Source organism: Beta vulgaris, chromosome 9 (genome assembly GCF_026745355.1).
Source record: "Beta vulgaris subsp. vulgaris cultivar EL10 chromosome 9, EL10.2, whole genome shotgun sequence".
NCBI classification, from domain to species: Eukaryota; Viridiplantae; Streptophyta; class Magnoliopsida; order Caryophyllales; family Amaranthaceae; genus Beta; species Beta vulgaris.
This window is the reverse complement of record NC_079210.1, coordinates 36,371,090-36,443,178: the sequence shown is the minus strand read 5'-3', so window position 1 is coordinate 36,443,178 and position 72,089 is coordinate 36,371,090. Positions and strand designations below refer to the sequence as shown.

Sequence of the window (72,089 nt, the reverse complement as noted above, 5' to 3'; positions counted from 1 at the left end):
TATTTTTGCCTCCAACTGCATGTAGATGGCGGCCACTGCTTCGTCCTCCGATAGCTCGGGCACTTTGAAGTTAAGTCAGTGGTTGGGGTCGGCAGATGGAGGTACGATGGGGATACCCCATTCTCCCCCATAATAAACAAAGGCAAATCCTCGGCGAAAACCCTTTTGAGAAGTGGGTAGGTCGAGGACGGTTCGGTAGCCTCGCCGAGCCTGGAAGCACCACCAATCAGGTCCATGATCCCCGGCAGGCATCTCGAACAACTTGTACAAGTGGCGTCAGAGGGTGAGGGTCGGTTTAACACCGATAATATCGCATATTACCTGAACTGCCAAAATTCCGCCCCAAGAGTTTGGAGACAGCTGACCCAAGCATAGGTTATAGGCGTTCAATATGTCCTTCTCAAACTGGGTCAGCGGGAACCTCAAGCCCATCTCCATGGCTTTATAATAGAAGGCAGTACACCCAGGTGGTGGGCTCAGAATGGTGTGGCTGGCATCGGGTCAGACCAACAGATATGGGTCCTTTATTTGGAATTTGACCGCTTGGCCTCGGGCATCCTCCAGTAGGGCCTTTATTAAAGAAGGAAGAGGAAATTTTGCTCCCGGACCGCCTTTGGGGTCGATTTCAGGACCTGCGTTTTCGCCACCTTAATGGGCCTCTCAAATGGCCCAAAACTGTTCAAAAGACACAGCTTCAAGGAATGTCAATCGTCACAAAGGTCATAAATGACCAGAAGTTGAATCGCCACCATGTTTCAAGCACCCCAATAATCCACCGTTGCCACGTGGCATTTTGGTTTTCAAGAAACTATTAAGTTCACCAGCTCAAGACTACTAGTTCATCAGCTCAAGGTTACCAGCTCGGTCACTTCAGCCAGCGGTCCAACATCTTAGGTACCGGCTCGGACAAGCATGGGGCTCATTGGCCCCTCATCCGAGCCGCGTCCAACCAACTCGGCCCAAGGGGGCTCTCCTCTTTGGTTGAGTAAGTCTCCTAAGTCCCAGATTGACTTACCGAGAGCAGGCACCGGCTCAGACAAGCATGGGGCTCATTGGCCCCTCATCCGAGCCGCGTCCAACCAACTCGGCCCAAGGGGGCTCTCCTCTTTGGTTGAGTAAGTCTCCTAAGTCCCAGATTGACTTAGCGAGAGCAGGCACCGGCTCGGACAAGCATGGGCTCATTGGCCCCTCATCCGAGCCGCGTCCAACCAACTCGGCCCAAGGAGGCTCTCCTCTTTGGTTGAGTAAGTCTCCTAAGTCCCAGATTGACTTAGCGAGAGCAGGCACCGGCTCGGACAAGCATGGGGCTCATTGGCCCCTCATCCGAGCCGCGTCCAACCAACTCGGCCCAAGGAGGCTCTCCTCTTTGGTTGAGTAAGTCTCCTAAGTCCCAGATTGACTTAGCAAGAGCAGGCACCGGCTCGGACAAGCATGGGCTCATTGGCCCCTAATCCGAGCCATGTACGAGCAATACCCTTCCATTTCTCTACGGGACCGGGTCGGCGCATGCCTCCCCTCTCCTCCCAGAGACCGGGTCGGCACATATGTCTCCCCTCTCGCCTTTGAGACCGGGTCGGCGCGTAAGCTTCCCCTCTCCTCTATGAGACCGGGTCGGCACGCACGTTTTCCCTCTCTCCTATGAGACCGGGTCGGCGCATACGTTCCCCCTCTCCTCTATGAGACCGGGTCGGCGCATACGCCTCCCCTCTCCTCGAAGGGACCGGGTCGGCACGTGCCACCCCTCTCCTTGAAGAGACCGGGTCGGCACATGCCTCCCCCTCCTCAATGAGACTGGGTCGGCACATGCCACCCCTCTCCTTGAAGAGACCGGGTCGGCGCATGCCTCCCCTCTCCTCAAGGAGACTGGGTCGGCACGTGCCTCCCTTCTCCTCCAGGAGACCAGGTCAGTCTGGGCTTAGGGCTGTCTAGGTTCCGCCACGAACGGGAGACACTTCAGCAAGGCCTCGATGTTTCCCATTCCTGGCGTGGGGCTAATTGTTTGGGCTTATTTCCTGGGCTAAGCCAGCCAGAGACAATTAAACCCAACAAAGCCTTAAGCCTCCAGAGGGCCCCGCCTGTGATAGTGCCTCCCAGCTGTCAGTGCCTTCCAGCTGGCCTACAGTTGGGATATCCCAAGCACTATAAATACTCAACCCCCTAACCAATGAGAAGGTATTGAATTCTTACCTAACAAACCAGAGCATCTCTCTCTAGACTTTATCTCTCTAAGCTTGATCACTGACTTGAGCGTCGGAGAGGCGATCCCGGAACAACCCCCGGGGCAGTCTAACCATTACTTTTGCAGGATTCCGGCGTACGGAATTTGGACTCAGGACATTCAGATCTGACCCGATATCCCCTAAGCAAAGGAATTAGCATCCTCAATTTCTAGACAGAAACAGTATGCATAAGACCTTTGGGAATCACACCCTTGTTAGTTAGCACTGGAATTCTATGTGTTGCTCAAAAACAAAGAAAGAAGCTGGAAAAGTAGCAAAACACTTTTGATTGAATCTGGCAATTACCTATGGTCATGCGTGAGTGGATTATCCACCCACCCGCCCCGGATAAATGAGTGAAACCTTGTAATGAGGCAGGTGACGGACGGGTGGTGAGTGAAGTGGGTGGCGAGACAGGTTGGAGATAGGTGAGATTTTTTTTGATCCATCACGCGCTCCATCCATCCACCCATACCATATATATAAATAATACACTAAAATATACTAATAGATATAAATATATATACTAATATATATAATATACTACTATATATATAATTATTAGTATTAAACATTGGCATGTATTAAGAACTAGCCATTGATGTTTAGTCGCTTTACTGTTAATCGATGGCTAAATTTTTATTTGTTAATTTTTTTAGATTGTTAAGTGTACAAATAATTTTTTTTTAGTATCATCCACTTTCCACCCGCTCCATCTATGGTTGATGGATGAGGCAAATATGGATGGAACTTTTGACAGGTGATAGATGGTTTGGATGGGACTCTATTCACAGATGATTGGAGGGTTGAGGTTCACCTGACACATTGTCATCCCTACTTTTGAGATTCTCCAAACACTGACTGGTTTTGAAAGAAAAAGAAAAAACAAAAGTTACGTATGCACATCTAACACAATTTACAGGCTAACTATTTCTTTAACAACTACACATTTGTTCGTCATCCTATTCTGTTTCTAGTTTTATGTTCTTTGAAAACTTCAAATATAGATATGGAAATCAAAAGTAGTTTACAACATTTTGTTGTTAGTTTCAAATAATCATGATTAATAATTAGTTATACAACCTTTATTATATGACTTTTAAAATCATAAAATCGGATATTGAAAAGTGACAATGATACAATTATACAAAGTATACCCTAAGGGAAAAATTGGCTATTACTACCTCTGTTTTTATTTAGTTGCAACAATTTTTATTTTTAGGTGTTTTTTATTAGTTGCAACATTTCCCTTTTTAGGAAAGCTTTTGGAATAATTTGACTATATTACCCTTACTTCACCTACTCTCTCCCCATTTAATTACAATACTAGTAGCAGGGCAAGTGGGTCAATTATACTCTTTTTTCTCATTTCTTAAAGTTTGTGCAAAAAGGTGAATGTTGCAACTAAATAAAAATAGAGATAGTATTAGTTACTCCTATCACTTGTTGCTATAATCAAGTGACCAATGATAAATTGACAATGATACCGAGTCGGTATTAAGAGAAAATCTAGCTCTTATCCGTTATCACCTATCGACATGATACAAGTAACCTTTCATTGCCCCAAAAAAACAATAATAACAAGGATTTTTTGTCCCAAACTACCTTTAACTTTCAAGTTTTTGCGAGAAACTACCTTATAAAAAAATTGTTGTCCTAAACTACCTTACTTTACAATTTTGTTGTTGACAGCTACCTTATGCCGGTTTCCGGCATTGACTTTTGTTTTTTAAGTTCAAAATTGTGGGAAAAACAAAATTACCCTTGTGGGAATTGAGGAGGGTGATTGTTTCAATTTTAGTTTAAGTAGAAGAGGAATTTAATGGTGGATTGGTGGTACAAAGTGTCACATAGATATGAGGGAGAGAGCGCGCGCACACCGGAAAATGAGGAAATTAGGGTGAGGAAAATTAAAAAAGGGATTTGAAGAGGTCAAGTGATATAATGTGACAATAAAAAAGCGGAAAAAATAAAAGTCAACGTCGGAAATCGGCCTAAGGTAGTTGTCAACAACAAAATGGTAAAAGTAAGGTAGTTTGGGACAACAATTTTTTTATAAGGTAGTTTCTCGCAAAAACATAAAAGTTAAAGGTAGTTTGGGACAAAAAACCCTAATAACAATTACGAAAGTGATAGCAAAACTAATTTCTCATGGTCTTCGCACACCCACACTTCAAACATAAGAGTCAAGAGATTCGAATACATACTATCACAAGCACACAAAAGGATGAGCCAAAGTGAGAAAATGAGAAAACAGGAAGCTTGACAGTAGTAGACAAGCACTTTCTCTTGCAATTTTACAACTCACGTTGATAGTTCTTTATCGCCACTCTTTCCAATGATTATTAGGTAATTTTGAAATTGATACACAACTACCATAAATGTAATATCATTACCACATCAAAAACTCAAAATACTCTTTGATACACAACTCCCATAAAAGTAATATCACTATCACTTGTAGTAATGTTCTATAACCACTACTCATAATCTACTCCAACTACTACCCACTACTTCAACCACTACCTTACCAAACACTCATAATTTTCTTAAGTAGCGTTTTCATCTTGTCCAACCGCTAGCCGCTACCTCAAACGCTAGTCCCAAACAGGACCTATCTCATAATTTAAATGTCATTTTTTATTTATGGGGTCAATGTAACAATTTATGTTACCATCTAATACTTCAAATATTCTTTTAATCAAGGTTTATCAAATTTTCATATTTCATAACTCATGAGTTATGAGAAAAGAAGTAGTCCCTCCATTTTAAAATATAGTTCTCATTTCTTATTAGGTGTTCCAAAATATAGTTTTCATTCTTATAAATACATAAAAGATTCTGCCTAAAATACCCTCATTAGGTTTTCAAAATTTCAGATTTGTCCTCATTTTACTATGGGACAATGGCCCTTATTTAATAAAAATTAGAATCCCATTTCAAAAAAATTCATTTGACCTAGGATATTAATTGTTCCCATTTATTACACTTTTAACTGTTACTCTATTTTTCTTTATCTCCTAAACCACCCATTTACTTTTTCCTCTCTTCTTTCTTTGTTCATACACAAATCCTAGAAAGTTCTTCCTTTCTCTCTCATCTCATTCTCAGATCTGGGTCAAATTCTCTCTTGTTCTTCTTTCTTCTTCTTGGAAAATGTTCGGTTTATTATGTTCACATAGAGTACACTCTCAATTTCTGTATATAAATTTCACTTTCTCTTCCAATATGAGAGCATATCATCTCTTTGATCCTCCATTAAAAATGTTGATCAGATATGGGAAAAAGATGGCCCAAAAAGTGTGATTCTTTGCAAAATTTTAATTGCATGTCCGATTTCTCTTCATCTTCAACCTTAAAATTTTGTAAATATGAAATTTCTTGGTTAGTCCCCTGTTTTCTTAGAAGATGAGTTATAGGTTTTCCTTTTCTTCCAAAGATGATGTGCCTGTTGAATCATACTCATTTTCTGAGTATCCTTACTGTGAATTGGGTAAAGAATGTGAGCGTATTCATAGTTATAGTCCCATGGCAAAAAAATCCGTTTTAAGGAGGATTCCTCTGAATCTGAGAAAACTGTGATGTTGCAACTTAAAAGGGAAATTGAGGTAGGGTTTGGTGATGAACAAAACGCCACTGAGATGTAAAATTATCATTAAGGATTCTCATTGGTCAGTTAATATAGATATGGAATTCCACATGTAATCAAAAGTACCCTGGTATAAATCATCGTTTAATTTTAATGAACTCTTGAGCTTCCTCTATTAATATCCGTGAAGTTGGCTTTAGGCTATGTTCAGTTCACCTTATTTTTGCTTATTTCAGATCTAATCAGATCAGATCAGATCAGATCAGAAAAAATAAGTTCAGATCAGTTCAGATCATGCTTATATTTAAAAATCATTATATCTTTCATTACATATTAGTAAAAATTATAATAATTGAATATTAATAAAGTACTCACTGAGACGAATCAAACAAGACCCCACATGACTATATTTTTTCTTATATATTGAGAAAAATCTAAAAGATAAGATCGTGTAATCAGAAAAAATAAGTTCATATCAGATCAGATCAGAAAAAATAAGTTCAGATCAGAAAATTTCAGGTGAACTAAACATAGCCTTAGTATTAAATCAATCTTCTTTTCTTTTTTTAATTCTTTTAACTACCTAATCACTTAACTTCCAATACAAAACCAAGATTCACTTTGCATAAATTACCGTGAAAAGAGCCAAATGTAAACTATATTTTGGGACGGATGAAATATTAACATTAACTTGCATTAGCTGTCGATCAACTCGTTCGAATAGAACACTTCTCCTTATTAATAGAGATTTTAAAAAAATCATAACCCCCCCCCCCCAATTAAGTTGATTTGACACTGGTAAGAAGTACTCCCTCCCATAATATAAGTCTCCTTTCCTTTTAAAGTGTCTCAAAATATAAGTCTTGTTTCTATTTTCAATCAATAATTATGCCCAAAATACCCTCATGAAACTAATCTAATTTCCAAAAAGTCTTTATAGTTTCAGCTTCCAATGAACCATTATTATTCCCCATGGAACTCTTCTATACATTAAACCATGTAACATTAATGTTCAATTTTTATTTTTATTATAAAGAAAAAAAATGTAGGTGTTTCGCAATAAAAATGAATCTTTATATTCAAATAAAATAAGATTCCGCTTATCTTAATTTTCGTGTAAAAACAAAATCATGACTTATATTCTGGAACTGAGTATATTTTTCAACCTATCATCCCTTAGGACAAATTCATTGGATCTATGAAACCAACTTACGTTTTTCTTTGAGGATAATATAAATGGAGTCAGAGGACTAGAACGAAAATATTAATGCATTCAAGTTGAGTAATATGAAAAGCATCATGGTACAATAGATTAATTAATGGAATACATGTTGCTAGCTAGTGGGCAGGTCGGTAGCATACGAGAATCTTCAAACTGCCAATGGCCAACTGTTTTTATCGAAATTAAAGGGGAAGCCTGCAAGCTTCTTGTAATACTTTATGATAAAAAGAATGAAGGAACATAATTAACAAAGGGACCAAAATAAAGGTTAGGGAGAAAAACTATTAAATTTCATTCTCTTACAGGACCTATCTGGCCATTCTCCCACAGGAGGACCCATCTGGCCAATCCCCTAGTCTTTCTCCCTTGCTCATTATTCTGTCTTGCTGTGTAATATCCTCAAGTTGTGCAGTTTAAGATCCACGGTTAATAAGTTTTTTATAGGCTTTTTTATAATTAACTTATGGTTAATATTTAAAGATTTCCATATGTATTGTATAAATTTCTTTTTCTTTTTTTTTGAGGGGTGTAAATTTCTATTATTAGTTACACGTCAAAAGGTAAAACATAAAAGTTGAAATATTTCAAGCTTGTCACAAGACTCCTGAACGAGCTTAGCACAACACCTCATTTAAAATCTAAACTCAACTCGAGTTTACACCCATAAGTCACCTATTAATATAGCCTCCTTTTCTTCTTAGAGTTTATTAGGTTCAACATTATTAAGCTCTAAAAAACTAAATCAATTACATATTTCCTTTCTTTTTGTTTGATTCAACCCCTCCTCAATTCATTACCATTAGTCCATTACTTGGAGTAATGGATTCCCCTAGTTTGTTACTTTTCATTCCCTTTTAAGTAACAAAATTCATTGATGGTGGTAATGGTTCATTTTCCTTTCATTCTAAAGCTTGTACCAAACACTTAATAAAGATAACAAGTTTTGTTACAGTTTCACTCTTCTACTTGATTCAATTCCCTTCATTACATGACTTGACCCTAAACATGCACTTTTTTATCTACTAAATAGTGAATTGTGCATAACTTAGAGATTTTGACCCAATGCCCTAGTATTCGTGTTTGATAAATGAAGGGTCAGAATAATTTTTTTGGACCTAAGCATCTAATTTTGAAAAAAGCTAGGTAAGTAAGCTTTTTTTTGGGAGATGGGTAATATTAAGATGAAAAGGAACCAAGCTACAATGCAGCTATATATCAATTTTTTACCAAATACTTTTTTACAAACAGATAATACAATCAACTAAATCATATCTGTTAATACACAATCTACTATGAGCTAACAACTATTCCTCGATTGCCAAACAAGTCCTTTATACTTTGGCATTATTGGCATACTTCAGTATGACCATTGTTTTATATATATATATATATATATATATATATATAATATATATAATATATATATATATATATATATATAAAATTATGTAATATTTTGTTAGGTTCGTCTCAACAAATACTTTTTAAAAATTAATTTTTTCAATTTTCACTTGTTTGTAATTAAGACATTGATAACCAGACTTGTAAATTGGCAAACGTAAAACTTAAAAGTGTGTAGATTAGAGAGAAACATGAGTAGTGTGACATTAGAGCATAGGTACTCATGCCTCAAAAAAAAACATGGCATCCCTCTTACTCATCAATTTTCTCTCTCATCTTACAAAAGTATGTCATATCTTATGAGCCATTTTGACAAATGCACCTCACTCATGACCCAAAGAAAAAGAACATCATCCTGCTCTCTACCTACTTTTTATTATATCCCATCCCATTTTCTCTCGCCTACATCAATACATTATTTATATCTTTTGATATTTATAATATCATACAAAATTATAAATAAATTATTTTGTATATTTACGATCCGAAATAAATTCATTTAGTGTTAATTAACTTTGATTACAAAATTCTTCAAAGAATAAAAGCTTTCAAAAATAATTATTCATGTATGTATAATGTAGAAAGAACATAATTAATTTCAGAAGTGTGTCAAAATATAGCAAAATAGATGTCTATTTATAGATCTCAAAAAAGATAGGACCATTGGTGAAATTTTTTTTAAAAAAATTTGCATTTTTAAAGTTATTCATATTATAACAAAATATAATCTTTCTGACGCACTGCCACATGTCCATAAATAGTTAGCTTGAGTAATAAGATGACCAACCATGATTTGGGTCATAGGATGACCAACCATGGATTGATTCATAGCATCACCCAAATACAAACATGAAAAAATCATAAATACAATTTCGTGTTTTTTTTATGAAGGTGCATGACTTAATTTTATGCCAAAAAAATAATATGAATGGGCATACTATTATGGGTCAAAAATAAACTGGAGTAATGATAAAACTATATCAGATATGGACAACTTTGCCCATATCAAGGGTAAGTTTGTCGATTCAAGTGATTTAGTAAGATGGGATTGTAAAAGCATGGGAATGGAGTATTACCTCTCATTCCATAAGCTAGTTTAATAATAATTTTGAAAATTGTGTCATCCTCTCTTCAAACTTCACTCTTCAACCTCACTCTTCAACCTACCCACCGGAGCTGTAACTTAACGTTTGATGCCGGAAAATTCGCCAGAAAGAGGCACGAATTAAATGTGTTTTTCGTGAAATGAAGGTATGTTTAATTACTTGGAAATTTCGTGGGTTTACATCATGAAATTTCGTGGGTTTTGTTAAATTTCATGGGTTTAATTCATGAAAATTGCATGTCTTAATTTTCTAAACATGTCTTAATTTCGTGTATTATAACTGACGTTTTATTAAATTTCATTGGAATTGAGTGGGTTTTGTGGTGGTGTTAGACTCTACACTTCCAAATTTCGTGTCTTTTACATTCGTAGGTTTTATGGTGGTGTTAGACCAAATTGAGTGGGTTTTATGCTCTAAAATTTGATACGAGTTCTTTGATGGTGATTTTTGTTCTAAAATTTAAGCAAACAATATGGAAAAGCTGCAGTAAGGATCTCATGGCTGATTCCTGTACATGGAGACCATAATTGAAGCTCTAGTATCATTTTGTGAGTGAGACTTCTGCCAGCTTGGACATATTCACCATTTGTAGAACCTCGAGGAATGTGAACATACTAGGATTGATTTTTCCCTATATTTATAATCCCTTTTTCTTCTCTTTTTTTTGTCTTCTTGTGTTTGTTCCTCACCAGTATTTTGCTTGTATATGGTTGTCTATGTTGCTGTGACATACTTCTATGAATTGATTTTCAGAACAAAGACCACCTTAAGACTTCAATTGGTTTTCAAATTCATCTTATGAAGTTGATTTTTATCAGTTTATATTCTAGTTTATGAAATTAGTTTGTAGTATTTACTCAATAGTTTGTATAAATTTGATAGTTAGTGATTATTGTTAACATGTGAGTATATAGGTATTTGATTATTGTGCTGAAATTATATGTCCCAAAAAAGCCGCTACTTTTATCTTGCCAAAGTCACACTCTTGTTTCAATAGGGCAATGAAGAGATCTAGAATACAACACTCACTTAGACATATGTTAGGGGAGATGGGTCGAGAAGAGGTATTGTGTTAATGTGGTGTGAAACTAAGGTCCGAGCAAACATCACGGTTTTAGTTCGGGGGGGGGGGGGTAAGGCAAGACTACATGCAACAATTAGGGTAAAATTTTCCACTATTACTAATTTCGTATTACCATATTGATTTTAATTATATGTAATTTGAGTTATTTATTGTCTTTACTTTTAAGTTTATGAGTTACATTTTAATTCTAACAATTTTTTTCACAATTGTAGCCGATAGTTTAATCCAAGTCAGGGGTGGTGGAGGAAGATTTCACAAAAAAATGGATAAAGATGACATGTATGTGGTATTTTGCACGTCGGATTGCTTTCTTTTGTAACGATCGACCTAATGCAAGTGTAATTTTAAGTACCTCACTTAGCATTATATTGGTTGTATGGATAAGTTTAAGTACTTTCTATAATTCTAGCTTTATGAATATGTGAACTAATCATTTCGTATTTAAAATGAAGCATCGTATTATATATATCGTTTCCGCTATATTGTCAACAACATATGTAATGGTGTTAAGGTGACTTTACGTTATAATAAGTTCAAAAAACTTATTTCCAACTAAGCAACATATTGTGTTTTTGCGTTGTCATGTATTGTCAAAATTGATAGAAATGGTGTTCATGTGAACAATTTCCACGCATGCCTTTTTTTATTAATAAACCACGTCGTAAATTACTTATTAATGTGACATTAAAATAGTGTTATTAGTAGTCAATCATTTAGATGTGAAAAAAGAACGAATATGCGTTAACTTTTTTTCCATTAACGGTCAATACAATATTCGTTTTGGGTAATTTATACTTGTTATAAAGTTTATTAGTATATATATGATTTTATTGGATGATAAGTCACACAAATTAAGAGTATACACTAACAGATATTGCTTTTCTTGAAGAAATGACGGTTTTGGTGTATAAAAAACTAACAACCATTAATTATGTTTTCTCATGCATATGTTTAGTGTAATTAGTATTGGTTTGTTAACTAATGAAGGCATCGTATTGTGTTTGCCAACAACATTTTAATGTCATGTTAAGGTGGCTTTACGTTATAAGATCAAAAAACTTATGTCCAACGAAGCAACATATTGTGTTTCCGCATTGTCATGTATTGTCAAAATTGATAGAAATGGTGTTCATGTGAACATTTTCCATGCATACCTTTTTTTCTTAATAAACCACGTCGTAAATTACATATATGATTTTATTGGATGATAAATCACACAAATTAAGATTATACACTAGTAGATATTGTTTTCTTGAAAAAATGATGGTTTTGTTGTATAAAAAAACTAACAAACGTTAATTAATTTTTTTAATTAATAGTCGTACATTTATTAACCCTAATATTTGCAATCAATCTTGTGCCATATTTAATACAAAAAAGTCCAATTACACCACACTGTTCTATTGTACCTGTATTGCATTGTTCAACAACATTTATTAACCCTAATATTTGCAATCAATTTTGTGTCATATTTAATACAAAAAAGCTCAATTACACCACACTGTTCTATTGTACCTGTATTGCATTGTTCATCTCTGAATTATCTGATTTTTTATTCTTCTCCTAGCTCTCCACCTCCATGAAAGCCCAGTTGTCTTTTCCAAGTTTCCACAATATCAGGAAAACAACAAAAATGGCGAGGCCTTTTTTCCACAATTCAACAACACCTTCCCAATTAATTTTGGTTTTATTTCTCCCCATAATTTGCGTAAAGTTAACGTAAGAAGTTTTGTTCACCTTGCTTCTGTTGTCAAGTCAATTGTAGTAGAGGAGAGAGAGAGGGGAAATCACTTTTTCCCATTCCCCTTCTATTCCCTTTTTCAAATTCAAAAAGTTGAATATAATATGTTTTCTGAATTTAATACATTATTTTTGTACTTGCAATTTTTCACAACATTACTTTTTCAATTTTATATTGTTGATATGGGCAAAGTTGCCCATATTTAATATGATTTTATCAGGACTCAATAAACTATACTAAACATTATTGGACTAGATCCACCAAATGTAGCTTTGATGTAACATGAATATATATCATGTCTAGTTTCAGAAAAGACAAACAATCAGATACCATAGCTAACACATGAGGGCAGGAAATCAGCCAAGTGCTTTAACTGTTTGCTGGTTAGGAATGTCAAACCACCTAGCATTTAATTCCACACCTCATTGACTATTATTAGTCACACTTCTAATATTAGAAAAATAAATAGAATGCACTAATTATAGTTTTATCGCTTGATGACTGAACAGGTTTCCAATTATGAAATAATCAAGCTGGCATGTTAGCTTTTTGCCAAACACCCAAAACACAGATAACATCCATTTATTTAATCGAAATGCAAATCCTCATTTGTCGTCACATATCTTAACCAAATTAAAACCCTTCTCTCCATTCTCCCTCTCTAATCAAACTAATTTAAAATTAGTAGTAATAAAACTACTTTTTTCATTTTTAATTTCGAAGATTGAAACTGAAAAATAGATATTGACTTTTCAATTAACTGGAGTGAATAAATAGCTAATATATTCATCAAACGCTCTTGCATTTCTTATAAACTATCTATGTAACAAATAAAGAAAAAAAGTGTCTATCCAATATGCAATCTAGTTGTGGTCTTGTGGATGTTATCTAACTTAAATGGTAAAATCTTATGGGGATGGTACCCGAACTTGGATTCGAATTTCGTTTACATCATTGCGCTTAGTTTGTTATTTACACCCAATATAAAGGACAATCTACCTATTAACAATAGACATCAAAATAGTGGAATCAGAGTCAGCCATTTAAATTAATTTCTATGTCTATATATCCAATAGGTAGATTACCCATAGGGTAAATATAAGATTCTTAATTACAATCTTTTCTTGTTTCATGCTATTATCACTAGACTTGTTTATTGTTTGGGTTGGGTCGGGGTCAATGCGGGTCAAAAGCGGGTTGGGTCACGAAAGGGCCGGTTCATAGAGGGGTTGTGGTGGGTCGGGTCAATGTGGGTTGCGGTTGATAGCAGATCGATTATGGATGGGTCAATAAACAGGCAAGAAAAATAGCAAACAAAGAGACAAAAGTAAGTATAATAAAATACAAATTCGTACATTTAATTCTTTTTTTGCAATATCTATTTCTTTCTAAATTATTGAATTATTTTATTGGCCTTATAATAACTTTATCCAATAATGACCCTGTCCATTACAACCCTGTCCAATAAAAGCCTTATAAAATTAACCCTAACCCCTTAGTCATTGGACCGTTGTTGTTAAAATCCTGATCCGGATCTTAAGATCCTATGATTTTATGATCCCGGAAGACCTTACAGATCCCGACCCTACGTAGAATCTTTCGATCCTACCCAACCACAAAAAAATCACATGGTAGGATCTTAACACGATTCTAAGATCCTACGACTCTACAATCCGATCCTATCACATAGAAATCATAAAGTAATTTCACATATTATATTTCTCCTATTAGATTTTAGTCGCATGTTACTTCAATCTTATAGTATTAAAAAACTATCATCATTTGCTAATTAAAAAAGTCATTATTAATGTGTAAATTTTCAACATTAGGTTCTCACCATATTCTAGTATAATTATCTCTATTTCACCGAATTGAAGGATCTTACGACCTACGATCTAATCCCACCCATTCGATTCTACCAACCCCTACGATCCAAAATAGGATCCCGATCCTGATAACATTGACTGGACTATCCTGTCCAATAATTAGGTCTAATCATCACTAAAGTACTAACGCGGTAATTTATACTTCATTCTTTTTTAATTGCAACAGTTGGCTATCTACGCTTGCAAATGTAGAATTTAAACATTAATATCTCTAATTATCGATATTAAGGGCCCGCTTGGATTACTATCGGTTTTCAATTTTTTGTTTTATAAATATTAAAAATATATGATGATATAAGAAGTATAACAAACTTAAAACTAGTCATACTTGTACTAAACATGTCCATTTCAAAAAATGACAATTGAAAACTCTTTTCTGATTACCATATTTTTGTTTTTGGTTTTCAAAACTGAAAAACTGGAAACACAAAGCCATGAGAAATGAACCCTAAGAAACTATAATAAGTTAATATTAAAAAAATTATTAGGGAAAATTTAACAAAATCTCACGCCATCATGAATATGTTTCTGTTTATTTATAAAAATGATGGTGAATGAATCTATCTATACAAATATATTAAAGGAATTCCTATCAAAAGAACAGTGCCACATGACACTCCCCAGCTTATGTGCAACATGTGTATGATCTCATTAAAAATATCAACAATGTGTAGCTACTAAGAATTGAACCCATGAACTTTGAAATGAAATGCGAGAGTTTAACCACCAAACTACTACAATTTCAATGTTTAATGTTTCAAATTAAAACATAATAAAGTCTTATAATTATATGTAATTATAAAGACATAAACAAACTTTTTGATCTTTAACACTTTTATTTATATCCACAATTCCATATAAGTTTTTTTTTAAAAAAAACGGTTTTTTCACCAAATACCCCTGACAAAAAAATTTATTCACCAAATACCCCAAGTTTTTTCAAAATTCACCATATACCCCTGACTTTTAACAAAATTCACCAGATACCCCAAATTTTAAAAAAAATGACAAATAATGCCCTTAATGACTAACGGCGGTTAACTCTGTTAGTCATTAGTGTTAATTAAGCCTAAAAAACCCTTAAAAACTCTAAAAAACCCTAACTAACCTAACTCCATCCCTCTCCCCTAACCCACCACCCCCCCCCCAACAACCCCAGCCCCCCCACCCAGCCCCCCTCCCTCTCGCCGGCAGCCCCTCCCCTCCGCCGGCAACTCCCTCAGCCGGAACCCTCTCCCCCTCCCGCCGCCTTTCCGGCAACCCCCTCCCCCTCACTCTCGTCGCGCCTCCCCTCCCTCCCTTCCTTCCTTCGCGCTTTCCGGCAGCCCCCCCCCTCCCTCACTCTCACGCGCGCCCCTCCCCCCCCCTCCCTCACTCTCGTCGACGCCTCCCCTCCCCTCCCTCACTCTCGCGCCTCCCCTCCCCTTCCTTCGCGTTTTCGCTGCTGCTGCCGGAAAGAGGAGTGTTTCGCGTTTTCGCTGCTGCCAGAAAAAGGAGTGCGAAGGAAGGAAGGAGGGGGAGGGGAGGCGCGACGAGAGTGAGGGAGGGGGAGGGGCTGCCGGAAAGGCGGCGCGAGGGGGAGGGGCTGCCGGAAAGGGGGAGGGGGTTGCCGACGAGGGAGAGGGGTTGCCGGCGAGGGGGAGGGGAGGGGTGGGGCTGGGGTTGGGTGGTATGGTGGGTCTAGGGTTTGGGGTTGGGGTTGGGTTAGGGATAGTTAATTAGGTTAATTAAGTTAATTAAGACTTAATTAGGGCTAATTAGGTTGACTTAAGACTAATTAAGTTGACTAATGGCAAAGTTGTAAATACAACCTAACGGAGCACTAACGTCCGTTAAAACTAAGGGTATCTGGTGAATTTTGTTAAAAGTCAGGGGTATATGGTGAATTTTGAAAAAACCTGGGGTATTTGGTGAATAAATTTTTTTGTCAGGGGTATTTGGTGAAAAAACTATCATGCTGAACGTCCATTTTTCAATTTTGCACTAGATTGAAAATTATGAAAAACTAATAAAATCGATATTGAAATTTATGAATAATAGTATATTTGATAATTGCAACTGACCCGGACATCGCCCAGGACAAAATACTAGTACTAATATATTAAAAGGTGTTCTTAACCGAGGAACAACGCCACATGACGCTCTTCCTTAGGTTGTTTTACTACACGTAGTCCATATACAACAAAAGAAATAGTAAATGCATTTGATAGGATTTGATCTCATGACTTCAAGTATATATACAAGGCCCTGTTCTTTTGGGCTTATTTTCAGTTAATTTCAGTTCAATTCATTTCAGTTAATTTCAGTTCAGTTAATTTAATTTAATTTCAATTTGGTTAATTTTATTTCAGTTCAACCTTGTTTAATTATTATTTGTGTTTTCAATATTACTATTAATATTATAATTTTAATAACAATAATTTTTATTTCCTTATATTTCTATTGTCATTATTTATTATTTATTATTATTATTATTTATTATTAACAATAATAATAAGTATTGATAATATTATATTAATACTTATGGGTTATTATCGATTATTATTATTTTAGAAAATTAAATATACAATTCAGTTCAATTTCTCTCAATTTAGTTAATTTCAATGCAGTTAATTTAATTTTAGTAATTAATTTAATTTCAGTCCAATTCAGTTAATTTCAGTTCAATTTAGTTAATTTAATTTCAATTCAGTCAAAATAAGTTCAAAAAAAACATAGCATAAAGTCTTAACCACTAAACCAAATGATATTTGATAATATCATTTTAAAGTAAATAAATATTAATAATGACAACCATAAATACTCCAGATATAACCCAAGCATACAAACTAGTGAGATTTTAAATAAATGTAGAATTCAAATGATTACAATTAATATAAAAAAAAAACAGAGGGAATAAAAAAAAACACAAATGACGGGACCTCAGGATAAAACAAATATCTCTTCAGCGTCATTTTATAAATTTTAACATGTGAAATCTTTTCCTACAGCCTAAAACTTAACTAGAGAACGTGACTAAATTAATCTATTCCCTACCCACCAATCAACCCATTAATGAATCAACCAAGTCAAAGTTATTATAAGCCTGATTCTGACTTGCATTGTTTAATCACAATTTGAAGAGAAAGACCCCAAAAATTTTGACATATGCAATTAATTCCTTCGGGTTACAAGTCTACTCAGATCATCCGCCACTTCTAACCCTGTCGACAATATGTGCTAGATACTATACTTTCACATGAAGCATGTCTAATCATCACATTAATAAGATTGACTATATATCATCTAAGCTACATATAGTTATACAAATATTACTCCATCTTTAAAATAATAATAAAATAAAATTAGTCTATATAACACCAATCTTATAAAAATTATACTAGATAAAGTCATAGGTAGAGTAAAAAAATAATCCAACTTTTGAAAAGGGATTTTAAGGAAAATCATTTTAACTTAAGGAAGAAATTATTGTCAAAAAAAAACTTAAGGAAGAAATTAGTATTAACTTACTAGAGCACTGTGTTTAATGAACATGTACTTAAGAATTCAAGCGTTCAATCGTCCACTGCACTTTAAAGCAATGTTGCACAACTTTAGAGACGGGATCCAGCAAATTTTTAATGGGTATGCACAAAATAAATATGACACCTATGTTCGTTAATGAGATCTTCAAAATAGTAGCTAGCTTTTCTAACGTTAAAGTAATCATAGTTGGGTTTCATGTACTACCAAATTGCGTAGAGGAGAGAACAACTAGTATTACAGTCTCTGATAAACTATTGTTGGAAGAAAGAAGCAAACTTATAAAATATACTCAAACTTGTATACAAGTAAGCTATAAGCAATCCTATTTCATAAATCAAATCTAGGACAAAATTAATTTACTGGTATATAAGTATGCAATATTAGTCTAGAAAGAGACACGGGTACAATAACTACGAGATTAAGTCAGAGATAACAATTTTTTTTCTTCAAATTAAGTAGAATCTTGAGAAAGTATGTTTGATATGTGTATGCATCAATAATATACCCCAGCATCAACATAGTCGCGCCCATGCGCAATTGCACATACAGGAAGAGAACTGTTTATTCTCCGATTTATTGATCGAATGACCGATAACTAACTAATTTTCAAATGTCAAGGACCCTCGTGTTTAAGCTACCCGTATACTTCCTCCATTTCGTTTTAAATGCAACAAATGAATATTTTATACTCACAAAAAATACCCCTTTGTTGCATTTAAAACAAAATGGAAAAAGTATATAAAGTTAAAAACTTGTAGCATGTAAATAAATATATGTATCAAGTTATCAATCCAATATTCCTGCTCTTCTAAAGCAGCTATTCATATGGTTCATAAGCTATTAGAATCATTGAAATCATTCCTCATTCCTATTTGATAGATGGTGATGCACAATTCGACAATGTACACTGCCAAGCGAATTATGCGACCCTGCTCCAGAGCCAAACTTCAGTTTATATGATCCCAACTTTTTGCTTATGTATCCTCAAAAGTATATACTATAGTATGGTTGTTATTACTAACTAGCCCCTGATTTGTTACTTGATACCATGGTGTCAAAACAAGGCCGCATCGTATCGTAACGCCCGTGTCGTAAAGGTTTTCATATCTACTGAATGGATATTATCTGTATCGTAAAGGTGTAGAAAAACCGCGTTTTATGCAAGTTCTAGAGATATCTCATGGTCTAAGCTGATATTTGGTGATACGACAACCAAATCATCCCCGTTCACGCATAACCGTGACCGTTACCACGATCATGCCGAAACCGCATTTTCGAACCATGCTTAACACTGTCAGTTGTAATCAATGTCCACAAGTTGATCTAACAATTTTAGTAGCATAGTAGTGGTAACGTGTGCCCATGGTGTTCTACTATCATCCCCCCAAAAAAAGATATCCTCATTTTCCTAAACTAGCATCTTCCTCAAAGAGGCTATAATCAAATTTTCACTTCTAACCTGGTTTCCTGCCTTAGGCTCCGTTTGGTAGGGTGTAAAACGTTTTTCTGGAAAACTGTTTTCCTCTATATTCAATTTTACATTGTTTGGTTTGCGAAGGAGTGTAAAATCATTTTCCTTAAGAGTAAAATTGCTCTCCTAATGATAGAAAACCATTTTCCTTTCAAAATGAAAGGAAAACTGTTTTCCTTCATTTTACTTATCTCTCTTGCACTCCCCTCACTACCTCCTTACTTTCATTTTCCTTTCGTTTCATCATTTTTCTTACATGGAACCAAACAACGGAAAACTTTGGAATTGTGTTTTCCATAGTAAATTATTTTCCATGAAAATCATTTTACACTGAAAATGTTTTACACTCAACCAAACGGAGCCTTTAATGTTTTTGATTGGGTTCTAAACATACCAACTTTACATCAACAAGCAAAACCAGAACTTTCATATCAGGCCTTAAATGTCATCACTCATCATTAGTTCTAGTGCAATCTCAAGTAGAGATGGCATTGGGCATAGCACGACCCAGCACCATATAAGCCTTTAGGACACCTAGCACAAGTCACACGGCGTTAACGGTAGGCCGTGCCTGGAATTATGAGAAAAATGAAACAAAGCGTGCCACTATCATTCCTAATCTCAAGCAACCTAATTGTCATTAGCTCTAGTGCAATCTCCTTGAGCAACCCCAATTGTTTGGCTAACATTATTAAATGAACTCCAAATACCCAACAATGGAACTGTTTGGCGGAGCCTACTTTCAATAGACATGACAATATAAGTAATTTTCAAGATGGGCTCCAAGGCACAACAAATCAGACAACTTGAATCAAATCAGAGATTTGCTGCCTCGGAAAAGCATCTATCACAACCTGAATCACAAAATCTAATTGAACTTGTATATACAGCTCATAGAAAACATTTCTCTCAAACTTCACATAGCAGAAAAATGTCACTTTTTTATTAAGTAGAGCAGAAAATGTCACATCCACCCCAGTAAATTTAAAAGAAGGGCCAAGTGGCTTACATCACAGCTTTAGGAGTACTTTCAGGTCACATTTGTGACACTACGTCTGTTATATTAAGGATACTACAAGATCAGGATATTTGATACAGAATTCCTTTTTTATTTCAAGGGGGTACTTTTCAAATCAATCCCCTGATACAAGGTAACAGTTAAATGGAAAAAATATACTTTTCATCAGACTTAATCACTATAATTTCAGCCCACGAGAATTTGAAGCCATAAAAAATCAAGCATATATTTTACCTCAAATTTTTGTAGTATATATCTCCAAGGTGAAATTTCTTGTACCAAAATTGGACCATGTACAGAAATGCTCACTATTTAAAATCTAGCCAGAATATATATCTTAAACTAGCTTTTTAGTTTTCATGGTAAATAATTAAACAAAAATGATGTTATGAAGATACCTTAATACTACTAGAAGAGAAGAAAAGACAGAGTAGCTCCTATACTTGCACAAGGGAGCACCCAGTTGACTAGCCTGCTAGATGGGACTGATATAGTTGGCAAATCTACCTGTCATAAAATAGACAACAGCTATTATAGTGCATCAAGTTTGGCCATTCATTATTACTTGTTAACCATAGAACGTCAAACAACTCCAGTAATGCAAACATTAAGAGCACAGATATGAACCTCTACATATGAAGGTAAAGCAACTAGAGAAAGTATCCTTGCATAACAGTTATGGGGCAGCAGTTGCCCATAACCATGGTAAAGATGCTATTACATCATAAACCAAGGGTAAAAGCGTAAAAAGTTTGGCTGATATAACGCCCATTGAACCAACGTCTGCCAGGACGTTGGACCCATGGGTCCAACGTATGGCCAGAACGGTCGCCCCATGGACCCAACGTCTGGCCAGGACGTGAGGTCCATAGGGCGAACGTATGGCCAGGTCCATGGACCTCACGTCCTGGGCAGACGTTGGGCCCCAAAATTACAAAAATGTCCTGGTTATGGGCAACTGCTGCCCCATACCTGTTATGTGTATATCAGCCCTCAAAGCAACTAAGCTTGAATTAATGATATTTTCACAGTCTAGAGGCATAGCAGTGTCCAATTACATAGCATAGACAGCTAGTAAAAGTTAGATGTATAGTTACTTCAACATCTAGTTCTCGATTAATTCAAATAAAGTATGCTTTGAGTATGGCAATTATGAAAAACAATGTGTTTGCTTATTCATAAAACATCTTAAATTGGAGTTTAAACATAGAAGTAAGGGCGAGCACAATGACACAAACTTTAAATCCAGAGAAAAAGATCACTGGCAAAGTGTAGCACTTTTGAATTTTAATCTGGCATGGTGAGTTTGCCGGCGTGATCTGAAAAAGGTTTCAGTTTCAAGCACCACGGGATAACCTTAATATAGAAGGCTAATATAAAGAAGTAAACTTGGGAGTATATCAGAACTAAAACTACTAACTACTAAAAATTAAGTACTTCAATAGTTTCATCCTTTGACAGTCGCGGATAAAAAAAACTGTGTACAACCTTCAATTTCAACAACTTAAATCCCCAATTTGCAGAAAATGCACGGCCTTACTCCTTAGATAATTCCTCACTTTCTTCTATAGTATTTGAATACATGCAGGCAACAGTAAGCACAAATCACGGTAGCTACAGAAGATATATTCTTCATCGTCTGGGTACTTCAGTTCTAGCTTACAGCCAAAAGTCAGACTTTTAATTTGTAACTATTTTTCTTTTAGTTCTTTTTTTTGGGGGGGAGGGGGGGAGGGAGGGGAAACTAGAAGCCTTATACATCTCCCACCCAAACACCTATTACAGACACACATACACACCTACAAGCCAAAATGGCAGGGGAATAACCAACATGAAAGGTCAACCCAATATGAGAGAAAACTAAAAAGGAAAAAGAGGTAATCCCAATCAAACAGGCAATCAAATGAGGTTTAAATGCAAGAGCATTGTTCCTAAAAAAAAAAAAAGGATATGTTCATATGTATCACCATAAACTACGAGATGCTAGCCAAAAAAGCAGACAGAACGGTTAAAATCAGATTTGAAAAAAACTCGGCCACTCCTGTAGGAGCCATAAAACGGCCATAATAAGATATCTAGAGCATGTAAGTGCATTCACTCATTAGAATACAGAGTACATGGAAATAATAATTAAAAGACAAGAAAATTTCGTATATGTAAACCTTCAGCAACTAAGCATGCAAGAAAGGCATGCATGCATTAGATGCGTTCAGCCACATCTAGTGGTTCCTAGTTAAGTTTGCAATGCTCTCCCTCACAAACTCACCTACAGTATAACAAAAGAAAATTAGAGGGTTCCAAGTTAGTGCAGTTTGCTTTGCTTTGGGTTTTGGAAAATGTGGTATGGTTTCCTTTTTGTTACAAACGCATCTGCAGTTTCGGTTTGGTTTCCATAAATTAGATAAAAAACCACAAATTGCAAACCACATCCTTGATATGATTTATGGTCTAGTTGACAATCTTTTATTAAAACCAATATTGTTTTAGATACCTTTTTTCCGTAGTAAGTTAATTTAAAAGGTGATTATATGGCATATAAGTTTGATTTTCTGATATGCTGTTTTTTATTAAAATGTTTACCTAATTATTGTTGTTAGACTAACTTTAGAGTGTTAGCACTATAAAACTAAGCAGGTCAACTGTCCAAAGAATTTTAACATATCTTCCTCGGTTTTTAATTACTCGCAACGTTTCCCTTTGCACAAGGACCAAGGAGAAGAGAAAGATACAGAGATATATAAAAACTCATATACTAGGAGAGAGAGAGAATATATTGCCAAAAATAGAAACGTTGCAAGCAATAGAGAATTGTCAAAAATGAGAAACATTGCGAGTGGAAAAAAAACGAAGTTTTTAGTATGCTTCAACCCTGTAAAGAAGACACATCAAATAGGTAATTTTTATTTTAGCTTTCTCTTTTCACGTTTTCTTATCATTTGGCGGGTATTGTTTAGTGCCGGAAAATCTATTGCGAACATTAGAAATATTGGTACAATACTCTAGTATTGTGTCAAAATGAAATATGGTTTAAAGCCTTAAACTTGTTAGCTGTGCAGGACAAATAGTCCAACACGGTTAGAAGAGCCCGGAGACACATTGTGAGTTTCAGGATTGTTCTAGGAAAGATAGAAGAAAAATTAGCAAGTTTTTGTTTGCTTGCGGGGTTTTTCACATTTTTTCGGTGTTGTTTTTCTAGTCTTCTTATGACAGGATTCTTTAGAGATTATTTATTTCCTAAAGATTGCTAATTATATTAGGAAGATTATATATTTCCCGAGTTCAGTTGGATTAGGTCTTGTTAGATGCTAAGTACTACTATGGGTAGGATTTCGTCCTTTACATAGAAGGAGTTTGTATTTCATATGCTAATAAAATACAGGGAGAGATTACAGAACTCTTAAGATTCTAGTTAGAGCTCTTGAGAGAGATTGTAATTCACGGGATTTGTGAGTTCGGTTTTTGCTAATATTTGTCAAAGGATTAGTGAGATGGTTGGTGGTTCTTCCCCTATTTGTTAAGGGAAGGGTTATCCACGTTAAATTGTGTCTGTCATTGCTTAATTTTTGTTCCTTAACAAAACCAATTCGCAATAGACCATTTTTCACAATGCGGAGTGGTTTGTCGTATAGTTTGACATATGGCAGAACATAATCTTGCAGCTTGACAAAAAGCCAGACTGTGAATTTCTAAGTTAGGGAGAAAAGCTCAACATCCATATATGTGAGCAACAACTTCGAAGAGTTATTTGCAGAGAATGAAGAGCAGAAAAATACAACTGTCTTTGTAAGATTTATTGACTTTAATAATGCAAACCACACACTGATGACGCACAACAGATAAAAGGAAGTGTTCAGAATTTCTCTATCTTTCCAGTTAGTGATGTTCTGTTTACTTTTTATAGTTCCTTTCCCCAAATTTTGGTTGATACATAATAGAGTTACCCCCAAATAGCTTCTTCTGGACTAACTCCCCACCATTAATGGGACTTGGATTACACCAAAATCAGTTCTGGATTTCACACTATATTTTCAGCTATCACAACCTCCCCAAAGCCACTGCTACCCAGATACACCACCATCCCTAAGACAGTGCCACTCCTAGTTCATCGCCACCATTGCTTTATTAGCAATCACAACAAAACCCACCAAGTGTTTGAGCAACACCACCACCCACCATCCTTGACCACCGAAAGCCGCCTCCCACCACTCCTAAAACCTATCAGCTGTAGCCAACCAACACCCCCTACCTCCACCACTCAAAACAGCCTCTTAAGCCCAAAATACCAAACAAAATTACTACCTGCCCTCTACAAGAAACCTCTCCCATCACTTGCTTTACTCCAAGAAAAGCCTAGACAAAAGTGTGTACCTAACCACCACTGCCCACAGTGCCGGATCTTAACCAATTATCTTACAGAGGCCTGAGTAGATAAATTAAAAGTTAAAACTGTAAAATTATAAATGATGAATAAAAACACTAATAGAAGCACATCAAAGTTTAAATATACTATTATCAATGGCTACAAAGAAGTAGTAGCTAACATTGTTCTAAATCTCAATCCTTAAATTTAAAGCAGTTTTGTCTATTTATTTCTTTGAACATTATCAAATCTTCAAGAATTTGAAAGAATAGCTTATATGTAAGTAGATTTTTAAGAAATTGAAGGAAGGGTTCATTAGTAACTAAATCAAGAACCAAATTGATTTCTTAAAACACACAAGTAGAAAATGTGAGGTACACCTACTTTTTAAGATTGATAGAAATAATTTGTGAAAAAAGAGTACTTATTATAGTGGGAGAAAAAAGAGAAAAAGATAATAACAATAAATGGCCAAAGATATAGGGAGAAATACAAAAAAAGGGGAAAAGGTCTTCAAAATAAAGAAAGAAGAGAATTTGAGAAGTACAAAACAATACTGGCAGGGAGGTTCGAACTCGTCTCATTTGCAATGTTGTGCATTGCATCCAGTTGCCGCCACTATGCCAACTTAGTTATCATGCAATAATTTGAATTGAGTATTTTTATCTCATATAGCTAAGGGGGGCCAAGCCCCAACCCGCCCTAACCATAATCCACCACTAACTGGCCATCTTGCGTTCTACCGGCCAACACACACATACACACCGAACGCACACAAACACACGTGCACGCGCACAAACACACACACACACACACATATGTGTGTGTGTGTGTGTGTGTGTGTGTGTGTGTGTATCGCTCTATCAGTTGGAGTTGCCTTCTATGGAGTTGGATTCCTTCAAGAGAGAAAGCCTTTTAGATATCCAGATTGGTTCAAAAAACCCTAAGGGGAAACCAAACTAGAGACAGGCTGCATATATATATACATGTATATATATATATAAAAGTGAGTTCATATGAGAATGCATACTTATATGAGAAATGAGAATGAATTTTACACGCTATAACTCTTATGAATAAATAATGTAACTCTAATGAAAAAGTGATGTAACTCCAAAAATAAAATATTTGAAAAAGAAAATCAAAAAAAATATTTTTTTTTTGAATTCAAAATTTTTTAGAGGGATATAACTCTAATGAATAAGTGTTGTCACTCTAAACCAATCGTGTGATTGAGATAAGGGTGTTCTCATTTCTCATGTAAGGAGCATTCTCAGGCAAGATCACATGAGAATGCTCCTTACATGAGAAATGAGAACACCCTTATGGTAAGAACCATGAGAACCATTCATTTTTCCTCATTTTACAAATATTTTGATCATTTCACAATGTTTTTGCTCATTTTATTTTTTTACTTATTTTATGTTTTACTCATTTAACATTTTTATGCTCATTTTGCATAGTTTCTGCTCATTTTACGTTTTTCTCCTTTTACATTTTTGTTCATTCTACGTTTTTGATAATTTAATATTTTTTACTCATTCTATGTTTTAGATCATTTTTTTACTTTTTTTTTCTTTTTGCTCATTTTAGGAAGTTTTTGCTCATTTCAGTAAGTTTTTGCTCATTTTAAGTGGTTCTCACGGTTCTCACCATAAGAGGATTCTCACTATAACCCAACCATATATATATGTATACAAACCACCCTTATGGTGAGAACTGCTCATATTTTCTCATTTTACGAAGATTTTGCTCATTTCACAACGTGATTGCTCATTTTATGTTTTTTCTCATTTGACATTTTTATGCTCATTCCATAACGTTTTTACTCATTTTACGTTTTTGCTCATTTAACTTTTTTATGCTTATTTTACGTTTTTTTCCTTTGACATTTTTGCTCATTTTATGTTTTTGTTCACTTAATGTTTTCTACTCATTTTATGCTTTGGCTCATTTTTTATTTTCTTTGTCAATTTTTGAAGCTTTTACTCATTTTTAGTGGTTCTCAAAGTATGTACATCTCAAGTGGGATTGGACACCAAAAATAGAAAATAGACAAAAAAAGAAAAAGGGATACAAGTGCAATTACCTAATCATATAAAACAAAAAAGGAAAAAAAAAAAGCACAACAACAATAGCCAATATAGCGTGCAAATTATAGTCAGTAACTTCCCAAAGATTATCAAAATAAATTTTTTCCAAAAAAAAAATTTAAATCCCTAATTTAGTGGGAGAAATTCCCATGAATAATTGTCATATCTGATATTAGTTTCCATCTCCAACTCCCAAAAACCATGCTCCACAATTCTTCACAGTTCTTCATCTTATCTTCTCCAAAATAGTAGGCAAACCAAAGAACACAACACTGTCAACTCCAATTCCCGTTTCCAAACACCAAGATTCTAATTTAAAGTCAGCATGTAAATTCAACAAAACCAAGAGGCTCAAAAAACAAACCAAGTAGAGTAATAAGGGAAAAAAGAAGTGACAAAAGGTAATTCTTACTTCTTATTATGCTTTTTTTGTTCATCTGATTCATATTGTACTAGCCTTATAGTTAGAATATACTAGCCCTATAAATTAGAAATACAATTGATATAAATTCAATATGGTTATTGGTTACTAATCACTAATGATTGTTGATTGTTAACTAAATTAGAAATGAAGTTATTAATTTTTTAAAATTATGTTAGAACTCACTAATAATCCTATATGGCTTCGCACGCATAGCGTGCATTTAAGGCTAGTATATATATATATATATATATATACATATATATATATATACATATATATATATATACATACATATACATATACATACATATACACATATATATATATACATATATATATATATACATACATATACATACACAGATGTATATATATGTATATATATGTCTATGTATATGTATATATATATCTATGTATATGTATATATATATATATATGAATGAGATCTCGTGAAAACCATCTTTAGGCTGAAAACTGAAAACAATGAATCTCAACCGTCGATCTTTCATCGTGCGGACATAAATCAATTAATTTAATCTGACCATCATGCGGTTCATTTGAAACCCATTTTTTTCTACCAAAAACTTTATCTCTCCTCTCCCCTCTCTTCTCTCTCCTTCCTTTCTCTTCTAGAACGTCATTTGAAACCCATTTTTTTCTACCAAAAACTTTCTCTCTCCTCTCTCCTCTCTTCTCTCCCCTTCCTTTCTCTTCTGGAACGTTACTTTTTCTCCCCTCTAAGCTGAATCTTCTTGTTTGCAGCATTTTTCATCCTCAATTTATAATTCTAGTAAGCTTTTAATTGTTTTTTGGTTTTACGTTTAGTTTATTTTCGCTTACAATATTTTTTCTTTGAGTTTTAATTCTTATAATCTCTTGATCTGGTGGTTCGAAATTCTTTTGTAAACTTTTTGTTAGATCTAGAAGAGAATTTCGTATATTCATATGAATTTTTGCAAGATTTACTAAATTTTCGTTATATATTGTTTGAAAAAGCTATTTTTCTATTTTTTTGGAAGTTAATTTTCGTATATATTGTTTGGAAGTTAATGTTCTTGAAGAATTTGTTGAAATTTTTGTTCTACTTCATCTGGAAGTTCATTTTCTTGAAGAATTTGCTGAAATTCTTGTTCTACTTCTTCTAGAAGTAAAATCAACTGAGATTTTATTCTGAAATTGATCGAGTTTTCTTGAGGTTTCATCTGAAATCTATTGTTGATTGAATCTGTATTTCTTGAGTCCAAATTTCAAAATGACTACATCTACTACTACTCTTGCGGTTGATCATATTGTTGTTCTTTGGTAGTGTAAAATCGGGGTTTTGTTTGCTCCTCATGGTCGGATCTGGAGTACTTCGCGATGGTGTTGTTTGTTTTGGACAGTGGTGCTCATGTGTTTTGGGTTAATTAACCAAAAGTTACCCTAAAAATGGTAAAAGTTATCCTAAAAGTGGTAATAGTTATTCTTATAATAAATAAAGTTACCCTAAAAATGGTAAAAGTTACCCTAAAAGTGGTAAAGTTACTCTTATAATAAATAAAGTTATCCTTAAAATATATAGAACTACCCTTAATAAAATAAAGTTACCCTAAAAGTGTTAAAAGTTACCCTAAAGGGGTTAAAAGTTACCCTTGTTTTCAGTTTTCATATTAAAAGCTGTTTTCAGCGGATCCCACCCCTATATATATATATATATATGTGGGAAGAGAGAGAGGGCAGAAAGGGTGAACCACCATTGAACCTTTTTTCTCGTGAAACTAATGGCAACTTGTTTGAACTTAAAAATAGAGAGAGAGAAGGTGAACGGACAAAGAGGATAGAAAGGGTGAACCACCATTGAGCCTTCTTTCTCGTGACAATGATGGCAATTTGCTGGTTGAATTGAGCGCAAGTTCTGCTAATTTTGTCCATCTCCAACCACCAAAGAATCGAATATAGACCACATTCATCACAGCGAAGTCTAATATAGTCCAGATCAGTGTTGAGATTGTCCAAGCAAGATGTGGTGACGAGATAGATGTGGTGATGCAAGAACAGGAGAGGAAAAATCTGGAAGAGTGAAAGTAGAAGAGTGAAAACAACGGTGGTGCGTAGTGATACAAGATGGGGATGAAGGGGTAATAATGGTAAGAGAATGCCAGTGAAAATGCTGTTGAGGCCCAAATGCCTCATGGTTGCTGGTGATGACGGAAAAAGAATAATGGGTGGAAGATCTATATACATATATTGGGGAGTATTTTCATTGGAAAGTATTTTTATTCTAATGAAGGTACGCGCACCGGAAGGATTAATGATCACAGCAATTAGCAGAACTACAGAAGTATGATTTGATGCTTTCCACCTATCAAAAAAGGGAACCCTCCATACACTAGAAAAACACACAGCAATCATCAAAATGTAGTATCGGCACTATGCAAAACTAAGACACTTCCTTTTGTTCGCCATGAGATGGATTCCCATGTGTACAAGCAAGTCACTCACTTAGGCGTGATAATCACTCTCTCCATCTCCTTTTAAAACTAATCAGAATTTCAACATAAACATCAATACAGAGTAAACTAATCCCAGTAAGAGCTAAATGTTCCAGTGTCTAATCTACTTATAAAATTCTACTTTTCTCATATCCAATGGATCATTAGCCATTCCTTTTGTCTAATACAAATTTAAAGAGCATATCTTACTCCCTCCAACATGCTTAACAGTCCAGAGCCCTAAAACCTCATTCGGACAATTTCGCTTCGATTACACACATGTATAGCAATATTCACAATCCATTAATATAAACCACTACAAGCAATAAACATAAATCAAAAGTTCTAGGTTGTTCAATTATAATCTAATTACGGAAAATCTAATCATTTTCTAATTAAATCAAAGAGAGAAAAAAGTGAACTCACATTCAGCGGAGCTGTTAAGTCCATCGGGAAGCCTGGAAACGAGACAAGCCGACGCAATGGCGCTGTGAGCCGGAAGAAGAGAGCACAATTCTCGAGGCAATCTACCATTGCAGCAGAATAAGAAATCAAATTTCGACAAAAATTACACTTAAACGGAGAGAGAAAATAAGAGAATGTGAAATATCTAAGTACTACCTGAATGAAGATGATGATGAGGAAGGAGAAATTGGAGTGCGACGGAGGAAAAAAGGAGAGCTTGTTGAAGGTGGTGAAATGGAGAATCGCAGTGAAGTTGTTTTGTTGCATAAATTGCGAAGAAGAAGTGTTGATCTTCCACCGATTGAAGCTGCCATTGTTGTCTCTCTCTGTGAAATTCGCGCAGCTTTTACTCCTAAACCCTCTCCAAAAACCCCAATTTCCTCGATTTCTGCGAAGCGTTTGGTATCGAGTATCGACTGAGAACTTTTACGGGATTAATCCTCCGGACACATAATTGACAAATGAGTCCATTTTCGAAAATTAAGGGTACAGCCGTACAGTCTCTTTCACTTTAATTAAACTTATTAAATTTTACGGTTATTTCACAAGGTACCCCTGAGTTCTTGTAAAAATCACGTGGTATCCACAAAATTTTCAAAATTCACGAGGTACACCTCAGTTTCCGTACATTAACACCGCATACCCTATTTCGTCAACTCTCCGTTAGTGAATTTTCAAAATTCACATGGTACCCAAGATATTGAACTTATTTCACAAAATACCCAATTTTTCTAAAATGAAAAACTAGCCGTTGCCAAGCTATAAAGGCTAGTTATGTTTTCCTTGCATATATATATGTGAGAGCTGGAATATTCCTTTGTGTGTTAACCCCCATAACATGTCTTCACATTCCATAACCTCTTCTTCATTTGAATCTACATACATTAGATTTATGTAATGTTGGGGAGATGAAGCAAAGTAATGTAATGTTACCTAAATATTTCGTGCAATAATATATGTTTTCATTTAAATACCACAAGCAAGTTAATTACATAATGTTGTTCTAAATAAATACACACTAACACATATGTTAAAAAAAGCAGCTTATGCCACTAAGATCAGTCAACTGCAATAAAAATCTAACAGGTGCAATTTAGAAGCACCTACTGCCACTAATTGTCATGTTCAAAAAAAGCAACCAGCTTGGTGCAGGTGCAAGATTTCCAAAAAAATGCAATTTTGTCTATGTTTTTCCTAGTTAGCCTTTGTTGACCTCCTGGTTTTTCTTCCCTCAGCTTGTTGTGAAGAGCTTGCCTGAGCAGCCTTTCTTTTCTTCCCCCTGCCTTGTTGGCTTGCAGATAAACTTCCAGCTTGGCTCTTACTTTTGCAAGTCTTCACATTGTGACCCAACTCTTTACAGATGCTGCATTTGTTGTTCTTATGCCTCTTACCCTTTCTTGCTTCACTTGGACCCCTCTTCCTCTGCTTGGCAGGCCTCCCTGCACTTCTCTTGATAGTTGGAGGGTTGATTTGAGGGACATTGAATGAAGGCCATTGTGTATGGTTAGCCATTGGATGGACATGGTGAGCATAAGTGACCTTATAAGCTGCCCCCTTGAAGTATGCAGACACATAGTTGGCAGGGTTCAATCTTTGGTTGTATATGACCCTCAATCCATGCTTGCATGGTATGCCAGACCCCTGCCATGTCCCACATCCACAACTCATTCTAGTGAGTGTGACAGGGAACTTGACATGACCATCCCTCACCTCAAACTCACCCCCTCCACATACAGTGACATGGCAGAACCTTGAATCATCACTTCTTGTCTTCAAAATGTTCTCTGCATATTCAGTAAGGGCATTGGGGTCCATATCAACCGCCATATCAAACCTTGATCCCATTATTTTCATTATCCATGTCCTAACAGCTATTACATACAACCCATACAACACAAAAAAAAAATAGTTTACACATATATCATATTGCAACATTAAGTAATTTCAAATTATATTGTCAGTGCAATTTCACCTTCTAATAGTGTGAGAACAGGCAAGTCCCTGTTGTCTTTTGTGCAAGCATTGAAAGACTCAACAAAGTTTGTTGTGTTGTGGTCACAACAAACTTTGTTGTCAAAGGAGTGCCTAGACCATTGCTCACCAACATTTCTTAGGTATTCTTCAGCTGCTGCATCATGTTTTTTAATCCTTGACATTGCCTTCTCAAAAACATACTCATTATATGCATCTGCAGCAATCCAGAACATCTTGTGAAAGGCTGATCCACTCCAACCTGCATTCTTGCAGTTGGAGTACAAATGCTGGCAGCAAATCCTCCTTGTGGCCCTAGGAAATACCTCAGAAAGTGCTGATTCAACTCCCTAACAATCAAGGCAAAAAAAAGAAATATTAATTAGTTATGAATTTAATTAAAATTGCATAAATGAAACCAATGATGCCTTAATAAAATATTACCCTCATTCTGTCACTTATGAATGTCCAATCATCCTTCTGACATCCCTCTTTTTCAAACAATAACCTTAAGTTTCTGAAAAAATAGGTCCAGCTATCTATGCTCTCAGAGGCTATAACACCAAATGCAACCACAAATATTTCATTGTTACCATCAATGGCAAAAGCAGTGAGCATCACACCTTTGTAATAACCAGATAAATGTGCACCATCTATCCCTATGATTGGTCTACATCCACCTAAAAACCCTTTCACAGAAGCAGCAAAAGAAAAAAAACATGATGTGAATTGATGATCTTGGTTTGCGCTGTCTCCTGTACATGTAACTAGTGCATAAGAGCCAGGATTAGTTGCCTTAATCATCTCAGCATACCTTGGCAATAAGGCATATGACTCAGCAAAAGAAAATATTTCATTGTTACCCAGTAGCATGGATCCTCCAGCTGCATGACTGCACCAGACAATATGCTGTGTACCTTGCACTGTCAGCTCTTTCAACAGTGACAGCAAAGCCTTCTTGAATGCAAAAATCCCTAAATACTTGTAGAAACTCAGTCTTACTTTCAAAAATTAACCACTCTTCAAGTGCAATAGACCCAAATGGTAAGTTGCTCCAAATTTTGCCATTCAAGTACATCTTATCCAAATTATGACTCCCATCTAAGTAATCTTCAAACCTTTTTATATGAATCTCATCAGAAACTACCAAGTCATCCTCATCAACCAAGTCAACATCATCAATGTTGTCATCATCATCATAATCCAAATCAGAGAACACATAATCAGAATCATCAGTGTCATCCCCTGTCAAATCATCATCATCAACTTCCCTCACTTCTGCCTGTTGCCTTCTGACCCTCTTACCTCCACCAGTACCTCCTGTCTGTCCCTTAATAAAAGTCCCATGTCTCAAGGCTGTAGTCTTAGGAACTCTCCACTCTTTTGGCTTCTCTCTAGTTGATTTTTTTGGTGGATTGGGTTGTTCTGGAGGTGGAGTGGACTGTGGTGGAGGTGGATTGGGTTGTTCTGGAGGTGGAGTGGGCTGTGGTGGAAGTGGATTGGCATGTTGGTTTCCAGGAGGGGTGGGTTGGGTGTCACACTGTGATGGTTGGGGTTGGTAATTACCAGGGAAACATTCATCCAACTTCTCCCAACTAGCCTTAGCATAACAGAATACAGTCCCTGGCTTTTCAACTTCCTCAAGCCACACCTCTATAGTTTCCTTGCCCTGATCCCACATTTTCAACATAGCATAATCATCATCCAACTCCATCCTCCTATTCGTCGTAGGTTTATTGACAGTCAAAATGAAATATTTGGGGAGAAACACATTCTGTTTTACAGAGTCCTCAAACATCATCTCATATAAACCCATCACATGACACAAGTCAATATCCTCCACCCATACATCAAAGTCCCCACCCTTACTATGCACCAACAGCCAGAATGAGAACATCCTAAACAACAAAAAATACAACATAATCACATTCCAATACTTTATTAAAGACCACAATTCAGTTGTCTCAAATAAACAAATTTCAGAAAATCCTATTTCTAACCAAAATCATAGTAATCAATCCACAATTCACAGTACAACATGCATACCCATAATCACATTCACAAACACACAGATTACTTTCGAAGCATCAAAGCATTAAAATCATCAAAATTGCTTAATTACTTTCGATTTTATGAAAATTGCGAAAAACCCTATTTCATTCTAAAGATTTCATCTTTGCACTTCGAAAACAAAATCGAAAGCGACGAAATTACCTTCTTTTAACTCAATTGCACGACGCTGAAATTTAGGGTACTGTTGCAGATTGCACGACGCTTCAATTGCACGACGTTTCAAATGCACCACGCTGAAATTGTACTGTTGCGACGAAATTAAATTACCTCCTTTTAACGCTGATTGCACGATGTTGCAGATATTTTGGGAAGAAATTTAGGGTACTGTTGACAATGGTTATAGCTCAGAACAGGGGAGGAGAACAAGATGAAGGGTCGAATTTTTTTCAGTCTTTTGATATTTGATGGGGTCAGTCGGCGGAATAGTGGATTTAATACAATAAGGGCAAAAAAGTCATAACATAGTAACGGAGAGTTGACGTCTGTTAGGAAATAGGGTATACGGTGTTAATGTACGGAAACTGAGGTGTACCTCGTGAATTTTGAAAATTTTGTGGGTACTACGTGAATTTTATAAGAACTCAGGGGTACCTTGTGAAATAACCGTAAATTTTATTAGACTATATTCATTTTTTATTTTCATTTCATTGGACGTAATTAGATTTTGGGTAATGTAATAAAGGGCTACATATAAGCATTAAACACATGTCTTAAAATGGAAACAATTTATGAATTCATGACAAAATTTCACATTATTTGAGATAATAAATGCTTGATTCAAATTTTTATTTCTATCTTAAGCTTCTTATACATAGCCCTTTAGGGCTATGTATATCATTTTCCTTAGATTTATTAACCCTTATTTCCCCTAATATGTTCACCGAATATTTTTTCTTGAGCGGACCTCATCATACCTGATTAACCTGAAATTTGTTTTTCTAAGGTGAATGAAACGTATCATAGCTGATAAGCTAAATTTTGAATCTGGTAACACGACTACACGAGGTATTTTTATGTGTATCAATGTATTAATACTTTCACCTTAATAACTTTACTTGTAATATTGAAGTAATGCACGGGAATCTAAAGAGAAAAAAGATATAAAAAAGTGACAATAATGCAAATAATATGCATTTTCCTTAAGTGAAACATTGCAACTAAACACAAATGGATGATGTAAATGTTATATAATCTCTACTAGTTTAAAACTCGTGCAAAAATGCACGGGATGTTAATTGATTGAGTTCATTTTTAAAAAGAGAATAGTGTGAATGCGACATACATAAAACAAAAGTCACATATAATTACAAGAACACAATTTATCGAATAATATGCAACAAAGTAGACGATAAAATAATTGTGAGTGACTATATGAACACATTGGAAGAAAAACTAAGCACATAAATTAAAATTTTTCATAATACCTGTTACACATTATGAAATATTTTCTTATACACTACATTTGTAGTTGAGGTGATCATGGGCCGGGTCGGGGCAAAACAAATTTACCCATTGGCCGGGCCGGGTCTAAATTAGCGGGCTTTTGCGGGCCAAAAATGGGTCGGGCCAAAAAAAAAGACTAAAAAGTCGTTTTTGGCTTTCCAACACCCGCACAAAACCAAAGAAATTTGGGTCGGGCCGAAAAAATCTGCCCAAAAATGGGTCGGGCCGGGCCGGGCCGGGCCAAAATGATCACCTCTAATTTGTGGTAACATTTGAGTTTTCATGTTCTTTATCATAGGTTAAAATCTTCAAAGCCTTTTCACTTGTAACTTTTGATACAGCAACATAGAATTGTCCATGGCTGAATACTGGCTGAGGGAGATATGATCCTACGTGAGTTAGATATTGTCCTTGGCTTTTATTTATCGTCATTGCAAAACATACAACCAATGGAAACTGCCTTCTCTGGAATTTGATCCGGAACTTTGTTGCGTCTTATGGTGTAAGTGTCATCATGGGTATGAAAACTTTTTCCCCCACATTATTGTCGGATACAACAACAATCTCAATAATAAGATTGGTAAGATGCTTGACGACTAACCTGGTACCGTTACATAGCCTAGAAGTCTGGTTGATATTCTTTAGGAGCATCATCGGTTCCCTTACCTTCAATCTTATATTATGATTTGGCAATGCCCCACACTTGATCGTAATAAGAAATTCAGTAGAGGTACATCACATGAAGTCTAAAATTCTCTTCCTCGATCGAAATTGCATCTGAACTCATATATGTTCAATATTCGCCTGCCAAGCGAGACAATACGTGTTCATTAACCATATCAGCAATTCCATTAGTTGGACCAAGAATAGCCCTGTCTTGAATATATTTTGCTTCCATATGTGATCCTCTAGGTCAGGATATGTACTCTCGACTATTACAGAAATAGGGTCATATCTTCCACATATCAATGACTCATGATGACTTTCTACATCGGCTTAACCGTAATTTGGTTCACCAACTTTGTTGTCTCCAATATTCAGAATGATTCCCTAATTTCATCCACATTTGAGTTACCGGAATTTGTTCTTAGACGCATATTTTGCGTTAATCTGAGCACACGACAAAAAATATCATAAGTAAGAACTGTTGATGGTTGAGAAGACGATATCTTGTTTGGTTCATTTGGGAACGACAAGCAATATCTGTCATAAATCACCAACGAACTACACGGGGATTTTTTTGTTTTACAAATTGAAGGTTTTAATAAGTTTCTCCTAAAATCATGGTGATAAATATTAACTTTTTATTTAAATTTTTATAATCATGTGTTGAAATTATTTTAAAACTGACTTCTAATACGTGTGTTTAGTGGTTGATAGAGTTAATGTCAAGGCGGATCACGTGACCCAACATTTTTTCAAAAAGAGTTGATTAAAATAGTCTTTGCTCGGTCTACAACTTCCCTTAGAGTCTCGGATAAAATCACAATTTGCACCACCACTAACACTCAGCCATACACCCGCTTATGTTCAATCCCACTTCTCCTGTTCATCCTCTTTTTTATCTTCTGGCACCACCGCTGAACCATATTTGGCCACTCAATGCCACTGCCCACTTAGCCATTATTTTAATTTTAGACACGTGCAAGTTGCACGGAATTTATAAATTTAAGATTTTATGTTATTTTCCCAAAAAAAATGATGGAAATATATTACCCGTTAATCTATAAAAGTGACAATATTAAAGTTAAGAATAATATATATAATTTTTTTTTTGGAAAAGCTAGATTTTAATCTGTTATTAACCATATTGAGGTTTTCTAAATCATGGGTTGTTATTGTTAGGTATAGCAAACCAATGGTTGAATTCATGATTATTTACTTATTGACGCACTCTAATCTTTAATGTTGTTGGCTTTGCTTGTTCAGAGTCTTAAATACACACATTTGTTCATAATTTTTTTTGTAGTATACCTAATAAATTAAATGGATTCAGGCATATCTTATACTCCCTCCGTTTCATTTTAATTGTTACACTTTGATATTTTACACTATTCACAAATTTTACTTTGACCATCATTTGTGATTTATACGCGGATGAAAATATAGTCATGTGGGATCATTAGATTCATCATTATTTTATTAATATGTACTTTTTATAATTTTTACGAATACAAAACTAAAGATATATATCCCCAAAGCTTTGCATTGGCATGCGTGAAAAGTGTAAGTGTGTAGATTAAAATGAAACAGATGGAGTACAACATTATTCTTGAATAGATTAAAGAAGATAAAGGATATTACAAGCCTCCCACGGCTATCAAGGTTGTTAAGCAAGAGTTCAGGCAACATCTACTGTTAACACCCACATTTCCCTTCGAAGTATGTTTTACGATCATGATTAACATTATGTTTTATATATGGATTGCGGGAAATGAAATGTTTTATGATGGTTATGATGATATGATGCTATGAAATGATGATGATGATGATGATGATGATATTATAGATGAAATGAAAGAATATAATTATTCATGATGATTATGATATGCTTAAAAGAAATGAAACATGATAACTTCAAGTGAAAGACGGATCTTGACAAGTATTTTGTTATCCTGGGTCGTACACGTACCTCCCGGCCGGTTAACCACCTCCCGTTTAGTGAGGGATATTGTCCTCAGGTGGCACCGCGCATTTCTATATTATGGGCATTAACGCCGCCTCCCGTTTAGTGAGGGCTTTTGTCCTCGGGTGGCTGCCTCCCGTTTTACGATGTTACTATGTTCTGGGAAAATGTCCCTTATGTTGTACTAGCCAAGTTACCAAATAATATGAATTAAGATGAGGAAACATGATAAGGAAGATAATGTAACATGAAATGATATGTTTGTTAAATAGTTTTACTTATTCGCTCCTCTTTGTTTATAAATAAAATGAGTTGAAATGAATTTACGATGTTAGAGTAGTATGTTACTGAGCCTCGGCTCACGACGTTTTGTTTTATGTTTTAGGTACCGATGGTGATAACGGGATGGCGTAGCAGTGAGGAGTAATATAATATCTAGACTTATGTAGACTCTCATGATATTAATTTAAGCTAATATCATACTCTGATTAGTAACTAAGTTTCTATTAATCAAGACTAATGTTGGATCCATATTATATTTCACGTTATAATATGTTTAAGTTTATGAATTTATGTTGTCTTGTATTTTCCTAATAGAAAGTACGACAATAACGCGCCGACTGTCTAGGTTTCCGCTGCTAATAATCAATTAATTAACTTAATAACACTTGATTAGAGGTCGGGGCATTACAAATGGTTCTCTAAACCATCCTTGAAAAATTAACTACCATTCAACTAAAGAGATGAGATTGAAGAAGAGAGAGATTGAAATTGCGATTGATGACTGAAATTCGATTGATTTTTTTAAAAAATATGGCGAGACGTGCATGGTAGACGCCTCACCACAAGGTCAGGCTTCCATGGTAGACGCCTCACCACAAGGTCAGGCTTCCATGGTAGACGCCTACACCTGTGTGGGGCGTCTACCATGGACACTCCACCATAGGTGTAGGCGTCCACCATGGACGCCTGGTCTTGTGGTGGGGCGTCTACCATAAACGCGTACCATATTTTAAAAAAAATTATTTTTTCGGGATGTCGGTGATAGTGTCAATTTCGCCGGAAGAGATGATGTGTCACCGAAAAATAGGTGGTGGTGGCTCAAGTGGTGCAACTCATAGTGGTGGTGGCCTAGTGGGAGAAGAAGGGGAAGTTAAGGAAAGGGTCGAAAGAGGAAATACAAATATACTATAAAAATACATATTTAGGATGTTAGTAAAAAATTTTAGGACGTTATTTAGCAATCAAAAATACATAATAATAATCCGCACACATTACACTTTTTTTTATTTTACATGGAAGAGAAATAATTTTCCTTGTTCCTTGATATTTTTCTCAATGTTTTAACAAATTTTCATACATGGATTAAGATGTAAGGATAACGTCCAAGGACAACGGTAACCATACAATATATTAAAATAAAAATAAAAATCAAACTAACCCCTAAATCTAAAAAAATCCCCCATTTTAGCGCGCAAATTTAACGAAACAAACCCTCTTCTCAGCATCAAATCCACTGAATCAAATGCTCGCCATATCACCTTCTTCACTACTAACCATCACAAAATCTTCACCATGCAACATTTTCTCAATCGCAAACCCTAATTTCCGAAAAATCCGATCATCTTCCACCTTAAGAGAAGCAGAGGTGGATGAGAGAGAACCAAAGTCGTCGTCGCCGGCTGTGGATTTTCCGGCGATAAAGTCGGCGAAGAGGGTGGTGTTAGTGCGGCATGGGCAGAGTACGTGGAATGCGGAGGGAAGAATTCAAGGGAGCTCCAATTTCTCAGTTTTAACTACTAAAGGCGAATCTCAGGCTGAAACTTCTCGTCAAATGCTTCTTGATGATTCCTTTGACGTCTGCTTCACTAGGTATCGATTCGTCTTTTTTGTCTCTAGTACTTCCTCCGTTTTTTTTTACTTGCAACGCTTAAGTTAGGCACGCGGTTTAAAAAAAGTTTAACACTGTTAAATTTGTCCGCTTACCTTGTCTAATCTCTTCTTTAAATCGCTTGCCCAAGGTAGATGTGGCAAGTGGGAAAAAGCAAAAACAAAACTGAGGAATCTTAACTTTATTTTCTGGTATAATATTTGACTATTGATAGGTGAATTACAATGAAAGGAAGTGGATTGTGGTTTTGTAGTTGAGACAATTTGAAATTCTGGATTCAGGGTTTATACTTTATATGCAGTATAATTGAAAATTAGGTGGCTGAGCTCACGTGTAGTGGTGTAATGAGATGATTTTCGTGAAAGACCCTAATAGCTGAATCGTTTCGATACTCTTGTCATAGGCCGGAACTTGGGCTATGTAGGGTTATCTTGGGAAATCCAATCACGAACTATTTCATTACTATGTTACAGGAGTTGCCAAATTTTTGTGACATTTCAGAATTGCATATGTGACTATTAATTCGGGATAGAGGGAGTGATTTCAAGTATGACATACTTCTGTTCTCAGTTTGAGGTTTGCACTTGACTGCTTTCTGATTTGCTGTTGCAGTCCCCTGGCTAGATCAAAGCGAACTGCTGAAATTATCTGGGGTAACCGTAAGGAGCCAATGATCCCAGATTTCGACCTGAGGGAAATAGACCTGTATTCTTTTCAAGTTGAGTTTTGTCTTCCACTTTAAGTGGATGGAGCCTTGAACAAGTTAGAGTTGTCATGGTTCACTTCTTGTTGTTGATCTAATTGATTGTGCGTACTCTGTAGGGGCTCTTGAAACATGAGGGAAAGGAGAAATTCGGCACTGCATTTCGTCAATGGCAGTTAGATGCTCCGAACTTTGTCATAGATGGACATTATCCTGTCAGGGAGTTGTGGACACGTGCCAGAAGCAGTTGGGATAGCATATTAAATCATCAAAGCAAGTCCGTGCTTGTGGTTGCTCACAATGCTGTCAATCAGGCTCTTGTTGCAACAGCAATTGGTAATTTTTGTTGTTTTGTTTGATGCTTCAGATATGCATATGCATGCCTTTGTAATTCTTCTTTCCTGTCTTTAATCTGATTAGGCTTGGGAACTGAGTATTTCAGAGTTTTACTTCAGAGCAACTGTGGTGTTAGTGTGTTAGATTTCATTCCTCGAGCAGAGGACAAGTCTCCACACATCTGCCTTAATCGCTTAAATCAGGTACAGAAGTTATTAAGCTGTCTGCCGAGCATTGAATCTTCATTATTCAGAGTATCTACTCAATATGCAAAATTTCTACATAAAGTTGCTACAGTGCTAATGCATTTAACTACCATTGATCAGTGAGTGGGCTTTGTGTTTGAAGCTCTTTATTTTCTTTGAAGGATTGTGTTTGTATTTCAGTGAAGTGATTGATGTTAAACTGCATAGATGGTCTAGAATATGCTGTAGTTTTCGTCTCATTGCTAGATGCATTTGCTGATATGATGAGAAAGTGTTTGGTAAACTACCATCCAAAACCGTCAATTGTCTCCTTTCTTTCTCTGTCCCCACTAATCTATGAATGCCTAGGGGCTAGGGCGCCAGGATATCCCTCAATCACTAACAAACAGTCCCAAGGACTGCCGGTGAATCGTCAGTTTCCTCATTAGGTGTAGTTGTATGGACAATGTCAACTTGAGCAAGGGTGTGTTTGTTTCAACTGATGTAACTTGAACTATACTTTTCTAAACTGGAACTTTATTGAGCTGGAGGTATCCCAAATACTGAGCTGAATTGGATAGAACTAAACAAAACTGAACTTTTCTGAACTGAACTGAAACTTGTGAACGTAAGCTGAAAAGAAATACATCCTAAATCTCCTTAGCTTTGCTGGAGGAATATAAGACCACATGGTTTGATAGTGGTAGCTAACATGGCTTACTTGAATTTCCTTTTTATCAATGAGCTTTATGCACCTCCTATGCGTTTTGTGCTGTCTGAAACTCATGTAAATTGTTATTCGCATGTGGTATTCTATAAGTTAACCATCTAGCCTATACTATCAGTGAAGTTGCAACCACTGGTTGATTGTTGTCTCATTTACAAAAGATATTTCTATCCATTATTGATGATCTTCAAGTGGATCATTATATATATTATGCATTGTATTGATTGGGCTGCAGACTCCTAATTCACCTATTGCTGCTGGAAGTTCTGCGGGTCGAAAAGCCAGTAAGCGCATCATCCTGGTTTGTCATGGATCATCGATGAACATTGAGGAGGTGTGCCAGAAACTAACTTAATCTCTTCCTATCTGTTGCTCGTCGTTATTTGCTAAGCTTTTAGATAAGATACTACAGTGGATTCCCTATAGTCACAGCTACTTTATGAACAGAACGGGGTTGCTGTCGTGATTCAAGCAGTGCTAGTAATATGCTTATTCAGATAAGATATACGTAAAAGGCATAACTACTCACAATATGTATTCTTTCATCGGTATATTTGTATTTGTAACTATTGCAGCGTGATTAAGACTGCTGCTCCAGACTGTATCAGTGGGTTGGTATCGTGGCAATAAAAATATCTTCTTACGTATTTTAACATATTTACTTTTCTGAAAGGCGGGGAACAAAATGCTAAATCTTCAAATGATCAAATTGCCTTTTCGTTTTGTACCTAAGAAGCCACTCTGGAACCTTGATATCCATCAATTATGTTGGTAATAATTATTATATTCAAATTATCAAATTGCGTGAGATGGGTTTATGGTGAGATTAGGCAACTTTTATCCAGTTCTATATAAGGTGACATTTATGGACTTGGCTGGTAGCTTTTTATGGTGTGTGAAGTAACTTGGGGGCCATCTTGTCACCTATTATATCAAGATTTCCCCCCACCCCGTAAGTGTTTTTTTATATGTTAAGAACTCTGTCTCAGATTCTCAGTTAATTATTGATATCTTACTGAAATTAATTATGTTTATGGTGGCTTTATTCCTGTTGCACTCAAGAAACTGGAGATTCGATTATAGTAGCTAAAGATATATTTTAAAGATCTCTAGTCTCTTACAACTTTTTGCAGGTGTTTTCCAAAAATTTAATCTGAACTTCAGGTTAATGTATTCAACAGGCTAACGTTTCACTTCCTGGAAATCAGCCTATGAGCATGCTTGGCATCATTCAGGTGACTAAAGCTTCTCATCATCATGTGTTGGGTTCTTACTGATACGTATTATCAGTTATGTAATCTCGTTCTTGTGTGATAACAGTCACAGAAAACTGCAGAACTACTACTTGATTTAAAAGTGAATACAGTAGTTAGCTGCCCTGGAAAGGCTTCAATGGAGACAGCACAGATCATATCCAAGGTAAATTGATTGAATTTTTTGAGACCAACCGTCCTACTTCACTTGACCCTTCTTTACATGTTATTATTCCTTTCTTTTTTTATGGGATGCACCTCACAATTCTTACTCTGCACTTAAAGAGTTGCAACTGCTGAACTCTGATACATTTTATCAGGTTCAAGAAGCCGCAGATTGCTTAGGCGCTGATTGTGTGCCACGATATGTAGATGTTAAAGAAATGAATAGAGTTGATGTGGAAACCATGCTTTGCCAGTCAAAACAGGTAAACTCTTTTATATAAACTCCATATCCCCCACCGTCCAAGAAAAAAAAAGAGGTTCTAACATGTCAACAGATCATAAGGCATGAAATGCTGCAGCTTTCTAATTTACTCTCTCATTCCCCTCCATACAGGACGGAGCTGTCAATTCAATTCTTTCGCCAAATATGCTTAGTCTTCTATGGGACCAGACAGAGAAAGTGTGGCAAGTTTTATTAGACGAGTTATCTGATCCTTCTGAGGTGGTTGTTGCTGTAGGACATCCAATTCTCCACATTGCATTGATCACACATTGCTTGAATTTATCGAAGGATTGGATTGGATCATTCCATCTTGATGAAGGTAGTATTAGTGTTATTGACTTCCCGGATGGACCGAGTGGAAGAGGCGTTGTTAGATGCATAAATTATACTGCCCATTTGGGAAGATGGTCAATTCCTATCACTATGCCAACAATGGACGAGGATGAGTTCTACTAGTTATATCGATGTATTGTTGTATATGTTGAACTAGTACTTCTCTTATTGTTGTAGCTGTTCAAAAGAACCGAAGACATTTTGTCGTCCCTAGTCTTGAGTATTACTGCGTCAGTGCATATAAAAGCAAGCTTGTGTTCAATATTAATCCAATTTTTGCTTTTTCTTTTCATTTGATTTGAGCTGATTTAAAATTAGAACTCCTCGGGTCTTAATATAAGTTTTACTATTGTGTTATTATTTGATTGGTACTGTATTGTATTTTAATAGGAAGTTAAAGCATTAAGTTACAACTAGAAGTTAAAAACTAAGTGTTTTTATGCATGGATCATATTGACTCTTGGTTTTTTTAATCAATGCAATGATCATTGCATTATCCATGGAATATCTTAGTAGGGGTGCATATTCTTCACCTATATTATATTGAACTCAATTTATTTGAAGTTATTGAATCTAAGTTTATGCCTATTTGAAAGGAATATAAGAGAAAGGATAAGCAAGTAATTGAAATTTCCAATGCTTGGTTTGAGGGAAGCAAGGGGAAAGATTCCAATAATATTTGGTTAGCAAAATAGTAAGAGTTCGTCTTGTAAGAGACCGCCTACTTTTAAATTAAAATTAGGCAATGGTAAATCCAATATTAAAAATAGAATAAGCTCAATAGTAACTAGGTTAATTTCTTTCGGTCACTAGTTTAATTTATTTAGTGACTAAGTCTACTTTTATATTAAAATTAGACCGTCTCTTTTAATAATTTTTGAAATAGTAAAGGAAAAATAACTAAAAAAATAGTGTATTTTTGGGGACAAAAATTGATAGCTTTTTAATGTTCACTTTCCTCTAAATTCCTTCATTTTGTGATGAAAGGCAATTAGAAAATTGAAAGGATTATCTTTCCACCACTCCCTTCCCTTTCTTAAACAATCCTATTTTTTTTTAACTAAACAAGACAACCTCTTATAATTAATAACTAGTTATTAGGCTCGGGCTATTCCCCGGGTAAGAAAAATTTCCATTTATTAATATTGTACTTTGATATGGTAACACTAAATACAACTTGGTTTGGTGGTTAAAACTTTAGTACATGAACCATGAGGTCATGGGATCAAAACCTATACTATGCAATTTCTAATTTTTTTTATTGTACATGGATTACATGAACTAAAACTCCCTAAGGAGAGCGCCACGTGGCACCGTTCCTCGTTTACGCACGCCTTTTAATATATTAGTATAGATTTCTTCCTATTTCTTTCTTTCCAGCCAATTTATAAGATCATGCTTCAAATTTGAGTTTAAATAGCTGTCCACAATTTCTCCCTATTAAACGAGTTAGTAAATAAGTAATCATCTTTTCACATTCATTAATGGCAAATTGGTCATTTCCATCCTCTATTTCCACTAAACAAACAACTTGTTATATTTATGAAGCGAATGAGACCATGTTAGAAACTTATAATCTAATTTGTTAGCTCTCCTTAAACCATTTTTAGGGATGTTCTCTCAATTCTTTCTTGAAAGATTGTTCCCAATAAATCTAAAAAACGAAGTATGTTCATCAATACTCGTATATTCTTCGAATTTTCCGAAAACCTAATTTTGTTTCCCAATTAGAAACCTGGCACAACTTTTCGTATTCCATATCTAAAATTATTAAATTATGCATATAAATCATATCATTTTTATATAAATATTCTACGTATATTTTGTTAGATAGTTTACTGAGATTAATCCCCTATTTATAATATTTTATATATAATCTTGGCAAAGCACTAAAAATATAATCACGCAACGTAACACGAATAAAATTATTTACATCATCTAATAAAAATAATTGACCTTATTAGCTTGACCTTTTTAGTTTTCTATAACAAATTTTATCTGTTGGTTGATGAGTTTGATCCAATTGTTAACTCTTTTTAAAATTATTTACATCATCATACTCCCTCCATTTCCTAAAGATCTTCCCTCTTTCCGTTTAAGTGCGTTTCCAAAAGATCTTCCCTCTTTTACTTTATTCCTTATTTGGAAATTTTTTTCCCCTTTTTACCCTCTCATGTCCCTATCATATGGTCCACCATTACATTATTAATTCAATTTTTCTCCCATTCTCTCTCCTACTTTAACCTCTTTTTATTTGTTTATTTATCTTAACCCCTTTCTCTCTCCTACTTTACCCATCCCACACTCCACACAAATTAATTCTCATTGGTATATGTAGTAACAGTAACAAAGAAGATATTTAGGAAACGGAGGTAGTACTTCACAAGAATCACAACTAATAATCAAAATTCAGCCTAATAAAAGAGGTGACGACCAGCTAGTTGACTAGCCGAGCGAGAGGAGGCGACACGCGATCTCCGAGAGAGAGGAGGCGAGTGGCGACACATTTAGACTAGAGAGTGACTGAGTTTAAAAGAATGAAAATGTGAAATGAAACGGTGCTGAGGAAGTTTTACAGTTTCCAGATTTTTTGCGATTTTGTGGAATTTGTTTTACCCCTTGTTACCATGTGGCTTCGCTACTAGTTGAGGAAAATGCACCTTTACTAAGACTTTTGATGCATATATATTGCAAAGAAAATACCACAACATTAGGGACAATGAAATAAGGCTCCAATTCATCTAAACAACTATAATAATACAGTGAAATACTCGTTCATCATTTAAAACAATACAGAGATATAACTTGTAGAACTCATCCTCGTCCATTGTTTGCATAGTGATGGAAATTGACCCTCTTTTCATATTCAGTAATGGCAAATTGGTCATTTCCATCCTCTATTTCCACTAAACTCGAATCCAATAATTGATCCACGTCGGTTTGGAGTCGTTCGAAATAAAGATAAAGATAAATTGATTATTAAATTTAAATACGTTTGTTCATATTCGAAAGACAACCAATAAATAATAATTTAACCCACTGTTACATTTTTGTTTTCTAAAAGAGGGATATATCACCATATATTATTTATGAGTCTGTAAGTATTAAATTATCTCATCAAAACTATGATTAGTCTTAAATTTATAGTAAGTATCACTAAAAATCCACTCTTTTTTTCTTGCATTTTCTAATCCAATGTGGGTCTATTAGCACTAGAAGAAGAAAATTCAGACTATTTACAGAAGATACCACTCATACTTGAGATTTTTCCAAAATAAGCTGGTAGTGACTTTTTTTTTGCAAAATAAATAAAAGTTTGGATCATTAATGTAAATTTTTCTAAAAACAAATAGTTGAACAAAATGATATAATATGCTTTGTAAAAATCAAAACAAAAGAAAAGAAAACAAAATAAAAGTTTTGTATAGAAAGTAGCAAAAAAAATAAGTTCAGTAAAACCATATAGGAATTATTGCCATTTGCCAAGAAAAGAAGGTTAGAAGAAAAAAAAAAAGGAAAGTAAAATCTTACAAGAGATCATTGTCAAGATAAAAGGTTAGAGGATAAAATAAGAAGCAAAAGTAGGCAAAATTTTAGGTACAAGAATTGAGCCCGCGTCGACTGTGAGAGTTTTTTTGGCAAAATAAGTAAAAGTTTGGACCATTAATGTAATGTTTTTCAGAAAAATTAGTTGAACAAAATGATATAATATGCTTTGTAAAACTTAAAAGAAAAGAAAAGAAAAGAAAATTAAAGTGTTGTAAAGAAAGAGCAAAACAAAAATAAAGTAAATAGGAGATTATTGACATTTGCCAAGAAAAGGTTAGAAGCAAAAAAAAAAAAAATTAAAATCGTCTAGGAGATCATTGCCAACATAAAAGGTTAGAAGATAAAATAAGATGCAAAAGGAGGCAAAATTTTATATACAAGAGTTGAACCTACGTCGACTGTGAGGGGACAATGCACTTGTTGCAGCCTAACAACCAGTGAACCACAACTCTGGCCCAAGCAATATGGAGGCCTTGTACTATGTTGAAAATAGGCCCCCTCTAAAATCTATCATACAGGTACCTAGATTTCCCTATAAAATCAACTAAATTCAAAGCCACACTAGTTTTTTTTTTAAAAGAATGCAAAATAACAACTCTAAAATCTATTTAACAGATTTCCAAATTTCACAACATTCAACAATAAACACATCCCATTTCATTGAGTTTACGTTGTCAAAACACACATATCATAAAATCAAGATAAAACATGCCAAAATAATATATGCATGAATCAGACAAAATCCAGAGAAGAATTCACTAACTTTATTCCTTTTATAAAAAGATGAAATTTAATAGTCAGATTGACGAGCTTACACTGAGGAACACCCAGAGATTCGAAATCAGATTCAAGTCCATCAAACCCAGATTTATTCTTTTTCGTTATGGTAGTCGGAAATTGGTATTCTTCGAGAAGAATGCATCCTCTCGTGCACTCCATTAATTATTTTCCCAACACCAATTCAAACAATAATATTTGACGAAGATTGATGGTGTGATTTTTTCATTAGCTTAGCTTGATAGAAGTAGTTCATAGTTTGTAAGAGGCCGGTGAGGAGAGAGAGAAAAAGGTAAGGAGAGAGATAAAAAGTTCAGAGTTTTAGTAAAAAATGTGAGGAGAGAGAGAGTTAGAAAGTTCAAAGATAGGAAAAAAGTAAGGAAAGAGAAAGTATTGTTGACTGTTTTTTTGGTGCAAAGTAATGTTGTTGTACGTAAATTCAGTTTTTTGGGTAAAAAAAAAAATTTCAGAAAATTGAGGCCCCTCTCCAAAAGGGAGGGCCTGTTCTGACTTATGAGTCCAATTTTGGACTTGCTCAGGATCGGCCTTGGTGAACCAGACATGCATATCTAATTCAGTGAACCCACTCTGGATCCACCCGTGCACTAAACAAACAGCTTGTTATTAAGTTTTTGAAGAGAATGAGACCATGTTACAAACTTACGATCTAATCTGTTAGCTCTCCTCAAACCTGATGTTCTTGTAATTCATTTTTGAAGGATTGTTCTCGATAAGTTTGAAAAACGAAGTTAATTCATTAATACTCATATATTTTCTTGAATGTTCCAAAAGAAAACCTAAGATTTTCCATCGTTTTCATATTTTGTATCCAAATTAGAAACAAAGGATAACTCTTCATATTTCATATCTTTATATTATGCATATAACTATGTATCGTCATCGTTATGTAAAATTGTAAATATTTTATGTATAATTTGTTAAATAATTTACCGATATTTTTGTTGAAGAGTAACTTACTGAGATTAATCCTCTTATATATTGTACTTGGTACATAATTTTGACAAAGCAATGAATATAGTCATGCAATATCTTTCCACGATGACACGAGTAAAATTATTTACATCATCTAATAAAAATAATTCACCTTATTAACTTGACTTTTTTTCAATAGAACTTACTTTTTTTAAAGTTTGCTATAACAAATTTTATCTATTTGTTTTTTTTAAGGGAAAAATTTTATCTATTTGTTGATAAATTTAATCCAATCTCCAACTTTTTTTAAAAAAAAATATTTTACAAGATATATGAAATCCGTTATTAATTTTAAGATACAAAAGGATCTTAACATAGATTTTCTTGGCTTCCTTGTACGCTACTTTTCTACTTCTGAAGTTCTTATTTCTTAACCCCTTGTTAAAAATTAAAACCCATTCTACCTTCACAATTTTTTTTTATAGAAACAAATAGAGATACAAGTAAACGAAGAAAAACCTTGAGAGAGAAAATCACAAAAATGGTAGACATACAACCACCATGGTTAAACTCAATGATCCATGCCAATTTCAGCACAACGCAGAACAGAAAAGTTAGTGAGAAAGCTTATTTTTGTGTTGATTGTGGAGGAAAAACTTTAAGCAAAACAGAGATAGAAACAGAGCATGAAGGGCACAAAATTTTCCGAGCAATGAAAAATTCTCATCATTATTGTTACACAAAAGATGACATTTTGAGTTTAGGGTCTGAAGTTTTAGACATTTATGGGGTTTGTGTTTACACAATAAATTCAACTTCTGTTTATTTCCCAAAATCAGTTTCTAATAAATATCACAATATGAAGGGAACTCTTGGGTGTTGTTTCTCTTGTGGAAAACCTATAAAATGGTCTGCATTATTCTGTTCAATTCTTTGCAAGTTAGTCTGTAATGAAGACAACGCGAAACTCGAGACGATGAAGTTGATGATGGAGCAACAATCCCTGGAGGGTCTTTCTTTGAAGAAGAGAACAAACAATAACAAGAAGAGAAAAATGGTTGAGGAGAAAAATAATGTGGGTGTTACTTCGAAAATCAAGCATGGAGTTATGGTAATTCTGGAAAAGAAAACAGAACAACTAGTGAAGGGAGAAGGTAAAAAAATTGTTAACGAGGCGAAATTAAAGAATTTGATTGATGTTGTTAAGGGTAAAATTGTTGAGCAAAATAAGCGGAAGAGGCCAAGGAAAGGAATTCCAAGAAGAGCTCCTCTATTTTGATGATGATGGGTTCCAAAAAAACTAACTTTGGTATAGTTAAGTATGGTGTTTTTACCCTGTTTAATGATGTTAATTAATGTGGATTTTAGGTGAATATCAGGGTTTATTTAGTACTTGATCACATTACTACTGCTAATATTTTAGCAATTTTGCCCTGTTTTAGTTAGTTTAGTATGAGAATGAGATACATTGTTAGTAGTAATAATAATGTGCATTTCAATTTTCAATGAATGCATTATCTGGTGGAGTCACATTCAGAGAATCATTATTTTGTATGGACATTTTAGTACTAAGATGTTTTTGACAATAAGCTGAGAAATATTCTTATTATCATAAATTCATAAACAAGGTGAGCTTGGCAAACTATGGTGCTGTTACACTTACTTTCCTTCTTTACCTCTTATAAGAATTAGGGGTCGTTTGGTTCAAGATATGGAATGGAAAGGGAATGGATACAAATAGAGGAGGGGAATGGTAACAAAGATGGTTACCTTTATTGAGTGTTTGGTTCAAGTCAAGGAATGGAAATGAAGGGTAACAATTAACTTCAAGTAATGGATTTTGTTACTTGAAAAGGAGGGAAGGTAACAAATTGGGGGAATCCATTACCATCAAGTAATGGTAATAGATTGATGAGGGGTTGAACCAAACAAGAAAAAAGAGAATCGGTAATTGATTCCGTTTCTTGAAATCCAAAAATAGGGAACCAAACGACTCCTTAATGTTTCCTCATAATTTGAAATCATTCTATTTCAACTTTCAAGTACAACTCTACTATATGTTTCCATTTTTTGGACATTTTCTTTTTTCCCGAAGTAGATTATTAAGGAATAAAGAGTACATTGTTTTTGGAAATAGTTGATTTATTTCGAAACAACATTCAGCAAATTCTTACCTTTACTTAGATCTACTTTAAGAAAAAGAAAAAATTGATTTGTTTCTGATTTTCTTTTTCCTAAAAAACGATAGGAAAAATTCACGCCAATAATCTCAACTATGCATTTTTTGGAATGACAGAATTGTTGGCTTGATTTTTAGTTGATGTTTAATGGCTGCAACTCTGTTTAAGTTAAATTTTAAGTGAATGAAACTGATACCGGCATTCAAAATAGTTACAGTTGATCTTGCAGCGATCACACGAAGAATGTGTCAGGGGTCAGATGTATCAGGAACTTATTCTCATAGTATGTAGTATCTACTGTTTCAATGTTGCAGAAACTGAGAAAATGTTCACTTTGTTCAGTAGAACATTTAACACAAGTACACAACTAATATGTCAAAATTTATCGTGTTCTTCAATTCCGGGTAAAATATACAGTTAATCAATCTATCAATGGTAATAATCTCAACGCACTTCTGGTTGTTTGGTTGAGGAGGTGGAACTATGCTAAGCTTTCCCGATTCGATTCGCGCATCCACCTCTGATAACTCATGTAAGATCTAGTTGCATTTGTGGGTTCGTACTACTAAATTCATGGGAAACTACTCTCACAACTTTCTGGAGAAAGACATGTAATTAAGGATTCTCATGAACTGGAAAAAGAAGATATTTTAGGAAAGTTTTCACTTGTAGACTTTGTAGTAGTAGTTTGGGTGGCTAAATGATAAGCCTGATATACTCATACAATACTGTTCAATTTTCGTCCATGTTAACTTCAACTAAAGATCAAAGATGAATATGGAGGCAAGCAAGAGATACAAGGAGATTAATATGACGGCAAATCCTATTTTGTATCGATGTCTGAAAAGAAAGTAATAATACAATTATACAAATATTCCTATAGTACGTCATATTAGTTACACACCATTAATCCATTATACTTGTTTCGATATTGAACAAGAGGATACCTGATATTGCGATTTGCGAGGCCATCATGTATAATAATCCTTGAACCTCGCCAGTAAGATGTGCCTGCAAGATGAACTCCACGCACGGGGTGGGTCCCCGTGGCGGAGCCTCCGACGCTCAAGTCAGTACCCAAATATGGATCAATATTATAGAGAAAGTAGTGTAATTTGTAGGGAGTGGAGAGAGATCCCTTTACCTTGACCGTTAGTCCCCTATTTATAATAGTGACTTATTAGGTTAAATAGAGTAAATGAGCCTCTTAGGGCCTACGGGCCATATAACAAGTTATTCCTAATAGAGGAACGAGCATACTCGTATTGGGCCTATATATTATTATTAAGGTAATTGGGAATAAAGACCGCTTTAGGTGGCGTCATTATTATTCCCATACAACTAGCCCCCCAGGTCTAAGTTCAATTGAAGATGGAACTTGAGCTGGACACTTTATAATTTAGCTATGGAATGTGCCTTGAGGCTTTATAATATATTACCATCTTTGCGGTCAGTGTTACAAAGATAATATCGAGTTTGTACCATACCGTTGCACTTGGTTCCTTTTCGAGCCACAAGTTGCTAATCGGTCAATTGACAGTACATGGTGTCGAGCTTGTACCGTTGCACTTGCTACTTTTTGAATCACAAGTTGCTAATCAGTCAGCTGACAATACATGGATCCTTGTCAGAAGTTGCTAGATTCCTTTTAGCTTGAATGAAAAGAATGTAGTTTAGCAATTAACAATAGAATCACTTTATTAACTTTACATTTCTATGATCATTTTGAGCAATTAATACTCAAACGTTTTTCTGACGATTTATTACTAGTTAGCCCCACTCTTGAGTTGTGTCAGGTTAAGAGTGACATCAATATTTTTTTTTTTTTTTTTTTTTTTTTGGTTCATGAGGTAACATTTGTATGAATTTATATGACTTTATCCAGCTATTATGATATACTTATAGCCCCCACTCTTAAGTTGAGTTGGAGTCGGCTTAAGAGTAGTATAGTCTAATAATATTTAGAACGTATGCTATGAATATGAGTACGCTCCTTTATTTCACCATAAAGATATGCTATGGCGTAGTCATTATTCTTCACATAAGCATAATTGAAACAAAGCTAATAAACACTTGTTGTGAGGTGGACTTAGTCACACTCTTGTGGTATGTTCTTGCAAGTGAGCATATCATGTTTATTGAGTAGTTTGTGTCTTCAGATCTCTGCTTATACTCAATTTAAATTTGGCCACTTTAATGCAGAGAACATTAGTTTATAGGACACATATTGAGAAATGTATGCAATTTCACAATGAGACATAATTTACGATCACAAAGATAATATAGGAAGAAATACTTAGCTCTGCTCCTCTATGGGAGAAGTTGAGTCTGTGACCTGCCGTATTGAAATACATAGACCATACTCAAGCTCAAATAAAGAGCACAACTTCAAGAAATCATGAGCTTGATCATATCTCTTGTTCAGCATTCGGAGGTCTGCATGTATAGAAGACAAGTGTGCTCGGCTAAGGTTTGCGTGCATCATCCTCTGTGAATGTCTGTTGAATTTTAGGAGCAACAATTGTATATTATGCTTCTCACTCAACGGCGGATTAATATATCACTGACCGCTAGGTTTTGCTTCTCCTTAACAGCAGATCCACTAAGGTCGTAGACTGTTAACAAAGATAGTCAATTTGAGTTTTGCTTCTCTTTTAGCGGCAGATCCACTTAGGTCGTTGACCGCTAATAGAGATAGTCAATTTGAGGCCTGCTTCTCTCTAACGGCAGATCCACTTAGGTCGTTGACCGCTAATAGAGATAGTCAATTTGAGGCTGCTTCTCTCTAACGGCAGATCGCTTAGGTCGTAGACCGATAAGAGAGATAGTCAATTTGAGGTTTGCTTCTCTTTTAGCGGCAGATCCACTTAGGTCGTAGACCGCTAATTGAGATAGTCAATTTGAGGCATGCTTCTCTTTAACGGCAGATCCACTTAGGTCGTAGACCGATAAGAGAGATAGTCATGCATGTTGTGTTACTTCTCGTTTCTCCCGTATGTATGTCGTTAAAGCATATATAGTTAGCTGAGATAACCTTGCTATTATAATAGAGCCCTCTTGTGACCTTAATGGAATAGAACTCCAGATTCACGAAACTCTGCCTTTGTTATGTAGATGTGGAGATATAGCTCAAACGATGACGATCACTCCATGATATATACATTTGCTCAAATAAAGAGCTTTAGGAATGTGCACATGTAATCTTCTGAGTTCAACCTTGTCTTGCGACTAGCTCTACCACTTGCAGATTTTTGAGACTTTAAGACATCTTACTCTTTTTAGTAAAAGAAGTGGAGCCTGCCAACCATTTTCTGCACACGAGGTTTTACCTGAGACATAGACTTTCATATGAGGTCTGCTCGGTTACAGGCTGTCATAAGAGGGTTGCAAGTCTTTTCCTCGGCTTTAATTATGCTATATTGAATTGAATAACTCCAAGAAGATGGAACTTGTAGCACACATAATCCAAACAAAAACCGAGTAAGATAATGAAACTCCCCTGGCTTGCTTGCTGTTCACATAATTCTGAGGGCATTTGCTCCTGGAGACACATGGTTGCTTAGATAGTGCACTGATCATGGGTGCCTAAATAGCAAATGAATTTCATGGTTTCTTGTCCTCTGTTTGTGAAGGTTGCGATTCTGCTTTAGAGAGAAGCCATTGAAAAGCTGTCGTGAGTTGCGAAGGTAGTCCAAGTACGCCATAAAGTAAAGGAGCCCAGTTTTTCTTCTAGAGAGATACTCTCCAGTAGCCTTCCCTTGCGTCATATCGTCTTGGTTTTTTAGTGTAGCAGGTGCAAGACTCCACCTTTGCTAATGCTTCCCATGGATTTCTATCCACTTTAATTATTAATTGGGAATTTGATGAAAGAATCGATGCAAACCCGATGATACATGGCCCGCCTCTGGAACGCTTGAGATTATCACCAATATGTTGATGAATATGGATCGTTTCATGATTTCTCAATCTTTGAGACTAGCTAATTTTGAGTGGTAAACTCGATAATTAATCACTAGTTCTGCCGTAGATTAGCATCTAACTGATGTTCGTTCATCCACCTATCTCTCCACTCTACACTGTTCTTTCCCCCGTGAGGTTCTAGGGCAATAGTTAATTATTGCCCCTCCTTCTAGCGCCAATTGTTTCGATATTGAACAAGAGGATACCTGATATTGCGATTTGCGAGGCCATCATGTATAATAATCCTTGAACCTCGCCAGTAAATGTGCCTGCAAGATGAACTCCAGCACGGGTGGGTCCCCGTGGCGGAGCCTCCGACGCTCAAGTCAGTACCCAAATATGGATCAATATTATAGAGAAAGTAGTGTAATTTGTAGGGAGTGGAGAGAGATCCCTTTACCTTGACCGTTAGTCCCCTATTTATAATAGTGACTTATTAGGTTAAATAGAGTAAATGAGCCTCTTAGGGCCTACGGGCCATATAACAAGTTATTCCTAATAGAGGAACGAGCATACTCGTATTGGGCCTATATATTATTATTAAGGTAATTGGGAATAAAGACCGCTTTAGGTGGCGTCATTATTATTCCCATACAATACTAATGCAAAATTACAAGCTTATGTAAGTTTTTTTAAAAAACTTTGGACCTTCAGCAATCCAAGCTAAACCGTTAATCTTGAAAACATAGTTTAAGGAAAGATATATAAGTTTGAACAAGCCATAAAACAAGTTTCAATAATTTCAAATAGGTTGAGTTGAGGAAAATGTAGGCGAAGAAAATGCCACAACATTAGGGACAATGACATAAGTCTCCGATCGAGTTCTTCTGAACAACTACAATAATATAGTGAAATACTCGTTCATCTACAACAATAGAAAGATATAACTCGTAGAACTCATTCTCGTCCATTGTTGGCATAGTGATGGAAATCGCCCATCTATCCAAATTAGGAATGGCAACGGGTCGGACTTGGACCGGATTATGCATAATTCGACTCCGACCCTACAGAAAGTCGGATTTTAAATCCGAGTCCGACATCCGACTTTGAAAATCCGAATCCGACCAGACTTAAAATCCGAACATCCGACTCCGAGATCCGACCCGACTTAAAATTCGGACATCCGACTTAAAATCCGAACATCCGACTCCGAAACTGATCCGACTTATTTTTCTTCCAATTTTTTATAATAAAATAGTCTTCTATAATACAATAATTTAATCATTACAATTTATTCTAATTATCATATGGAAATCTTATATGGTACAAATAATCTAATTATTACTATTATTTTTAACAATCATTTTTTCTATGGGAAAATCCTATATAATACAATTGGCTGAAAAATGAAGTCAGATTATACATAAATAATACATTACATAAATAAGAAAAAAGGATTGATTGACTCAAAGTCGGAGTCGGATGTCGGATTATTTTATGAGATCCGACTCCGACCCTCCTTCGACTCGGAGTCGGATTACTTTTTTGTCGGAGTCAACTCGGATTTTTTCCTTCAGATCGGAGCGGACTAGGGTCGGATTCGGACTGAATTGCCATTCTAATCCAAATGGGCAGTAATACAATATAATTTATGCATCTAACAATGCCTCCTCGAGTCAATCCATATGACGCTAATACTACCTTTATCGGTCCTATATTCCTATCCAATCTTTTTCATCATCAAAATTTTAATTACAACTACATTTAAGCTGCATTGCTTGCTCTTACTAAAGAGTTTTCCTATAGAATTTCACATTGGCTATTTACCAAATCTATTATACAAAACTAACCGTAAAAGCCAGCACACTTTTTGTATCTAGGAAAAAAACATAACTAAGAAGCAAATTGAGCAAAGAGGGAAAGTACAGCTAATCTAAACCTAGCATAATCACACGCCTATCTACAATATTAAACATAACTTAAATATTTACATAATATTTTCCACTAATAAGTACTTCCATTATTAATGACAGCTATCTCAATTTAGCTCAAAGATTACTTTCTCTTTGCATTATCTTTTCCAACTTTAGCTTATACTAGTTCATTTAAGAAATTTAAAGTGTCTTTTCATAGGCTAAAAAGAATCAGGGCCTGTTCTCCCTAGCTTCAGTTCAGTTCAGATCAGTTCAAATCAGATCAGTTCAAATCAGATCTTGACAATACTTTTACTCTCACATATCACTATTCAGTTCAGTTCAGATCAGTCCAGTTGTTTTATGCCGAAGAGAACAGGCCCTCAGTAAGTATTTGTTAGCAACAAACTATTTACAAAATCAATATACTCCTTCTGTGCTGTACTTGAAACAGAATGCAGTGCAGAGTTCAGGTATAAGAAAACATTAACTTTTATAAGAGATTATTTAACATAATATTATTACTACTAACAATAGTTAATAGTATACTTCATCGTCTGACTTATTAGAGTGCATTAATCATTATTACTAATACTAAACTAATTCAGCCTTAACTATCGCATAAACTGCCCCAATTAACAACGTAACTAAAAGAGGCCAAAAAAACATGCTAAAATTCCTAGGAGTACTTATGATCTAAGTAATAAATAAACTCTAATATTAACCTAAAACCCACATTAATAAACCTCGTTAAAGAGGGCAAAAACACCATACTTAACTACAACATCAAAAGAAAGGAGCTCTTCTTGGAATTCCTTTCCTTGGCCTTTTCCGATAACTTTGCTCGACAATTTTACCCTCAACAACATCAATCAAATTCTCCAATTTATCTTTTGCCTTCACTGGTTGTTTTCTTTTCTTTTCCAGAATTACGGTGCCTCCATGGTTATTATTCTCCTCAACTATGTTTCTCTTCTTGTTAATTTTTCTACGCTTGTTCAAGGAAAGACCCTCCAGGGATTCATGCTTCACCATCAACTTCGTCGTCACGAATTTCGCCTTTTCTTCATTACAGACTAACTTGCAAAGAATTGAACAATACAATGTATTCTTTTTTATGGGTTTTCCACAAGATAAACAACACAAAGTACACCCCTTCCTATTATGATATTTATCAGAAATTGGTTTTGGGAAAATAACCCAAGTTGAATTTATAGAGTATTCACAAATCCCAGAAATATCTAAAATGTCAGACCCTAAACTCAAGATATCATCTTTTGTATAGCAATAATGATTAGAATTCTTCATCGCTCTGAAAATTTTATGCCCTTTATGTTCTGTTTCCATCTTTGTTTTGGTTAAAGTTTCTCCTCCACAATCAACACAAAAATAAGCTTTCTCGCCACTTTTTCTATCGTGTGTTGTGTAAAATTCGGCATGGATCATTGAGTTTAACCATGGTGGTTGTATCTCCACCATTTTTTTTCTATCTCCTACCATCCTACCTTCTTAGACGAAAAATTATATTCTTTAATTTTTGTGTTTCATATGCGTTTGTTTCTAAACAAATTTTTTTTTTTGTGAGAGGGAGATGGGTTTTTAAAGGGGTGAGTAAACGTGACCTCCAAGAATACAAACTCCATCTTAAAAGAAAATATATCTTCTTCTCAAAAAAAAAAAAAAAATATATCTTATCCCATTACACTCGTTTTCATGTGATAACTTTTGTAGATGAAAGTAGAAAAAATCTATCTTCTAAGTCTTTATAATTTGTATTAGAGATGAATGAGTTGTTTTGATATATCTTAGGATAGATATTTTTAAACGAGCGAGCTAACCCGCGTCCTAATGCCGGAGAATTCGATAAAAATCACTTCCTCTGTTTCTTTTTACTTGCAACAATTTAATTTTCACGTTTGTCAATGCATAATTTTAACCATCAATAAGTTTAATTACCGATAAATAATAATTATAAAAAGTATATATTCGGAAAATATACATTCAGACGAATACAAAGTGTTAAAAAAAACGATCTCACGTTAGTCTTAACGTGAGACCTGATCAGCCTAACAGATATATATTTTTAGAAAACGAATCGCGTCTCAGAAATTCTCACGATAATATTTTGGCAATTAGTTAATATTTTTGGCGAACTAGTTAAGTATTTTAGCACAATAGTTTACAACTGGTAATCTTTATGTAGACTTCCATTATTTTTTAGTTAACATATTCAATACTTTAGTTAGTGTTGCTCTATAATTAGTTAAGATTAATTAAGCATAATTTTGGTTTTTAATATAAACGAAGAAATAACTATTTTTACAAATCTAAAATGTCAATTACAAAACACAATTTGAAAAAATAACTTAAAACAACCTAGCATTTGGAGTAATTATTGTACAAATTTCAGTTTGGTTCTTAGAATTTATTTTTTTAGTCTTCTCAAAATCACTTTTCTTTCTTGCACTTCCTCTCTTTGTTTTTGAACCATACGGGTATAAGATAATCAATGTAGTTGTATTTGATGAACATCGTTCTTCTACGATTGGTTTTGTAGTTAAGGCTTTGTAATTAATTATAGTAGTATTTTGTAGACTACTTGGAGTGCATTTCTTGCATATTCATTCTCAAGACTCCATCTTTTGCACATATACTTATGTGTATTTTTGTGATTGAACGCATGTGCATGATTCTCAAGGCATGAAAATATAACAATCCTAGCAACATAATTATTACTTCATATTATTTAACTATTACGAATAAATTAATAACTAATAACATTTAGGTATTAGTTATGTTTTTCAAATAAAGTTAAACTTTCAAATGCAAAAGTTAAACTTTCAGATGCAAAAGTTAAGTTTTCGGTACCAAAAGTGATCTGATCTGTTTCTTGAAAGTTTTTGCAAGTGCAAGTTATCATCTAATAATGGGCAATATATATTACTCTTTGTGATGAATATATATGTGTCAAACTCTTCTTTTACTTCAAACATGATAAACAACTTATTAGGTGAAAAAATAAAGTAAGTGTTCGTAGACATTGTCATTACAAACTCGTGCTTAAATATTGTACTTACATCCAAATTAATCATCCAATGCAGGTTGTATGCAGAGAATGGAGGAGGAAAACAATATAGGTTTTAGGGCGTCTCAGTGGATTAGAGAAGAAAGAGATGATGTTTATGTGTGATACTGAAGTTAGGGTCAATAAAATGCATTATAATCTGGAATATATGATATAACTAATATACTCCAACGCTTAACTAATATACTTCAGTTGACTAATTCATCCAGTAATTTAATACTAGCATAACTAATAGGTGCAAGCGATTAACTAATTCTACTACTGGTTTGATGCACGTGTGTGATATCAGCGTGACATCAGCGGTCTCATGTTAACACTCACGCGAGACCGTCTCACCAAAAACAGACTCTCAAACGAATCTAACAAGATCCCACATGAATATGTTTTTCCTTAACTATAAATCACCAAACATAAACTTAGGCTATGTTTAGTTCACCTGAAATTTTCTGATCTGAACTTATTTGATTTGATCTGAATTTATTTTTTCTAATCTGATATGATCTGATTACATTATTTGATTCGTATCAATGAGTACTTTATTAATATTCAATTAGTATAATTTTTGCTAATATGTAGTGAAAGATATTTAATAGTAATAATGATTTTTAAATATAAGCATGATCTAAACTGATCTGATCTGAACTTATTTTTTCTGATCTGATCTGATTAGATCTGAAATAAGCAAAAATAAGGTGAACTGAACATAGCCTTAGTAGAGTTGTGAATAGTGTAAAAGTCAAACCGTTGCAAATAAAAAGAAACGGAGGAAGTATAATTTTGTATATAAATATCTAATTAATTATGGGCAAAAATAATTACTGAAATAAGGATAACCATCAACACCTGAGTAGCGACAACTATTAAGTAAGCAAGTGAAAGACTGAAAAAGTTTGCTATCATCTCCATTGAAGCAAACTTTTATAGGAAATGTCCATCCTTGTTTTGAGGTGAATGTGTTTACGTCTTTCCGTACAAGCACTTCAAATTAGACATTCCCGCCCAGTCCAACTTCCCTTAAAAGATCATTGTAGAATTTCGTACCATAGAATATACAAGTATCTTCTGAAAGATAATTTAAGAAACATAGCTCATTAACCTGATACAACTATCTTTGTTTTGACAACCGCAAGGCGCAAGAACAAGATGCACAAGGAACTATTGTCGCTTTGTGGAAAGATGAGAAGGACTGAAGACACCAAATATTCTTTGAAGCCAGACACTGTAAATAAGTTGTTTGGTTGACAAAACAAATTATGGGAAGTGCAAATTCCTAGGAAGTAGAAGTATATGAAGTTGTTTGGTTGACAAAATCATAGGAATTTGCACTTCCTAGGAAGTTCTACTTCCTCCAAAATGGAGGAAGTTACTTACCTAGGCCCCCTAGATAAGTAGAACTTCCCATGGGATGTTCTACTTCCCATTATCAACAGTGGCGTATCCAGGATTCCAACATTATGGGTTCGGAGCCGGTAAAAAAAAAATACATTCATTCAATCAAAGTTCAATACATTAATTCAAATATCAAACTACAATAGCTAAATAGAATGTTAATTCATTACATTACATCAATAAAAAAAATTACAAAAGCATCCTACGTGTTTTCATACTTTGGAAACATTTTAATACATCATCTTCTCTTTGTGGTGTACCTTGAAGTGGTGGTATGGATGTTGATGGCTCATTATCACGAATTCCACCTTCTTGTATTGGATTTAGAGGTTCTCTTGAACTAGGAGAAGAACAAGCGGATGATTTTTGTGACTTGTTTCCCGCACGATCTTTCCAAAAAAATTCTAAACCCTTCATAGTCACAATACAATCTACACAATAACACAAGAAAGAAATTTCAACTCTACGAGTCTAGACAAGTAGACACTACAAAGTTCAATCACATTAATCATTCTATCATCCACAATCAACAATCCACAATCCACAATCAACAATCAACAATCAACAATCCACAATCCACAATCCACAATCCATATTCATTCATTGAAAAATTGAAAATTCATTCAACATTCTGTCATTCTACATTTCTACAATCCACATTTATTCATTCAACTATTCAAGTTATCATTATTCAATAAGACAATTGAAAAACAATCCACATTTATTCATTCATCTAATGTGTAAAATTCATAATATTCATTCATAATTAATTAATTAAAATTGAAAAAACAGAAAAACTGGGTTGTGCGAAGTGCGAACTACCTGCTGGGGTCTGGGCCGTCTGGCTGCCGTCTCGCTGCCGTCGCGGTGGGGTCTGGCTGCCGTCGCGGTGGGGTCTGGCCGTGGGCCGTGGCTGTCGTCGCTGGCGACTGGTCAGTGGCAGATCGCAGATGTGAATTTGGGTCGCTGCTAGGGAGTTAGAAGTTAGGGACTTAGAGTTTTGGTTTGGGAGGAAAATGAAAAATGTTGACTGGGTGTGGGGGAAAACTGAAAAGAAATGAGTTTAAAAAAAAAGGTTGTTTGAGGTTTCAAACCTCAGACCTCAAACTTCACATCCCGCGTCCCATGAGACATAAAATCACTGGGACACTTGCTTCTTTCATGTTTCATTTTGCACGCATATAGTATATATCTAATATTTAAAATATTTTTTAATTTTAAAAAAAAAAAAACCGGGCAATTTTTTTCCAAAAATCACTGGGTTCACCTGAACCCAGTGAACCCATAGTAAATCCGCCCCTGATTATCAACCAAACACAATTTTACACTTCTTAGGAATTTCAAATACATGGAAAAAATAACTTCCTAGGAAGTATGACTTCCTATATACAACCAAACAAGGCCTAAGTTCATGTTACATTCCATGTCATTGCAAGAGTGCAAGTTTAGGGGTCGTTTGGTTCACTATTTTTGGGTTTCAAGAAATGAAATCAATTATCGATTCTCTTTTTTTTTTTTTGTTTGGTTCAACCCCTCATCAATCCATTACCATTACTTGATGGTAATGGATTCCCCAATTTGTTATCTTCCCTCCCCATCAAGTAACAAAATCCATTACTTGAAGCTAATGGCTACCCTTCATTTTCATTCATTGGCTTGAACCAAACACTCAATAAAGGTAATCATCTTTGTTACCATTCCCCTCCTCTATTTGTATCCATTCCCTTTTCATTCTATATCTTGAACCAAACGACCCCTAACTTCAAGACAATATATTAGGTTGTTAATTGTGTACATCAAAAGTTCAAACTTAAAATGCATTTTCAACCATATCCAGTTTGAGGAGGGTGTTGGAGTTTAGACATTAATTAGACATTAGTTTATTAGGTTGTTAATTGTGTCCTTAATTCAAGCATTAGTTAGTTAATAGCTTCATATTGTGATTTGTATAAAGAGATTAGTGATGTAATTGTTCTACTATTTACCTTTTAGCAAATAATACAATGTAGAAAACTGTTCCATTTCCTCTCTTTCTTCTCTCTAATGTCTTCTTCAATCTAAAACTCATCAATGGATTCCTCTTCTCCTCCTCACCACTTCCTTCCTCCTTAAACATGAATTCTAACATCATCTAACACTTGAAGGTACACTAATTAGCCTTCTCCCTATCTTGATTTCTGACCAAAGAAAGTGGCTTCATGATCATGCATTGGTGGATTTCTTGACTAAGTTTGGGTGGGGAACAGGTCAAAAAGACATAAACTTCTACGAAATATGATTCAAATTCTTTCATTAAATTGATATGAAGTATCCAAACTTTAGATCTATGTTAATCAATCTCGATCTCTCGAAAATTCTTGTCGGACATTAGTATGTATCATGTGTTTAAGTAAGCTACTTTGTGATAAAAGTTCTATGATTTTGGCCCAAAATAAAGGGTGTAAATGTGAAAGTCTTCACAACGATGCTAGATGATTAAGATCTGGCAAGAGGACTGAAGCCAATGAAGAGCAACATAGCTTTTGATAATACACTCGAGATATTTTAAACCATTTTTCATTATTGTTATAATTGACCACATTCTTGGTATATTTACAGCTGAAAGTTGGTCTATTGATGGAGACTACTGTTACAAATTTATTATCGCTTTGTGCTTTTTATCTGATTTGTGACTTTCGAGGAACCCATGTAAGTACTTCCTCCGTTTCATAATAGATGTCACATTGTTGTTAAAACGGACTCTTAGGCAAAATTTCTTAAACATGTTTAAGTAGTATAAAGTAAAGTAGATTAATTGTAGTGATCCCATGTGAAAAGGAGGGAAAAAAAATTGTTGGGGACCACATATAAAGTGAAGTAGATTAGTGTACTTAAAACAAGTTAGTAAGGGTAAAATGGTAAAAATATAAGGCAAAAGTTATTAAATAAGGAAAAGAAAACATTATTGCATCTATTTTGAAACACCCAAAAATGTACAATGTGACATCTATTATGAATCGGAGGAAGTATACAGAATTGAAGTGCAGGAAAGAACACAAGATTCCGTTGTCTGGTCAATGTTACCCACATTCACAGCCTCACAGGTGACGGCATAGAAATCATCTTATCACAACAATGGGCGAAACTAGATGCTATACACGGGAGGGGGAGGATGAGTTTTCTAGGAAACCTGATTCCCATATCAATTCATGATCCATTGAAGACTGCTACATACCAAATGGACAAAACATATGAATGATCTGCTACCCACAAAATAAACAAGTTTCATTACATACTCACTTAGGCCATAGATAGAAACACAAAGATCCTTGTCATGACCAAGCTTAATACAGCAACTACCTATGTTTTAACTTCCAATATGCAAATGTCATGAATAATTACCATCCTAGTATTTTTGAGTTAGCATCCTGGAAAGCAGAAAAACAAGGGGAAAACAAGGTTATTTATCTTCTTCCATTCTTCTTAGGCCCTGCTTTTTTCTGGAAAAACACCATCTTCCCATCAATCCGTGCCTTATAGAAGAAAGTCGGTGGTGTTGTGTCATTTTCGTCTCCTTTATTCTCATGATATACATGTTCAAGGGAATGCCACCAACAAATGATGACAGGAGATCTCCATAACCAATTTCACACAAGGGACTGAATTGAACTCAACATAAGAGCATAAATTGAACTTACAAATTAGCATTAAGCTAAGAAGAAAACACTACCTAGGATAAATAACTCATGAATACAATTTCAATCGGACGATAATTGAGCTTGGATGCTGAAATTGTGAGAGCTGATTTGATTTTGGGAGTGCAGTCGCCAATTCACAAGATTTAAAGAGAGGAGACGACTAATTAGTGTTACATCAGATATTGACACAATGATACTACAGTACGAGAGATATTTCTCCAATCTGTCTGCAGATTTTTCTCCACGCATCTAGCAAAACTCTGAAAGCTACCAGTGGTGAATTGCTGATTTTTCAACAAGCAGCTGCAATATATGTTAAGTTTCCTACAAAGACCAAGTTCTTCTCCAACTATTGAATGGATAACCTTCCTCTTTTGATCTGCCAATATAAATAAAGAAGCAACTAGTGAACTAAAGAATGATGATAAGATCGACAAAACGTCTTGGGTGGACCGGGTTCCAATATTTATTTTGCACCCAAATTGATTTTATCACACAAAAACTTACTATATTAGAAAAGAAAAACCGACTATATCATTATATCATACGAAAACTGATTATATCATAAAATTGACTAAGTCCTACAAAAACTGACTATATAAATGATGATTATTTCTTACAAACTGATTACATCAAACGAACCTGACTATATCAAATCAAAACTGACTATATCATATGGTATCCGGTGCACAATAAGTTATCGTGAACCTGGTCCATTCAAGTTTTTTTTTTTTGCAAGATTGAATAACAGATTAAATGAATCAATCGAGCTAAAAGTTGAGCAGAGGTAACCAAATTTCCAAAATAATCATCATAGTTTAGGCAGAAAACCAGCACATATGTTGTTCCATCAAATTCTAACCAGGTCCACTACAGACAAGGAGCAAACATGTCCCTCTCCCATGAAATGATATTTTAAATTCACTGAGCTGATTACAACCCTATAGCGCTATATAAGCTTCTCCATGCTAAACCTCCATAACTTGACTGGATACTGGAACTATTTGCGTTCCTTGCATTTTACTTCCTCTAGCACACCCAGCTCCCTGTGCATGTACGTCATTGCTAACTCCTCATCTAAATGAGTGTTATAAAGTTACATGGCGGACAACCAAAAGCATTAACCAGAAATTTTTGCAACAATTGCAGGGGGGAAGGTCAAGTTTCAGTCTACACTCCCTCTAGAAAAGGATGTCTCTGTCTCAATACAAGGTCACTCCAAAAGACACAATGTAAGACTATAGCAATTACTAAAACCACATTTCTCTTAAGTCTTTCAAACTTACCTAGCTTTCACGCATCACTTGACTTTAAACCAAAAGCAACATTACTTTTTGGATGACATACTAAAAGTAGTTCCGTTTTCTGTTCAATTCAGAAAGATTAGCCTCGTTTGCCTGCTTGGTTGAAAAGATGTGTCTATAATAGGCTCTCACAGTAAGAGATAGGTCTCTATCTTTCATAAGTAAATAACCAACGGTTAGAACGAAATCCTTATAAAGTGAGACGCAATTTGCCACTCATATTAACTAAACGCCGTCCATATTTTTTTGATACTGAATAATTCTAATATTCCCATTAACCCTTTCTCTCTCCACTTACTTTCTCCCCTGTTTTCTCTGTTTCTCTCACTAACACCATTGCCATCAACTCTCTTGCAAGAGCCTAAAATCAAAGAAATCCCATCCCTTAAAATATGATGAATTCAAGAAACTGCACAATTTAAATCACTTATTAAGTGTAGCTCCCATAAAGGTTTCTCTCTACTCAAAGGAGAAGAAATTGCAAAATCTGCTAATAAAGAATTATTTTTTTCCTCCTGTCTTTCATCTGAATCAGAATCTGAGTTTGGATCCTTGGGATATATGATTACTTGATGGTCTAAAGCTGATTTGGGTTGGTTTCCATAACTCTCTTCCATGTTCATTCACCACTAAGAGACTGAAAAATCTAGGGTGTTTCACCGACGAAGAGCTTGAAAACTCTGTTTTAATGGCTTCTATATCAAGCAGCTATTTCAGGACTATTCCACAGTAACTTACTAAGTAAAAATTTGGCTGGAGAAAGAGGCGACCCGCCGGCATTAAGGGCTCATCTCTGTTGGCTTCCACCGCCACTGCTGCCACCATTGCCACCTCCCTCTTCTTCTTTCTTCTTTCTCCTTCCTCCTTTCTCCATCCCGACCAAAAAAAAAAAAAAGAAATTCACTATTCATATGGAACCGTCCAGTTTTTTTACCGTGATGGAACCTAAAAAACCAGATGGTTCCATGCCAAAAAAAAAAAAAAAAAAAAAAAAAAATTTGAGATGAAATAAGTAAAATAAACATAATACATTCAAAAATACGGGAAATTTTCGTAAAATACAAATGGTAAATAACAACAGCACATTATAAATCATGCAAAAGGGACCGTCTCTCTTTCATAAGTAGATAAGTAATTGTCAACCTGAATTCATTATAAATCATTCACACTCACAAACCCACCAAATATTAGGAACTTCTAATGAGTTACTAACCGATTGGTAACTATTGAATCCCCGCAACATCCCCAAAGATCAATGTATCATTGAGCTTTGTTTATCGTGTTAGAGAGTGAGGAATGGAGTAAAAAGCAATATAACTTGAAACCAAAATGATCTATGATCCTTTCTCTTAAATAATCCAAGAAACTATTATGTCGTAAAAGCGCTAAAAGGTCCCAATTCCTAATATATAAAGTAAAATCTCATGATTCGTCAACTACTTCCAAACTGATGTACCTAATTTTCCCACCACTGAGAAACACATTTGCCTGATATGTATGCAAGTTGTAGATTTCACATTTCATGCAGCAAACTATTACATATTAGCAAAGCATGGTTCACATAAAGATAACAACATTTGCCAACACACATACCTATTGAGCAGTATCCTCTGAGAACCTGGCATCAAAGGGAGCATTAGAGTTAGGGTTTGAAGATCCAGCGCTATTTCCAGAACCCTGCTGCAATTCAATTACAAGCCATCTCACTGCTTTACTCATTTGTTCCAATCTTACAGCACTAATTGGTGGAAGACCAACAATAGGGTGACCAGGCTTCCCAGCCACTGAACCAGTAGCTTCATCCACTAAGCACTCCGATCCTATTCTCTGTTTAACAGACTCCACAAACTCCTCCGCTTGATCACAACCAACTCTGAATAATTCCCAACGCTGTTTAAAGTTCTCCAGAGCAGCATCTGTAGCCGCTGTTTTCTGACTTCCGGATGCTTCTTTTGCTTCTAACACCCCAGCAGCAGCAGCCAGAAAATCTTGATATGCATTATTTAGGGAATCTACAATATTGTCCATATGCACAGTCTTGAAAATATCCTACAATTTCTTTCCGCCAGATAGAATGTCAATTGATGCTGGAAATACGAAATTCGGAATCGAAATTTTTAGATACAAAACAAAGCTTGATGAAATCTGTAACATGTACTCTCCAATTGGTAGAGAGAAATGGAATTTCCCCAGCGAATTTACGGATTGGAAGTTAGGAGAGTTAGGGTTACAAGCTTGTTCTTTTCTGTGTTTTTTTTTCCTGAAAATTCACAACTAACAATCGAAATTTCAGCCCAACTAACAATAAAAAATGACAACAATCAATCAAAATTGAGACTAACAATCAAAATTTTAGCCCAACTAACAATCATAGTTGACAACAATCACAACTAACAATCAAAACTCAGCCTAAGATTCAAAATTCCAACTAAACCAGCACATATTCATCACATATTCACATATATAGAAGAAAGTTACCTAAACAGCTGAACGTCAATCTCCGACGGGTGACGACGAATGACGAACTAACTAATACTTGAACGGACCGACCACGACTTGAAGTTTTGAACGGACTGACGTCGTCGACCGATTTACCGAAAATAGCAAAACTGCCAGTGAGAGAGGAAAGAGAAAAGAAAGTTAAGAGGAGACTCAGAAAATTTAGGAATAGATTTATCTTCTAATAATCAAAGTTAAGAGAAAACTCAAACTCACAACTAAGTGAACAAACAATTGGAGTCCGGCCTTTCATTTTCTCAGATTAGATTTAGGAAGCACAAATATATTGTCATTAACTTACTCATGTTTGGTAGAAAGGATTTGGAAAGAAAAGGAAGAAAGTGGAAGGAAATTTATTACTTTCCAATGTTTGGTTCATCAAAAAAAAATTAAGTAAAAGAAAATGGGAAGAATTGAAAGGAAAAACTCTTTAATAAAATTTCACTTTCCTTTCCTCCCAAAAGTGGGGGACTTTGAAAGGAAAGAGAAAATTTATACCAAACATGATAAGTTAAGGTTTTTTTCCTTTTTCTTCCATTCTTTTCTTTTCTTTTCTCTTCCCTTCCTTTCTCTTCTCTTCCTTTCCTTTACTAAAAATGAACCAAACACACGGTTAAAGGAAAACGTTTTATAGTGTTGAGGAAACTCACCATTTTCTTCGACGACTGACCGATGACCGCACCACTACCTAAACGGGCCGTGGGAATGGCGAGGCGACGACCATCAAGTTGACTAGCCGAGGGAAAGGAGGCAACGAGCGATCTCCGAGAGAGAGGAGTCGAGTGGCGACGAGTTTAGACTAGAGAGTGACCCTTTGTTATCATTTGGCTTCGCCACTAGTTGAGGAAAATGCACCTTTACTAACATTTTTGATGCATATATATTGCAAAGAAAATACCACAATATTAGGGACAATTAAATAAGGTTCCATTTCTTCTTAACAACTACAATAATATAGTAAATTACTTATTCAACATTTAAAACAACCCAGAGATATAACTTGTAGAACTCATCCTCGTCCATTGTTGGCATAGTGATGGAAACCAACCATCTTTTCACATTTAGTACTGGCAAATTGGTCATTTTCATCTTTTATTTCCACTAAACTCGAATCCAGTAATCGATCCACGTGGGTTCGGAGTTGTTCGAAATAAAGATAAAGATAAATTGATTATTAAATTTAAATAAGTTTGTTCAGATTCCAAAGACAACCAATAAATAGTAATCTAACCCAATGTTGCATTTTTGTTTTAAAAAAGAGGGATATATCACCATATATTATCTATGAGTCTGTAAGTATTAAATTTGTCTCATCAAAACAATGATTAGTCTGTAAGTATGTAAGTATTAAACTATGATTAGTCTTAAATCTATAGTACGTAGCACTAATAATCCAAACTCTTTTTTTCTTGCATTTGCTAATCCATTGTGGGTCTATTAGCACTAGAAGAAAAAAATTCAGACTATTACAGAAGATATCACCCATACTTGAGATTTTTTTCGAAATAATCCGGAAGTGAGATTTTTTTTTTTTTTTTGCAAAATAGGAATAGTTTGGATCATTAATGTAAATTTTTCCACAAAAATTAGTTGAACAAAATGATATAATATGCTTTATAAAACTTAAAACAAAATAAAAACAAAACAATATAAAAGTTCTGTATAGAAAGTAGCAAAACAAAAAAGTTAAGTAAAATTGTATAGGAGATTATTGTCATTTGCCAAGAAAAGAAGGTTAGAAGAAAAAAAGGAAAGTAAAATCGTAGAAGAGATTATTGTCAAGATAAAAGGTTAGAAAATAAAATAAGAAGCAAAAGTAGGCAGAATTTTAGATACAAGAATTGAACCCGCGTCGACTGTGAGAGTTTTTTTGGCAAAATAAGTAAAAGTTTAGATCATTAATGTAAATTTTTTCAAAACAAATTAGTTGAATAAAATGATATAATATGCTTTGTAAAACTTAAAACAAAAGAAAACAAAACAAAATTAATGTGTTCTATAGAAAGAGCAAACCAAAAAATAAAGTAAAAACGTATAGGAGATTATTGCCATTTGCCAAGAAAAGAACGTTCGAAGCAAAAAAAAAAAAAAAAAATCGTCTAGGAGGTCATTGCCAACCTAAAAGGTTAGAAGATAATAAGAAGTAAAAGGAGGCAAAATTTTAGATACAAGCGTTTATACGTCGACTGTGAGAGGTCAATGCACTTGTTGCAACCTGACAATCAGTGAACTACTGAACCAAACATGCATATCTAATTCGGTGAATCCACGCTATATCCGTCCCTGCGCCAAACAAACAGCTTTATATATTTGAAGAGAATGACACCATGTTACAAACTTACTATCTAATCTGTTAGCTCTCCTTAAACGTTTTAGAGGGATGTTCTCATAATTCTTTTTTGAAGGAACTTTTTTGAAGGATTGTTCCCAATAAGTTTGAAAAACGAAATTTATTCATCAATACTCATATATTTTCTTGAATGTTCCAAAAAACCTAACATTTTCCATCGTTTCCATATTTTGTATCCCGTTAGAAACAAGAGATAACTCTTCGTATTTCATATTTAAAATTATTAGATTATGCATATAACTCTTAGTTTATCGTCATTGTTAGGTTAAATTTGTATTCTATGTATAATTTGTTAGATAGTTTACCGAGATTGTTTTGAAGGGTAGTTTACTGATATTAATCCTCTTATATATTGTAGTTTGTATATAATTTTGACAAAGCATTGAATATAATCCTGTAATATCTTCCCACTGTAACACGAATAAAATTATTTACATCATCTAATAAAAATAATGCACCTTATTAACTT

General features: G+C 34.9%; 5 protein-coding genes and 1 long non-coding RNA gene across 12 annotated transcripts; 2 read left to right on the top strand and 4 right to left on the bottom strand.

The window, feature by feature from the left end:
* Positions 1-11,963: 11,963 nt before the first annotated feature.
* LOC125493467 (uncharacterized) lies at positions 11,964-18,373 on the bottom strand. The gene is made up of 2 exons (XR_007270046.2): positions 17,759-18,373; positions 11,964-12,216 (listed from the first exon to the last, which is right to left on the bottom strand). It is a non-coding gene; the product is annotated as an uncharacterized LOC125493467 (long non-coding RNA).
* Positions 18,374-20,462: 2,089 nt separating this feature from the next.
* On the bottom strand, positions 20,463-30,548 carry LOC104903661 (hypothetical protein). The gene is made up of 3 exons (XM_010691736.3): positions 30,232-30,548; positions 30,037-30,137; positions 20,463-20,769 (listed from the first exon to the last, which is right to left on the bottom strand). Exons 1-3 carry the CDS (start codon positions 30,387-30,389, stop codon positions 20,738-20,740), a joined length of 291 nt encoding a protein of 96 aa, XP_010690038.1. The 5' UTR covers positions 30,390-30,548; the 3' UTR covers positions 20,463-20,737.
* Positions 30,549-31,269: 721 nt separating this feature from the next.
* LOC104903749 (uncharacterized) lies at positions 31,270-31,920 on the bottom strand. Its single transcript, XM_010691861.2, has one exon. It carries the CDS (start codon positions 31,918-31,920, stop codon positions 31,270-31,272), a length of 651 nt encoding a protein of 216 aa, XP_010690163.2.
* A 7,682-nt stretch (positions 31,921-39,602) lies between these two features.
* LOC104903660 (probable 2-carboxy-D-arabinitol-1-phosphatase) lies at positions 39,603-44,356 on the top strand. Its single transcript, XM_010691735.4, has 9 exons — positions 39,603-40,060; positions 40,692-40,797; positions 40,902-41,118; positions 41,203-41,321; positions 42,266-42,364; positions 43,212-43,265; positions 43,351-43,449; positions 43,604-43,711; positions 43,843-44,356. Exons 1-9 carry the CDS (start codon positions 39,714-39,716, stop codon positions 44,185-44,187), a joined length of 1,494 nt encoding a protein of 497 aa, XP_010690037.1. The 5' UTR covers positions 39,603-39,713; the 3' UTR covers positions 44,188-44,356.
* Positions 44,357-49,864: 5,508 nt separating this feature from the next.
* Positions 49,865-50,602, top strand: LOC104903748 (protein RGF1 INDUCIBLE TRANSCRIPTION FACTOR 1-like). The gene has a single exon (XM_010691860.1). The coding sequence runs from the start codon at positions 49,865-49,867 to the stop codon at positions 50,600-50,602; it is 738 nt and encodes a 245-aa protein (XP_010690162.1).
* Positions 50,603-65,044: 14,442 nt separating this feature from the next.
* Positions 65,045-69,581, bottom strand: LOC104903659 (mediator of RNA polymerase II transcription subunit 32). 7 transcript variants are annotated; one of them, XM_048636187.2, is made up of 4 exons: positions 69,487-69,581; positions 69,250-69,380; positions 68,365-69,045; positions 65,045-65,846 (listed from the first exon to the last, which is right to left on the bottom strand). In XM_048636187.2, the coding sequence occupies exon 3, from the start codon at positions 68,797-68,799 to the stop codon at positions 68,365-68,367; it is 435 nt and encodes a 144-aa protein (XP_048492144.1). In that variant the 5' UTR covers positions 68,800-69,045; positions 69,250-69,380; positions 69,487-69,581; the 3' UTR covers positions 65,045-65,846. The 7 variants fall into 7 exon arrangements, with proteins under 7 accessions (XP_048492144.1, XP_048492146.1, XP_048492143.1 ...); XM_048636189.1 differs by lacking the exon at positions 69,487-69,581 and having other exon boundaries at positions 65,045-65,870; positions 69,250-69,477; XM_048636186.1 differs by lacking the exon at positions 69,487-69,581 and having other exon boundaries at positions 69,250-69,474.
* Between the last annotated feature and the right edge of the window lie 2,508 nt (positions 69,582-72,089).

What these genes read in the sequence shown, in the direction of transcription:
- LOC104903659 (XM_048636187.2), bottom strand. Translation starts at nt 68,799, where the DNA reads ATGGACAATATTGTAGATTCCCTAAATAATGCATATCAAGATTTTCTG.
- LOC104903748 (XM_010691860.1), top strand. Translation starts at nt 49,865, where the DNA reads ATGGTAGACATACAACCACCATGGTTAAACTCAATGATCCATGCCAAT.
- LOC104903660 (XM_010691735.4), top strand. Translation starts at nt 39,714, where the DNA reads ATGCTCGCCATATCACCTTCTTCACTACTAACCATCACAAAATCTTCA. An exon ending in TAGACCTGTATTCTTTTCAA is followed by an intron (nt 40,798 to 40,901) that starts GTTGAGTTTTGT and finishes CGTACTCTGTAG; the next exon opens with GGGCTCTTGAAACATGAGGG. An exon ending in GCATGCTTGGCATCATTCAG is followed by an intron (nt 43,266 to 43,350) that starts GTGACTAAAGCT and finishes GTGTGATAACAG; the next exon opens with TCACAGAAAACTGCAGAACT.
- LOC104903661 (XM_010691736.3), bottom strand. Translation starts at nt 30,389, where the DNA reads ATGGCAGCTTCAATCGGTGGAAGATCAACACTTCTTCTTCGCAATTTA. An exon ending in TCATCATCATCTTCATTCAG is followed by an intron (nt 30,138 to 30,231) that starts GTAGTACTTAGA and finishes CTGCAATGGTAG; the next exon opens with ATTGCCTCGAGAATTGTGCT. An exon ending in ACTTAACAGCTCCGCTGAAT is followed by an intron (nt 20,770 to 30,036) that starts GTGAGTTCACTT and finishes ATTTTATGACAG; the next exon opens with GTAGATTTGCCAACTATATC.
- LOC104903749 (XM_010691861.2), bottom strand. Translation starts at nt 31,920, where the DNA reads ATGGGATCAAGGTTTGATATGGCGGTTGATATGGACCCCAATGCCCTT.